General features: G+C 36.6%; 2 protein-coding genes and 1 non-coding gene across 4 annotated transcripts; 2 read left to right on the forward strand and 1 right to left on the reverse strand.

Annotated features, from left to right (window-relative positions):
* Window positions 1–896: 896 nt before the first annotated feature.
* Window positions 897–974, reverse strand: Trnap-cgg (transfer RNA proline (anticodon CGG)). The gene has a single exon. It is a non-coding gene; the product is annotated as a tRNA-Pro (tRNA).
* A 4,202-nt stretch (window positions 975–5,176) lies between these two features.
* LOC149785168 (uncharacterized) lies at window positions 5,177–6,421 on the forward strand. The gene is made up of 2 exons (XM_089979890.1): window positions 5,177–5,306; window positions 6,120–6,421. The coding sequence occupies exons 1-2, from the start codon at window positions 5,177–5,179 to the stop codon at window positions 6,419–6,421; spliced, it is 432 nt and encodes a 143-aa protein (XP_089836016.1).
* A 4,775-nt stretch (window positions 6,422–11,196) lies between these two features.
* Window positions 11,197–55,449, forward strand: LOC149785169 (CD109 antigen-like). 2 transcript variants are annotated; one of them, XM_089978961.1, is made up of 37 exons: window positions 11,197–11,353; window positions 20,041–20,111; window positions 22,994–23,166; window positions 23,587–23,615; window positions 24,166–24,319; window positions 25,123–25,193; window positions 26,215–26,337; window positions 27,333–27,378; window positions 28,608–28,692; window positions 29,065–29,167; window positions 29,784–30,008; window positions 30,572–30,823; window positions 31,461–31,559; window positions 32,612–32,674; window positions 33,733–33,927; window positions 34,062–34,211; window positions 35,887–35,997; window positions 36,449–36,506; window positions 37,590–37,737; window positions 38,452–38,569; window positions 39,000–39,113; window positions 40,421–40,522; window positions 41,473–41,601; window positions 42,455–42,593; window positions 43,524–43,706; window positions 44,272–44,353; window positions 46,639–46,795; window positions 47,533–47,613; window positions 48,134–48,332; window positions 49,241–49,404; window positions 50,159–50,308; window positions 51,626–51,688; window positions 52,107–52,216; window positions 52,778–52,925; window positions 53,396–53,498; window positions 54,396–54,505; window positions 55,136–55,449. In XM_089978961.1, the coding sequence occupies exons 2-37, from the start codon at window positions 20,053–20,055 to the stop codon at window positions 55,169–55,171; spliced, it is 4,332 nt and encodes a 1,443-aa protein (XP_089835087.1). In that variant the 5' UTR covers window positions 11,197–11,353; window positions 20,041–20,052; the 3' UTR covers window positions 55,172–55,449. The 2 variants fall into 2 exon arrangements, with proteins under 2 accessions (XP_089835087.1, XP_089835086.1); XM_089978960.1 differs by having other exon boundaries at window positions 11,209–11,353; window positions 20,044–20,111.
* The last annotated feature ends 16,640 nt before the right edge of the window (window positions 55,450–72,089 follow it).

The raw sequence follows: 72,089 nt of genomic DNA on the forward strand, positions 1-72,089 counted from the left end.
CCGTTTATACATACTACATGTAACGGACATAGACTGAAAGTTTTTAAAAGTGTTTGTATATATATATATATATATATATATATATATATATATATATATATATATATATATATATATATATATATATATATATATAAGATTACTGAAAATTGTGTTTTCTCGAAACAAGACGTTGTCAGAAGGTTTGGGAGTACAAAATCGTAGTTTTAGCGAATCTTCTATTTGGTTATATCAGATCTCAATTTCACGTAGGACAGTGTTATTTGATTTAGTTGCGCCGTGTTATGGAATGTATGTCAACATCTTGAAAGTACATTTACTCATTTCATCAGCACGATCAAAGTTTCATCAGAGCAACTATTTTTTTTTCTTTTTCCAACAAGCCCGACGGGCACCTCATTTGGAATACAGGAAGAGCCTGAACTAAAATTAGAGGGGACCCGGGCTTCGGACTATCGGATTTGTTTTAGCTCTGCAAGCTATCTTTTGTCTGGTTGGTGTCTATTGACAAAAATATCATAGTTTTCTCTGAAGGTCATCATGTACACTGCAAACTGGCGACAGTCTTAATATAGGAACAGTTTTTGTGTGACAAAGACATCAAATAGTAAGAAACATCGTAGTGACATCAATGATATTTGATTTATTTGGACCTGGTACCAATATTCACTTGCTACACGTGTTTTGATTGGCTGGGACTTGGATGTGTGCTGTGCTGTGATGTGATGTGATTTGGATTTTTAACGTAGCTTGAACAATTTTTCGGTCATATCGCAACGATGTCTGCAATGTGGCAGTTTATAGTAATGTTTAGCACTGGGGCATCGTGCCGCAGACATGTCACATTATCCTGACACCAGGCCGACCAGTCCTAACACTAACCATTTATAAGTCTTTGCTATGACTCGGCCGGGGATCGAACCCACGACCTCCCGCATCCGAGGCGGACGCTCTAACCACTAGGCCACCGTAGCGGTCACTTGGAGGTGTAACTTAAACCCTAAAACAGTATATTATTAGAATATTAATTCCACATAATAACACCGTTATATTTGTTTTGATGCCAAAGACTAGAACATTTAGTTCGCTTTAAATATTAACATAAAAAGCCCCGAAAAATACCGACATTAAGCTACAAAAAGTTGCACCTGTCACTGTTCATATGTTTTGATACTTCATCTGGCGAGAAATTATAAAATGAAACAAGTTTTTAGTACCTGTCAAGTTACGAAAATTGGCATTCGACGCAGCCAGTACAGTAGTGGTCTACAAAAGAAGGAAACATGTAAATAACAAATAAACAAATATACAGTGAAAATCCTCAAAACTAAAGACCCCGAGGAACAGGTTTTAATTTTTGTTTAAAGATGTTTTTGGTTTACTGAGGGTAGCACAGACATAAAAATATGAAGTTTTTATATATAAATAGATGTATAAGCACACCCTGAGCGATACAAGCCTTACATTTTTAAACAAATAAACCCAAAATGTTTCAACAATTAACGTTAAATTTTGCACATGATTGGAGAATGACAGCAGGTAAAGTGTGTGTGTGTGTGTGTGTGTGTGTGTGTGTGTGTGTGTGAAATAGGAAAAGCGCTTATATGAACTGACGCGGAATATTTCGTTATAAAGCTACGTGCGCTTGCGTAAGTACGTTTATGGTTGGTGTAATGAGGTTGGGTCTACTTGTTACCTTCCTCTGTTATGATAACGAACTCAGCCCGGAAGGGCCAACTGAATAGCCCCATAGTGGTCACATTGGTTTCATTGACCAATCAGTTGCTGGGGCTTGCAACTGGGCACAGTCAATTGAATTGTAATTAGCGCCACTTTCAACTGAACTGCAGAGGAGCAGAGACTCAATTCTTGTTTGAGAAAAATAATTTGTGAAATTTAAGTCCCACCTCCGCCCCTTCAAGGTTTGCCATACCAGATTGCACTGTGCTTCACAGCTTATGTGGATTTTGAAACGTGAGCACAAATATTATTCACTGAGTTTTCACTACTACTTTGAATAAGCGTCTTGATCCTATTATGGACCATTCTATTTATAAATGGCTATCACGGTATCTTACCTCTGGCACAAACGATGGTTTGTCAAACAAAGAGCAAGGCTATTTGTACAAATCTCTTTGGCGTACAGTCACAACTGCATTCCGTATTAGTTTTTTTTCCTTAAATATCCTTGCATTTTCCTTCCATTTCCTACATTATTTCACTCTTTATTAACACATTACACATAATTACTGCTTTTCGGTACGTATTCCAGCTTGTCCTGCACGGTGCCTAATTCAGGTAAAGACTTTTGGAGCGCCATTCCTTTAGTTTGGCAAGACAATAATTAATATCAGTACAACCATGGCTCTTCAGTTCTACAGTACATACATTAGCTACACTCTGCATGCTGGAATTACAAGTCGGCAATTCTAATCCAACTTACCCGTTATTAGGTAGGTATCTCCACTTCACTCTACCAGTTTTCAAGTTGAGCGTGCATCAACTGACATTGTATTTTTGGACTTTGTCTGCAAATTCAATTCCACTTGCTGTTCTGTCAAGTTATTAAGTGGGTCCGTGTGACTTGACTCTTCCTTTCTCGAGTTTGAAATACTTGGCCTCTACAGGTTATTATTACAAGTTATCAAGTGGATACCTCCACTTGACTCTGCCGATTATCAAGATGATCATAGATCACTTCACTCTTCATTTCTCGAGTTTGTCAACGGACTCAACTCTACTTGCTATTATTACATGTTATCAAGTGGGTCATTCTGCACGACTCTACCAGTTATCAGGTCGTTCCTGACCGTTTGACTCTTTCCATCTGCATAGTATCATTAATATTCATCTCTTTCCACTTGGGGGCCCCGAGTGGCCGAGTGGTCTAAAGCGCTCTCCGTTACAGATCACTGCCATCTCGCCTCTGTCTGCTTGGATTCGAGTCTCGGATTCAGTCAATGTGGGTATGTGAGAAAGCTTGCCAGTAGCTTCTCGTGGGTCGGTGGTTCTTTCTGGGGTTTTCCCGGGTTCTTCCTTCACCATTAATACTGGCCGCCATGTATAGCCTATCGTGTGCTGAAAAATGGCGTTAAACCCTACAACAAAAACAACAACAACAACAACTCTTTCCACTTGCATCTCCAGGCGATTTAGTTCTCAATTTTGGCCACTGATTTCAATCTGAATGTTACAGATACTACGTACATTGTGATTTTGGGCTAGACAGGGAGCGCTGGATGTGTCTGGCCTTCTCTGTGTGGTGGCGGTAGCAGCCCAACATTTCAAGCACTTTAACTTCATTAAGCATTTAAAGTAAGGTTAAAGAATGTATGAAGTGTGCATAGAAAAGCAATGCCATTATAGCAGTAACTTTGATATGCATTTTATACTTTTTGACTTAAATTATGTTTATTTTATATATAATCTATACTGAAGTCACTAAAAGTGGCCTTCAGCAACAGTCATGGAGTATGTTATTTTTTCGTCTCTAATTCTGAACTCTTAAGGACGCTCATCTTATAGTGTCATTCTTGATTCAATTATCTGTCTCCTCAGTCTTGCTTTGCCTCGTGCTATAACAAATATCTAACCATAAAAGAATATTTGTATATGCCTGTATGTGAGCAAGCAAATAAGAAAGGTGGAATTTTATATTTAAAAAAGCAAAACAAAAACAAAACACTCAATGAAATTAGCTAAACAATTTACATTCATTCAGAATCCTATTTTCTTGCTGTATGCCAGATAGAAATATGTCACAGGTCTGGTTAATATAGCCTGAATATCCATGTGCTCTGGGTGCTCTGGGATAGGTAGTACCACTGGTGGAGGGGGCACGTGGTGCTCCTTCTGGAGTAGCTCATCCACCTTTGGTCCCCACCAGTCGCTCAGTTCTCACCTGTGGCTCCAAGCAGCTGTAGCATGCACAGCAGTCACAACACGGGCAACTGCTTCGAATAGAAAGGGTAAACCAGGTTGCGGGTAGACGACGGGCCTCAAAATCTCGGTGACTTTGGAGTTTGCCTATCCTTGCATGCAAAGCCAGATTCTATAGGCTGGGCGGAATAGATCAGCTGAGTGATCCAAAGGCCACAAATGAGAATCTGCATACGCTTTGTGGAGAGCGCAGGGCACGACCAGGCACTGAAGACGTCATGGCCATCCAATGCAGCCGAAGTAATCCCCATGCCGAGAGAGTGAGGCTGTCTCTGTGCAAAGGCTGTTTCACTTTAATCTCCTTCACGCACATGTTATGTTGTGCACATATCAGTCATCATCGTCATCACACTCATCGTTCCTTACCTGCACCTACCAAAGTCCTACGGCGATGGGAGACTGGCGATGCAATAGGTGGAGATGACCACTGGGAGTTGTAGTCAGAGACATGCATGTAGGTGGCCCTTTGACAAATGGTCGCTCTGCTCTGTACCCAGGGCAGCAGAACAGTTCGGAAGCATCCAAGGCGACTGAGCAGACCTTTTCAGGACAGCGCTGCTCACCCTGCATAGGGAGGGGCCTATAAAAGGTGGCCTAAAAATAGCATGCCCTTAAAAACCTGGCCAGCTTTCCGAGGCTGGCAAGATCATTCATATCTGTAGTCATAACTATCAAAGAAAAAACTTATTATTGGAGCATAGAATATCCGTACTCTCATGGACACAGAACAGCCCAAGTTACTAAGGAGCTTTCACGCCACAATATCGACATTGCAGCCTTGAGTGAAACCAGGTTCGCTGAGGCTACACCTTCTTCTGGAAAGGAAAAGCCCAAAACGAGGACAGGATCCACGTAGTCGGTCTGGCTGTCAAATCAAGTAATCTGAAGCAGCTTCCAGACCTGCCTGTTGGTATCAATGAGAGGCTAATGAAACTGAGACTACTATCAGCCACAAACGCTACGCAACAATCATCAGTGCATACGCTCCTACCCCTTCGAACTCAGCGGAAAACCATTGAGCAGTTCTATACGGACCTCAGCTCTGTACTTAGCTCAGTTACAGCTGACGACATGATCATACTACTGGGGGTACTTCAACGCCCGTGTTGGCTACGATTATGGTCGAATAAAAGGTGTGTTTGGCAAGCACAGTGTCGGCAAGATGAACAACAATGGCCTACTCCTACTCAGCAAATGTGCAGAATTTGACCTCCCAATCACAAACGCAATGTTAAAAATGGCGAACAAACACAAGAACACATGGGTGCACCCCAGATCTCGCCAATGGCGCTTAATCGACTATGTAATAGTCCGCCAGCGCGATGCCCAGGATGTCTTCATCATCAAGGCTATGCGAGGAGCTGAATGTTGGACAGACCAAAGACTTTTCTGAACTACCATAAAACTGCGTATTACCCCACATCACCCAAGGCGTCCTAAGCTTGTGCGCACAGCCTTCCACCCAGCTCAATTTCCTGAAGAGCCTAGATGACAAGCTGTCTACCACCGGACCTATACGAGGAAACGCCTCTGAGAAAGGGAACAAGCTCAGGGACATGACAAGAGAAACAGCTATGGCGACTCTGGGCCAGAAGAAGCAAACCCATCAAGACTGGTCCGACGAGAACAACGGTGCCATTGGAAATCTGCTAGCCAGAAAGAACAAAGCATTCATGCGGAGAAATCCGCAAGATACATGACCATTTGTGGGAAAGGAAAGCTGATGAAGCTCAACCCTATGCCAACACTAACTAATCCAAAGCGTTCTACAACGCCATCAAGTCAATCTTCAGCCCTTTAAAGTCTGGCTCTGCCCTCTGCTTGCTGCATATGGCAGTACACGAATAAACGACAAGGCTGGCTTTAAAGACAGATGGAAAGAACACTTTAGTCAGCTCATAAACCTGCCCTCATCGGGCAGCCAATATGTTCTTGACCAATTACCCCAACAGCCAAGGCACGACCAACTGGATGTTCCGCCAACGATAAAGGAGTTGAGAACGGCTATTAAACAAACAGTGAACAGACTCTAGAGGCATTCCACGATGTGCTAATCAGCATCTGGACGGAAGAAGAGATGGAAGACGACCTCCGGGAAGGATAAATTGTGACCCTCTATAAGAATAAAGGCACACGCGTGGACTGCAGTAACTACGGAGGCATCTCCCTGCTCTCCACAGCTGACAAAATACTTGCTCGCATTATTCTCAGACTTATTGCAGCAGTGTCAGAAAATAACCTCCTCGAGTATCAGCGTGGCTTTTGCCCAGACCTCAGAACTGTTGACATGATCTTCGCAGTGAGACAAGTCCAAGAGAAGCGCCTTGAGCAGAACATGAATATGTATGCCGTCTTCGTGGACCTGACAAAGGCTTTCGATACAGTTTACAGAGGCGCACTGTGGGTAGTACTCAAAAAGCTTGGTTGTCCTCAGAAGCTTACCAATCTCATCCGGCTCTTCCACGATGACATGTCTGGATAGATTCTCTCAGACGACGAACCCTCTGAGAATTTTCCCATATCTAACGGTGTCAAACAGGGCTGTGTACTCGCTCCGGTACTCTTCAACCTCTTCTTCGCACAGGTACTGTTCCATATAATACATGGCTTTGACCTCGGTATCTACCTTGATGGATCGGTGTTTGATATCCGTCGCCTAGCTGAATAAACCAAGACGATAGAAAGACTCATCACTGAAGCACTCTTTGCAGATGATTGTGCCCTCATGGCCCATGAAAGACTCACCTACAGACAATCGTGGACAGGTTCTCTGAAGCCTCCAACCTATTTGGACTCACAATTATCCTAGGAAAGACAAAGTTTCTCTTCCAGCTCGCCCAAAACACTGTCCCTTCACAACCCTGCATCACCATTGGCGACACGCAGCTGAAGAAGGTGGACAGTTTCAAATACCTTGGCAGCACAATATCCAGTGATGGCTCCCTGGGCAAAGAGATCATTGCGAGGATAAAAAAGCCAGCTAAGCACTCGGACGACTCCATACCAAGATCTTGCAGCACAAAGACATATGCCTGTCAGCAGAGATGAAAGTCTACAATGCAGTTGTTCTCTCGTTTCTGTTGTATGGCTGTGAAACGTGGACTGTCTACCAAAGGTATATGAGTCAGTTGGAACAATTCCACCAGCACTCCCTGAGATCCATTATGCGGATCAAATGGCAGCACCAAATCACCAACCAGGAGGTCCTTGATAAAGCCAACATAACAAGCATCGAAGCCAAACAAATCCAGGCCCAGCTTCGTTGGAATGGCCATGTCATCCGCATGGATCAAAACAGAATCCCAAAGCAGCTGTTATTTGGCAAGCTAGCCCAGGGCAACCGATACCAAGGCCGCCTACACAAGAGGTACAAAGACAATCTCAAGACGAACATCAAATGGACATAACTTCAACCCCACCAGCTCGAGCTTGCTGCCTCAGAGAGAAGCCACTGGCGAGCCCTGACCAGAAAAGCCTGTTCTACCTTTGAAGTTCACCGCTTTCAGCGTCTTGTTGCAGCTCGTGAGAGACGTCACATAGCTGTATCCCAGCCAACCCCAACCAATGGTGTCCCATGCCCCATCTCCAACCGCCTGTGTGCATCGGAATTTGAACTCCGGAGCCACATGCGCGTCCACCGTCGATGAGATTGCACAACTAGTGTTCCTCGGCTGGAGAGACTACAAAGAGAGATTCAAACAAACATTTTATTGGTCGTTTATACAAGAAATACAAACAAAACAATTAGACGATAAGCAGACAAACACAATCTTTCGTAACTGCTTATCTTGAATCATTTTGTTCTCACTATTTACATTAAAAATGTTTCCTTTTGTGAGGTCCGAAAGACTTCGTATTTTGCTGTTATCGGCCCTAATTTGTGTGGCACGTGTCGAGTATTGTTTTTACCTCACGTGCCTTTGGGACATTTCTGTGTGATTGTTTGGTACTAACCTGCAACCGCATTTGTTGTGGTCAAAAATCTGGCCTAGCGTGTTTCAGGGGTGGGTTTACTTAACGCATGACAACAGGCTAGTTTTGGATAACAAATATCAACTTTGTCTAGAATTTAGAAGCTAAAATGCATTTCTAAGTTTAAAGTGATTTTAGCTCCCGCACTGTAAAAATGAATTTGGAATATAAAAATTGTTTCAGAGGAGTTTCGGTTTACTGGAAAACAGTAATCATTATTATAGCAGGATAAATGTCGGGACTAAATATAATTTACTGACATCGTGGGGATTTCGGTAGACCATGGGTTCAGTTAAAGGAAATTTTAGCTTGCTCCAAACCTAATAACACAAAAAACTAAAATTAAGATAATACAATTTCGTATATTTTAAGGGAATGAAATTATATTTCTTTTAACTTGTTTCCTTTTAATCTTTGTTAGTACCTTAAAATCACGTGCTGATAATAGTCAATGTATAAATTACTGGAATTTTCGTAGTACATTTTTTTCTTATTGTTCTTTAAGGCAGGTTATTAGAGCTAGAAACTTCATCATCTCTTTCTTTGCATCGATAAAACAGAAGACTCCTCTTATGGATTACAACATGAATGAAAGCTAGATCGTTTGCAATGATACTCACAAATGAAGGATTTGTGAAGACTTATTTTGCCAATCTGCATAGCAATTATCTTCTAGTCACCTTGAAACAGGCGACATGCATCAAGCAGTAAGAATATATCATTCTCCTGTAATTATTACGTAATATCATTCTCCTATAATTATTACGTAAACAACAAAGCATAAACACCGTTTGAGCGAGTCGCATTAACGATACGTCTTTCATGCTTTGAAAGAAATCCTCCCGGTGGCTACTCGTCTGAGACAAGTATCTTTTATTTCCAAACACACATGTCAAGAAATATTACATATTCAATTATTAACAGTTAGCACCGACTCACCTTAACATCTACGACATGCATGGAAACTTTGACAAGCTGGTCGTTTTCAGTCGACAAGCTCACAAATGCTCGAGGCTAAGTTAGACTCGACAGTCGGCAGTAATGGATAGTTACAAATCATACGATTAAAATGTGTATACTTGTTTTTGGACTTTTAAGGTAACTTTTACAATTTGAGTCATATCGCTGCGATTAATATATAACCGACAAATTAAGATATACATATTATATTTCCTATTTGTTAAGCTTCATTTAAATATTAAATCTTCTCATTATCACGTCAGCGGGATAAAATGCGATATTAACCGTGACATTGGCTAATAGATGGATATGACATACGATATATGAAAGTAACTGCGGTAAGTTACGACAATAGAAGAATACAATACATATAAACACTTAACATGGATAATGATTTACGTACTGTGGCGATCTCGCTGGATATTAAACTTGCTGACCATACATAATTATGAACGGAACACGACCAACCATATGTATGTATGTATGTATGTATGTATGTATGTATGTATGTATGTATGTGTGTTTGTGTGTGTGTGTGTGTATGTGTGCGTGCGTGCGCGCGTGTGTGTGTGCGCATGCATGTTTTGGTGTAAAAGAATAATCATTATATAAGTACTTTGGGTTTAACTAGCAAACTGATATCTGAGTGTGAAATGAAAGTAATAAAATTGAAATTAATAAACAAGATGGATATAAAATTTATAAAACTCCGGCAGTAACTGTTGGTCTAAGTGTGGCGGAAGTCACCACCACGACAGCTATCAAAGGTGCAACAATGGGGATTGTTATCGGAGCTATATGATAGTAACTGGTATATCTGGTGATACTAACAAACTGTACACAGTAGCTATTGAAGATAAAATAGCATGGCCGAGTTTGTGATTGTCCTGGCTGAAATGGAAAGCCACACAACTCCTACAACAGATACGGAACCGAGGGGGCAGCGGATTTGCAGAAAGTAAGAGTTAATCAATTTCCTTTAAAACAAAAGGTTATGTAAACACCAAAAACAAGCATTAAATTAGCCCAAGCAGGTTCTCAAAGACGTATAAAACATACATCTCAAACACCATTTTATTTGTCACAGTCTCAAAGATGTGCACCACAGTGGTAGTGACATAGCAGCTTTGTCGGTTATTGATATGGGCCACTGCCTTCAATCTCCTCACCCCAGCCCCCCACGGCTAATGTCTATAATGGCTATCCTTTTGCACTGGACGCATAGTAGTAACGTTCACAGCCTATAATCCACAGGTTCAGATGCATGCACGATCATATGAGCACAATGGCATAGGAATAGAAGGCCGTGACCATGTCAGTAACTCAAACTATGAAACCCCCATTTACTAATACTCGGGTAATTTCTGATCCTTTTTTCAATCTCAACACACTAATTTACTTATATGTTGAAATTAGGAGTTTTATTTATGGCTATGATCGTAGGTGTAAGCAAAGCATCTAACATAATTATAGTTATATTTTCGAGAAAGTAACTATAACATCTATTGCAAGTATTGGTATCAATATAAATTATTTCTCTTTATTTCTTGACAAATAAGATGTTTGCTTTTGTTTCTAATATTGAATTTGTCCCCTCTTCGTATATACCATCTAAGTATCAGATCGTGCTCGGCACGTGCACAGAAGGCGCAATCGCAATGGACGATGCGCTATGCATAACCTCTGCCGTGATTTCGATAGGATTGACATCGCCTCCTGAATTTGTTTACTTGTGTGCTGTATCGTACTAAATTTAAATAAAGTATAACATAGTTATAACAATACATTAACTCTTCGTTTCCATATATTGAATTTTAAATGCACGAGTACAATTTATGCACACTCTACCGACGTCCTATTTTATGCAGTTCAGGAATCTCGTGATTGCTGATTTTAATTGGGCACCGTTTTCGGGTACCTTGGAATTTCGCGATCATTTATCTAAGAATAGATTTGATTAATTATTTATGTTACAATTTTTTTTTTTTGGGGGGGGGCGGCGTTTTACTACAACCTTTGTCCAATATATAATATAATATAATATAATATAATATAATATAATATAATATAATATAATATAATATAATATAATTTAATTTAATTTAATCTTACGTAGCTAACGTAACACCGATAAATATTGTACTAACACTGAGAGGTAGGCAGACGATGTGAAGATATACTCCAACGGTAGTAAATATATAAACCGAAACATACACGGGTATATATAAATACGTGTGTGTATCAAAACATTATAAATAACTGTTTCTGCGTCTAGATGAATGTATGCATATGTGTCACTCACCTTTGCATGCTATTGCGACTTTGAATGACCTTCAAATTGACATGACATATTGCTTTGAGTCATGAGTGTAATTAATTAGGTTACCATCATGTTGACAAACAGGACTATATATACAACCATGGGCGCATGCTGTTGAACGATAACGAATCCCCACTAACTGGCGTATTCTGTCAAGTACAGGCAAGTAAACTTTATTTGTGTTTTCTTTGTGCTATTAATACTGTAAGGATTAGCATTCAGAGAATTATTCATCGTACACACTGTATAAACTACATAAAATACATATTTTAGAAGTTTGTTTAGTTAGACAGCATTTCTCATACTTTTCGTGGAATAAATACTTCTATTTTATTCGTGTATTTCATATTTCGTCATAATATTTTTAAAGTATGCACTGCGATGTATTCAGTTACAAAAGTAAAGATATTTTTAAAATACTTTTCTTTCTCATTAAAAGAAAAAAAAATCCGGAGCGAATACTTTAAGCCTGATAAATGACTCTTGTGGTGCTATCAACAAGAGAGCTGCACGAGCTGTACATTTATTTCTTAGCAACTTGCAACGTTTCTTCAATCATTGTCAACTAATTAACGGTTTCAGATTAATGTCAATTGATGGTATTCCGATTTATGTTAAATTATGCCATTCCGATTTATGTCAAATGTTGCCATACACACTTAATGTCAAATGTTGCCATTCCCACTTATGTCAAATGTTGCCATTCCCACTTATGTCAAATGTTGCCATTCACACTTATGTCAAATGTTGCCATTCACACTTATGTCAAATGCTGCCATTCACACTTATGTCAAATGTTGCCATTCCCGTGGTTCATTCCGCTACAGATACTTCATACCCCAAGCCAACACTTTGTCCTACACCAGCACTCTCTCGGTCTTCCTGGAATCGTTGTAGATATATTTATATAAGATTTTCAAATTACGTGGTACATTTTGTAGAATATACATTTGTATATTTGCCAAAATGAAATACCTCATATTGCAAGCAGGGTTGATGATAGTTACTTAAATCTTCGTTGAAAGTTAATCTGCATCTTTTCTAAAACACACACACACACACACACACACACACACACACACACACACATATATATATATATATATATATACTTTTTAATTTTTGAAATCAACAAATTAAATACCACTTTCCCTTATATGTTATTCTTCTGCACAGCTTAGTTTGACCAAACGTTTATCCCATCCAGACTTGTACCTCTATATACCGGCATCCTTGCTTTGTGATAATCTTATGAAATATTGATATCACCTTTCTGCAAATTTTGAATTTACTATGATGTAGCTTTATGCCATAAGTTAGGATATGGAAAATTATAATAAGTGTGCGCTTGATAATTTGTTTCCATAGTCTGGCAAGTCTTGCAACTTTATAAATTGTGTCAGTTACTCACGTCACACCGGTTCAATAGACAAGTTGATATAAGAGAACTGGAATTCGAATTTATATCCATGTGAGGAAAACATACCGAGTTTTAATTACACTGTTTTAGTTGTGTCAGTACACCAGCTACTCGTTGAGATGCATTCTATTTTAAATATCATGTAATTCTCGTGCGAGGATAATTTATACACTATCTGTTTGAATAGAGGAGAACATTTAATGTAGTTTTTAAACATCCATCAATCTCGTGATCGTTGGCACTTGTTTTGCTTTGAAGCATATTTATGGAAAATTCGAATTGTTTACGCCAATGTTTTTTTTTTTTCAATTCGTATGTTAGTACAATTTAATAAAGTAGTAACTAAAGACCTTGCAGGGTTTCTTTTTTGCTAGCTTTTTTGCGCACATCAAGGAGACCTTTTGCTTCAAACACAATCTGTGCTATGTCATTATCCTGTAAGAAGGACCTTAGGCGCCATAACCGAACGTTATACATACATTTATTTTTGTTTTATGATAGTTGTTATAAATTTGTTTTGTAACGTTCTAGAATATAAGGTAAGGCCCTTAACAATACAACTAGAACGAGACATAGGCAGACAGACATAATGACGAACGCATACATTTCGTAACAATCACTTGTACAAGCACATAAACACAGGCCACGATTTAATATGAATAGTAGAATTATATATATATATATATATATATATATATATATATATATATATATATATATATATATATAGGCTTAGTTTCAAGTGCGTTATGCATGAGAGGGGAGGGTGAACAGACACCAGAAAGGATTGCGATGAAAATGTGTACCATATTAAATTCATTTAGAAAACTGACCATTTTAATACCTTTTATCGTTTTTTTTTCATACGTCAGTAATAATTAATGTATGAAAATTCATCATTGATCTAGAATCAACTGCACACGGTCGTGAGGATGTTTATATATGAGTATTATTGTGCCATGAGAGTTGATCACAATAGTACTGGTATATCAAATCGCTTTATACCAACATTTTAAAACCCATGTTATATATATATATATATATATATATATATATATATATATATATATATATATATATATATATATATATATATACACACACGCATGTATGTGTGTTATGTATATTACTCACCTATGGCATGCTACGTTGACTTTACTATGACCTTCAAACTGAGATGATATATTACATTTAGCCATCGGTATAATTAATGAGGTCATCAGGTCAACAAAACGAACAATATATACATGCATTACTGCATCCTGTTTGGCGAGAAAGAATTCGCACGAATAGGTGTATTATGTTTTAGGAAAAGGCAATAACAAATTCGTCATATTTTTTCTTGCATTAACGCCTTGCTGATTAAGACCTCGAGATTTGATAAATTGTTCACTTTGTAGTACATGTGGGACATATTTCTTGGGAATGTTTACTTAGATAAGATCGTGCAAATTTGGATAGTGTCCAATTTCATGCATTTCTTTCATATTTCCTAGGTAATTGTACTCCTCAATTTAAAGAATTAAATTATATCATGTACAATTATAAATACCGGATCAAAACACACACACACAAAACAAATTATAAAAACAACCGTTTTTCAATAATGCTAGTTACAACAATTATTGACCACTACAGCAGGCTCGACAATAAAACTTTTTTTTCTGTTGTTCTTGTTGTTGGGTTTAACGCCATTTTTCAGCAAACGGTAGGCTATGCATGGCGGCCAGTATTAATGGTGGAGGAAGAACTAGAGAAAACCCCACGAAGAACCACCGACCCACGAGAAGCTGCTGGCAAGCTTTCTCACATATCCACATTAGCCGAATCCTAGACTCGAACCAACGCAGACAGAGGTGAGATGGCAGTGATCCGTAACGGAGAGCGCCTTATACCACTCGGCCACTCGGGGCCCTTATTTCTGTGCCCAGTGCAAAGTTAGCATAAGTTGGTGCTGAAACAAATGCGGCAGTGCTCCATCAGTGGGCAAATTATATTTCATTCCATCTTATTTAAGTTCCCTTTTGTCGTTTCTAAATTAGACTTTGCCAGCTTAACGTACACATATTGGATCGTGAAGTGGACATGTGAGGAAGGCACATTATTACCAACGGATGTCCTTGCAGATGGAATTTCGCTGCTGTGTCCCAAAGGAAAATCATCATAGTCCTTCTTCCTGCCCATTTGCTATCCGCATTGCCTTCATTAATATCGTCTACAACTTGCCTGCCTGAGGCCCTAGGTGACCGAATTGCCCAAAGCGCTAGCCTTTTCCCATTACTGCTATCTCACCTCTATCTGCGTAGTTTCGAGTCTTGGGCTTGTCCATTGTGAGTATATGAAAAAGCTGCCAGTAAATTCCAGTAGGTCGGTGGTTCTTACCAGGGTATTCCCGAGTTCTTCTTCCACCAGCCACGTATAGCCTATCTTGTGCTGAGAAATGGCGTTAAACCACAAAGCAACAACAAGTTCTCTTCCTACTGTAAAATATTATTTATCAGCCTTTTAAATACCACTTTGATTATGTCGGTAATGATTGAAGGGTTTATCCAAGTTTAGGGCGTTGGGTGGCCGAGTGGTCTAAAGAGGTATATTGTCTAAAGTGGTATATTGCCTATCATACAATGAAAAATGGCGTTAAACCTTAAACAAAAAGCAATGGAGTGCAAAATGCTGTTGTATGCAACGATTCTTCCCATTTACCTTTGTTATTCCAACGATACCACCACCACCAACATCACAGTCTAATTTCTCTTACGAAGCTAATATTTATATACAATTTAATTGGTTTCTTTCACATTTTGTCATAAATGTATTCGAACTGTACACCACATTTTGATTAGCGAAAGCTATAAGGGAGTCTTAAATGGTATTATTTGTGAACCCTTTCAAACAGAATACAATATCCAGACAGTACATTAAGCCTGATAAGTTTGTCTTTTGTGTTATTAACAACTCAAGAGGACAATGTTAGATTTATGTAAACTTTTTCGTCCAATAGTTTGATTCTGCTAATGGTGCTCAATGTACTGAGTCCATGTTATAACTCTTAGTCTTAAAATATGCAACAGAAAGAATGCCGAACCAACAATTTAGGTAAAATCAGCAGGCAATTTATTTCCCTTGATAACAAAGTGAAAATTTAAAAGGCCAATTATTGCGAATTAAATTCCAAATAATATTAAATGTCCTATCACAAGTCCGAAAACATAGAGTGATCCGAATGAAATCCAAAGTCAATGAACACTTTAAATAAATAATTCCTCTCGAATTATATTTGAACACGCCTGCAAACTCTGATCAGGGACGGGATTCACACAAACTGATATAAAAACAGGAATGAATTATTTGTTTCTTAAGTATATATATATATATATATATATATATATATATATATATATATATATATATATATATATATATATATATATATATATATATATATATATATATATATATGTATATATATATATATGGTATGTAAAAACTCCATCCACAATCCAGACACAGTCAGAGGTAAAGCACACAATATAAATGAAATATACAGACCAATGTGCTGTTTTAAACGGACGTTTTTCATGAATCGTCGCAGAGTGACCATTTCTTGTGTGAACGATCTTCAACGTGCACTGTTAATTTAGCTTCCTCCTACTTTTCAACCATATTGTTATCAATGTTGGTCATACTCTTTTTTATTAATCATTAAACGTATTCTGCAAATATTCGTTTCTGAACCGTTGTGTAACATCTTTTTTATATTTGAAATAAAAAAATTGAACTCTTTTTATGACCTTGTATATTATTGTTCAAAACAACTAGTTTGTACCATGTTTTAACCCACCCACACTTTAAGACAAATAGGCCATCATCTCTAGATAATGGCATTGTTGCTTTTATTATAAAATCGGGAAATAATTGAGCACAATAAATATTTCCTTGTCTGATTGCATCTTTCAAGCATAGCGCAAACCTTTACTATATAAAGATGCCACACACCACTTCATGCATGCTATGGAATGTAAGACTGGACCGTCGCGCTCTTCCGTAGGTCGTCTGAGGCGACCTAATGGAGACAACCATTTTGTTCTGGATTCATTCCAACATACTATTCCAGTGAAGATCTTGGATTGTTTTTAACAAAAAGACTGGTTAAGAATTTGCTTTAAGGATTTCATCTCCCTCCCAAATTGTGCTTATGTGCCGATGAAATCTATACATGCATCATAAAGGTAAACATAGATGTTTTATTGGCGTGTGTATATATATATATATATATATATATATATATATATATATATATATATATATATATATATATATATATATATATCGTTTATAAACACATGTATAGGAAGGACATCCTTTACGTTTCCCTTAATGACTACATGTGCATTGGATGACACCTCGTTAAAGATTATGTACAGAAAAAAGCCCCCCCCCCCCCCGAAAAAAGTTATTACTGGTTTTCTTTCAACTGAGAGACATTCGGAACTGCCATTGTTAATACGAGTTAAAACGATGGGGCCGTTAAGTTTGAAGCGTTTGCGTTTGTCATGAGATGTAAGCAACACATTTTTCTTCTTTATCTTGTACTTTGATCTTATCGGATTTGAAATGTGTTGTTTAGAATGCCGCTACTACATCATGCACTAATCCTGACAACATAAAACTTACCTGCCGAAGTCACGACGTCTGCAAACAAGCAAGTGTTTTTTTACATTGCATGTGTGAAAGTGATTTAGATATGACACTTGTTTATCCCGAGTCATTTACGAGGGTTTTAAAAAAAATTGTGATATTTTATGACTTAGCCCTTCGGCTACAAACCCGCCTTGATATATATATATATATATATATATATATATATATATATATATATATGCACGAACAAGTTGTTTTTACGTCCGTAATCCTGTTTCTCTGGCTTTTTCCTGTAGTACAGCACCCATTACATAATACTTGTTGACTTATTTTGATAGTTTTGTACAAATTTTAAAGTCGGGTTTCTCGTGGAATTTCTCTGAATGGAGACGAAATAGTATGAACTCCCCCTCCCCAAACACCCCCCCCCCCCGAAAAAAAAAATCAAACATCGGAAGTGTTAGTTACGTGTATATGACACGACACCGGGTCATTAAAAGGAACGTATTATTAGGCCGATAAATTTGACTCTCAAATCTGTATTATACTGAGAGACTGTTTATGGGACCCGCCAAAGGTCCATGATCGTCAACACATATTTGGGGACCTGATTTACTGGACAAGTATGGCATAAGAAGAAAACGTACACATAAACTGAACTTTCACAGCGCCTTTGACCATGGAAGAAAAAAGCCCACAAAGTCTCAACGTCGTGACGGCCCTCGACAGGAAGGGTTGTTTACACATAGATTATATCCTGATGTAGCTCTAGGCCTTTTTCATCTTTAAGACGCAAGGAAACTCAACAAATATGTATAGGTAATCATTTTCAATGTGTCACTTGTGCACTAAGAAGACTTGTTTATAATTATGTAGACACATTTCAGCGAAGAAGTTTCTGTATGAGTCAGCTGCAGAAATATGCCAGCATAGAAGGCAGAAGTGGGATAAACACAGTGGTATAATTCTGTGTGTGTGTGTGTGTGTGTGTGTGAGATTTGTATTTTGAATGTAGCTTTAACAGTTTTTCAGTCATATCGCTATGTCTGCAGTGTGGCAGTTTATAGTGATGTCTAACATCATATCCCACCCAGTCATATTATCCTGACACCAGACCAACCAGTCTTAAAACTAACCTGTTAATGCTAGCGCCAACCGAGGCAGCTGCTAGTACCATTTGTAGAAGTCTTGTATATGACTTGGCCAGTGTTCGCACCTGCGACATCTGGCATCTGCGGCGGACTCTAATCACTTAGAGCACCGGAGCAGTGTCAAATTCTGTTATCGAGTCGATACAAACATATGGACATATCACATGTTATGTAAAGGGGCTACTTTCTGGTCTTGATACGGCTTGTGTATGATTATGTCAACATACGAGAAGGAAGAAGTAGCTTTTTACAAATGGATATGTGGCAGATTGCTGACAGGATTCTGCTACTGTATATTACGTAGTTTTCATTCTCTTGTTCATGCATGAATATACACAATTTTTTTACTAGAAACTTCAAAACACGGAAAATGTTAGAAAATCATTTATGAAAACCTCTTTTGGGTGCTTCGATTATATATATATATATATATATATATATATATATATATATATATATATATATATATATATATAGCATCTGTTTGTGTCCAAGAGATTTGCTTAATCACTATTGTAATAAAAATGAAACCTTGTGTGATTGGATCTTGCGGAAACGCTCAATATTTTCGTCTCCGCGTTGTTTATTTATAGGGCATATGAATAATCAGTGAATCGGACAGTCGATTCGGGCGCCAAACGTATATCAGTGGATAAATAACAATGGATTCAAAATGTCGTTCCTACATGGAACCGATCAAAATATCAAATTTCAGCAAATAAAGTACCCAGTATATGAACGGATATGACCAACGTTTGGAACTATACGATAGGATTCATGTATGGTATTACAAACAAGCAAGCATGACACATGGTTCTATCGATACCATATGATCTAAATATGAAATCGATAGACAAGTATGATTGATATATGGTTTATCTAAAAGTATGAGGGTGCATAATTGATTTTTATTCATGTATACACTGAAATAAATTCACACAAGTAGTGACATAGGGAGATATTGAAATATCTTAGTCGGAAAAATTGATATCGCCACAAAAGCGATTCACTTTTGGAAACACGTTTTCCCCCATTTAGGGAACTCTCTCTCTCTCTCTCTCTCTCTCTCTCTCTCCAAATCAGGATGTAATTCTTAGACGTGCCAACTGTAGACCATCAAGAGCCCACTTAAGCGATCAATGAGGTGCCATAAAATGCATTACGGCTAAGTCTAAACAGCAAAAATAATAGAAACCTGTTAGTGACAGAACTTTCATGAACTGTTGATATGTGTCACACATACAGTATTATATATCTGTGATCGATGAAAAAGGTATGTATTTTTAAGGACAAAACACTCTCGATTAAATAGTGATAAACATTTTGAAGTATTAAGTTGAACTTGCATCACGATCGTATTTAAAAACGACGGGTACTTCGGGCGTTGATTAATGTCGAGTGTAATTGGAAATTAGTTGACGATGTCTAATGTGATACAGCATCCGTTAAACTTGCTAAGGCCACACAAATTCATGTCCGATTTTAAAAATTAACAAAGGAAAGATATATTGCCCTGGCAAAATAACATACAAAATTAAACTAACATTCTCGTATATAGCTTACAAGTTTAATATTAGACGCAAGAGAGGTTCTCTTTTGACAAAAAGCTGACTATTTTTCAACACCTTTTATTCCAGTAGAGTGCCACGATGTTACTGTTAATTATTTCTTCACTGGCGTTATGCACATTTTCAACGGCGAGCAACCAGTAAGTATAAATGTTCATATTACTTTGAAAACTAAGTACCTATTATTCTTACCAATTAATCTTATTGTTTTTAGTCTTCCTCGTCCATATGCTGATCTTTGTCATTACTGTTGTCTTCATGATAATAAATGAATATTACTACTATTAATACCTACAATTATTATTATTATTATTATTATTACGAACCGATAAAGTCTGGTCGCGCACACTAAATTTCGCTGCTTTAATCATAACTTGACTGGATATTTGGGGAGAGAGAGAGAGAGAGAGAGAGAGAGAGGGAGATAGCGAGAGCATAATGTACATGTTAATGAAGCTTGCCTGCATACATTAGGAAGTTCTTGTATTTACTGTACAAATCATCAAAACATAGATGCATGTTTCAAGATTTGTTCCAGACATGTGGCATAAAAACTTTGAGACTGAAAACTGAACAATTACTTCGTCTAACATTTTCAGCCTCAAAATAATTAGAGAAATTAAAAATACAAGTGACTCTCATCACAGTGCAAATATTCGCGTTAGATAGTACACGTGTATTCATTAATCTAATTTGTCATGGTCAAGATGTCACAGAGAGAACAAGATCTTGAGATCTTGATCTTAGAAGTGTGTGTGTGTGTGTGTTGTGTGTGTTGTGTGTGTGTGCGCGTGTGTGTGTGCGTCTGTGTGTGTGTGTAGAGGTAGAGGGGGAGCGTTGTGAGTTACAAGCAACTGGCAGTATCATTGCTAGGCAATTATATCCTTCGCCAGGAATTTGACCAAACATCTACATGTATCCGAAATCAAATCGTTGGGCTGACTGATTCACCATGAATTTGACCATACATGTATGTGAAAAGATACCATTACGTCGATAATTAGAAATCTTAAGGCTGCTGGTAGGAGGCTTAAAAACCAAATCATGGAAGTTTCACAAAAGTGTTACAGAGAGAGATATGATAGCCTTTTCATATATAAACCAGGTGTATATTTTCTCAAGCGTGGGTTTAAAAGACCAGTCATTGTCTTTATATAGGCAACTTCAACTTTTGCATGTTTGCAGAAGACCACCTCTTTAGGATTCGTTTCTCAACTGATTTATAAGGGAGTCACGTGACATTAAATCGTATAAAGTGAAACAAGAGACATGAAATCCAGATGTTGTTGTTGTTGTTGTGGGGTTTAACGCCATTTTTCAGCACACGATAGGCTATACATGGCGGCCAGTATTAATGGTGGAGGAAGAACCCGGAAAACCTCAGAAAGAACCATCGACCCACGAGAAGCTACTGGCAAGCTTTCTCACATGCCCACATTGTAATAGAAACAATACATTTTACACGCACGATATACTGCTGAATAATTATTTGTAGGTAGTTAACTTATTTCATAAAAAGCAAATATATTTTGGAAAACATCTTCATAAGACGATTGTCCCCGATGATCTTTACTACCCGTGGCTTTTACGCAAGACATATTCTTGGTAATTTGTGGAAATTATTATTATCATTAATTATTAATAGTCTGAGAAATAATGGTATTGTCCTCAATGAGTCTTTCTTGAGAAAGAAATAGGTAGAATGTAGAACATATATAAAACCAATAGATTTCACAAATATCATTTGAAAAGCACTTTTTGCTTTTGCATTTCTGATTGCATTAGAAATTGATGCATTTACTTTGTTGGCTTAACAGCGAACAAACAAGAATCATATCTGACGTGGCAAAAGTATAGAAAAATCTGGGTCTAACTAATTCGTTCTGTGATTAAGTTCGTTTCTTTTGAGAGATCGTGGTTGGCTGTGAAAAGTTATAACCCTTATATTGGCCACTAGGTGCCGCGCTTTTAAGGCTAGTCGGTGATCATATTGTTCGATTTTATGAAATTTCTGGAAACTGGAAAACTTATGCATGAAATGTGGGACTACTATCATTTCGAATTTATACTGATCTGCATGGCTATTGTAAATGCTATATTGGAGACAAACGTTTTTAAACATTGATTTTGTTCTCGGTTTCTGACCATTGTTTGAAGTTACGACCAGCATTTAATGTTAATCGGAGCAGGAATTGGGTTCTTCTGGATTGGAAGTGGGGGGGGGGGGAAACAAAATTTCGGCCACCAAATAGTTTGGAAAATAAAGAATAAAAACATTTTATCTGATCTGCAGATGTGAAAACTAGTATTTCCCTGACATTAATTGAAAACTATATCTTCAGATAGAAGGAAAAAAGACAAACATCTGGATGGAAAGAAAATGCCAGGTTTATCCTCTGAAAATGAAGTGGAATTTTCCTAAAGATATATCGCGGAATGAAATACCACCTAATGTAAATAGCCAGTGGCAGTGGCAGCGCGATTGGTCAAGGCGCCAAGAGGCAATGTTCTTTATCGACGCCTATACTTTGCTTTTTTTAACACCAGTTGTCAACCCATCCCATAAGTCTTTTCGAAAAATTGCCCCGTTAGAGTAAGGTGAAGGTGAAATACTGTAAAAATTTGAGTTGCAGAAAAGAAAACTCGCGACGGTGTCACAATCACCTGGTTCATAACCAACCCCTTTCACAACCGCCATTGTAAGCATTCTACCTAAATGGTTTAATTGCAACAAGGTACTCGTACGCATTGTTGATGAGTGCTAGCTTCTTAGGTTTGTGCAATGCAGCATGACGTTTATAGTTCTACATTTCAGTACTAAACTTTTTTCCAAATTCGAAGAGTAGCTATTGGCATAGAAGCATATAATGAATGGTGCCAGAGCATAATGCAAAATGACATCTGGGTGTACTCGGATCGCATATGTATATACATTAAGCACACATCATTGTGTTATACACTTGATCGCTTTACGAAAAAGTATGTTTAGAAAATTGATTAATTTCCATTACCAATTTTCCAGCACCTATATGGTTGTTCATCCCAGTTATGTCAGGCCTAATTCCGATTTCCTAGTTCATGTGGAACTTTTTAAGAAGGTTGTCCACTCAGAGAAAATAACTGCAGAGTTCGTGACAAATGAAGCAAACAATGTCAGGAGATCTGCACTCATAATTTCCGTCTCCCTGAAACCTGGTGAGCAGTTTACGTTACGTAGAATACGATTATTTGCCATAAATAATTCATGTAATTTCATATAATTAGCTTGTCTACCATATTTTAAGGCATGTATGACACATACATATAAACGAGAATGCTTTGAGAACTGACATCGTAATAAAGGTCGAATCATATGTAATTTTGTATGTATGTATGTATGTGTAATACACATTTTGAAATCGTCCATATTTAATTCAACAACATACATGTCCTGATTGAGGCAATGCATGATCTCATTTGCCTAATATTTATACAAGCAACCGACTATTTTTATTAAAATGACAAACGTTTACTTTATTTAATGCAATTAAAAAAATGAAATAGATTTGCTAAAATGAGAAATTACGATACATCATCTACCTTATAATAATTTCATTTCTTTCTCATGTTTCTCAGGAATGCAAGCAACGGACATCATCCTATCGGTATGTTTGTGCTTTGATTTAGCTAGCAGTAACGAAAACAAAAAAGAAATGCAATAACATCCTTTAATCTTCTAGCGATACTTTAATAATGATCTAATTCATTTGTTTGTGTACAATATTCGGTGTTTAAGAGAAAACGTGAAAATTATGCGTGCAGTCGAACAGACTATAATATAAAGGGTCTTTGTGCTGTAAGAATTATAGAGATAATCGATTTATGAATTGTTATTGTTGTAATACAGATCACGTTTGGCCCAGTGCTTTGCATAGTTCCGTGAAATAGCCTAGGATATAGGACTGGATAATTCTTGCTTAGGGATTTTACTAATTGGAGTGTAATGAATAAAACGTATACCATTTCAGAGCTTTTCAACATTAGCACATGATCCAGTGTAATGACTGAAAGTTGTTAAGGATTTCAAATGTATTAATGTTTTCGTTTTCATGGAAGTTATTATACACGCGTCGTTGTAAAGAAAGCACGATTTTGTGTAACATGATTATTACATGTGTTAATGTATTTTCATTAATTTCTATTTATTTTCGACAGATTCCAGCTAATTTTGAATCTAAATCCTACCAACTAGAAGTGAATGGAACAGGGGACGTATCTTTTAATACGTCCAACTACGTCTATTTCCTTGACAAATCGATGTCTATCTTCATACAGACAGACAAAGCGCAGTACAAACCAGGACAACTAGGTAAATGGCGCATGCTTTTGTAACAAAGTTATAGTTCAAACCTTCTATTTGCACCAAAAGTTGGTAATGAAGAATGTGTACTTCCAGATGTCCATCCGTGATACTTAAGTGTAAGACTTGGAACTCTTTATCCTCTGAAATAATTTTTATGCTGGATAGACTAGATGTAGATTAGGAGGACAGGACGACACTATTATGTAGGAGACGGATGAAAATCCGTTGCGTCTTACAAAATGAATTTGGAACAACGTAAATACTTCGTATTACACTACAAGTGATAAAAATATTCTCTCTCTCTCTCTCTCTCTCTCTCTCTCTCTCTCTCTCTCTCTATATATATATATATATATATATATATATATATATATATATATATATATATACAGTATAATGTTTTAGGTAATGTTTACATGACACGCCTTAAACAGACGATACTGTATAACTCCATGTTATCTATATGATCATTAATGAATGGATTAATGAATTATTCATACGTCATTGTCACAATTATTCATTGGACTGGCCTTTTATTTGCAATGTAAACCTATTTGTCTTGTACATCTCTACTACTATAAATAATTATCCACAAATTGAAGAAGTACGGTTACATTTGCAATATCTTTGAGGAACACCAACTGCGTTTTGGTAAAGAAATTTCCACATACAATCTAATAATTTCTTGTTCTGTTTTCCATCTATTGTGAGAATTGAATTCTCCTTAACTGGGAATCTTACCTGTTCTTTTATGTCTTTGATGTTTTATATTCATAATAGCATGTTCCTTTCTTTCCTTTTATGACCAGTTCAATACAGAGTTTTTACGGTTGACCCTGGACTGAAGCCGAAGTCAGTAATTCTGAATGTCGAAATATTTGTAAGTGATATAATTTTGTATTCAAAAAGTTCTTAGCCATGTAGACCAGGTCCTCCTCCTTTCCCCCATGTAAATATTTGCAAGCGGAGTGGCAGACTGTGATCGAGTCCATCCCTCACGTTGTTCTGTTCACACATAATATAGCTGATTGCTTTAATGAATGATACTGTTTAACGCAACTGTATCTGAAGAGAGCAACGACGGTGCCAATAATTTGTACAAGTTCAAATCACGTTTTGCTTTATTGTACCTATCCAAAAAAAAGATTTTTTTTGTGTTGGGTTTATTTCTAATAGACTCTACGAACGATCTCTGTGAACGCATAGTCAAAAACCTTAGAAAGTTACACCTCTTTCGAGGCAAAATCCTGTTAATCAAGTACACCTTTGTAGATGGTTTTAAATGAACAGTGCTGAGAATGGTATTTGTTGCCTTATAATTTATGTACTGTTAACTTCCTGAAAGAATTTAGAATGCTCTCTACTTCAAGAAGGTCATATTCTGTAAAAAGTTTGGAAATAATTAAGGCATGAGAAGACTATGCAAACTCCTTCCCTACCCAATTTTATTCGATGTGAGGATCTTGCTTCGAACATAGTTCGTTGAATTAGTACTCTAATATTAAAGATGCTGCAATGAACTAGCGAGGTGGAGAAAATACACTTGCTGACTGTATCCGTCGCCACTCTGAACATCCGAGATCTAATCTAAACGCGTGAGTTTTCTTATCCATGTGTTCTCGTACTTGACAGCATTCAGCAAAAAAGTTCAAAGTAAAAAGGGAAAAGAAATAAATCAATAAATAAATGCAAAAAAGCGGCTAGAGTTTGAAATCGAATCTATACAATTCGTTTTGCAGAAAAAGCTATTTTGGAAATGAATACATTGTTATCCTCTTTCGTATGCATTGTTTTCTTCCTTTAAAACAGTCAAATGAATTGTATCCTTCAACAAAACTATTGTTGGGTAATGTTTTTTTCTTGCTATTGATACCTTTTATCTGCATTCCATGTAATGAAAGGATTCTAAAGGGAACAAGCTCAGTGAGACCAATGGGGTACAGGACATTTTTGGCACAGCCGGATCATTTCAGCTCTCAGATATGCCCGTCCAGGGAAGCTGGCGTATAACTGCAAAAGTAAAGGTCGGTATTTCCTCATTTCTGCCTATTTCCCCCCTCATAGTTCTTTTCAACTCTCTATCTTTAAAATGAAATACTATCAGCGTCCTCATCAACATCATCGTCTTGTTTGTTTGATAGTAATTAATGTTGTGAAAATAAGTTTTTCGGCTGATATGTTTGATAGTCAATTATTAGGAATATTTCTCCGATTCTAAGAAAGGTGACCAGAGCTGATGTTGAGTCAGCGTGTCATAATGAATAGGTTTCGTTATCAGATATTGGAAGTGTCAGGATATCAGTTTAAATTAAAACAATATAGCTGATAGTTTTGTAGATAATTATTATACTCAATATTTGTTTATTAATCGATTCCATCCTAATGACTCGACCATAAAAGAGGAAAAGCCATATGGAACAGTTATTAACTTCTGTTTCTTAATCGTCTTCATATTGTTTGGGGATAAAGTCGTCATGGAAACCTGTACATTAAACCATCATTTTATCACCAGCATATTTAACAATGAATTTGATATTTTATGTGTTTATTATAATACTTGATGACATTTCCGATCATGTTGATCATGAATATAATTTTAAAGATCATTGGAGATAATACTTTTGTCATTTTGAAAATGTTATAGCAATGATATCTCATGAGATCATGGATAGAATAAAGAGTTCAGAAAATGCTAGAACAATATTTGACCAATTTACGAAGGCACATATCATATTCGCTTGGTTCTTCTAAAGTCTACTCATTCACTAAAGCAATGCAACATACACCAATTACTGTCGATTCTTTATTGCTAAAAGCTATGCAACGCACATCAACTACTGCATTTCTTCATTTCTTTTTAAAGGTTAATTATAATTCGAGGATAATTTCTGTAGGGAGGATGCAAACTGTATTCGACCTTTTTAAGTTACGAACATATTGCAAATTTGTCAGTAACTAAGATGCTATTAAATGACGAAAATTAAATTCAATGTAAAATTTGAGGCGGCGTCTTTTGCAGGGAACGGAGATACAAGAATCCCATTATTTCCAAGTTGAAGAGTATGGTAAGTCAACATGGAAGTGAATGTTGTTTTATAACCCATATTTATTTCTGTAGTATGTCTGCTAATGCTTTTGTTTTTAATTAATGGAAAATTGAAAGTAATTTATAATGCTGAACATTGGAATGACAAAAATGAAACTGCATGGAAAGAAAACTGTAAATAACTGGTCATAAATACTATGAAAGGTCAAATAGCTTTACTTCTCTGTAATAACAAGAATCACATATAATCCATTATCAAAATCACATGCAAGCATTTTTCTACACTCTCGCATCAATATTCTTTTATCTTATTTATTTTTGTAGCTTAATGGGGCTGCATGAATTCTCTTTTCCAAAGTTAAACATCGGTCAAATTTGAATATTACAATCATTATAATTTTGCTTTGTGCACTAATCTTCTCCAACACCCAAACTCCTATTTCTAAAGGCACCACCCCACCCCCGAGAAACAAATCAAAATAAAATAGTGGACTTGTTATATTTGGATTTAAATGTTGCCTTTTTCCACATACTGTATTCATGTCTTTATGATGCGCGAACAACTGTTTCTTGAATAACATTTAGTCTATGAAACACTTTTTGATAAGCTATCTACATTTTTGAACTTTAAACGGTAGCACAATACAGAAAATTATACAAATTTATTGCCACACCTGAATCTTGCTAGTGTCAATTGGCTGACAGTCATGAAACATACGAAAACGTCAGTATTCTCCAACAATGGCATTATAACACTGATAACTGAATGGTTCTTTGAGTGTAATTAAGGACTAGTTGGGACAAAATGTTTACAGTTTAGTAATGTTTTAACCGTAGTTAACCTCAGCTGATTGACACCCATTATAAATGCCAAATGATATTGGGACAAGTTTTTATTTCGTAGAGTTGTATTCCAGACAGTTACCTTTTCTCAGCGTAAACGTTGTATATGATTGAATCACATTTTTCTCGCTACATCTGCATGAGGATGACGATGACGAGGATGAGATGAAAGGGATTATATATCAAGACGGATTACTGGTGAGGAAAATTGAAGCTGTTGACTTTAAATTGGTTTAAAATGTAAGCAAGTGATTGGCTGCAATACAGTTGTATCATAATTTTTGATTACGTTTCATCTTATTGCAAATTCATCTTGCCTGGGTCATCCTTTCATTAAATATGCTTTGTTCTTGCTGGCATTTAATGTTCCTTAGTGTTTAGCTAATAGCCCATTTTGTATTACAGTCCTACCAAAGTTTGAGGTCACGGTTCAGCTTCCTTCCTATGGAACTCCAGATAATCCATCACTTTCCGGCGTGGTCCGAGCCAGGTAAATGACCGGTTTCTTTATTGATTGTTGCTTAAGTATTATAAATTGGTTTATAATGTCTAGCATATGGAATTTGAAAACTAGAAAAAATAGTTTGACAATGTTACACTATATAATATGTTATCCTGTTTACTATTCGACGCCTACGTTGTTAAACGTGGTGTTGGAGATGGTTTTTAAAATCTTCAAGCAAAATCCATGATGGATGATTAGATATCGTTTAGTGAAAATGATGACTAGAATAAACATTAAAGAACATTGACGGATTAAGGCCATGACAGATTTTAATTAAGTTTTTGTTTGCATGTATAACAAAATTCCTTTAGGTTCAATGTAAGTTCTTCTAAAGATGTAAATGCATCAAATTTTTAGATATACTTTTGGGAAACCTGTCCAAGGTGTTTGTGTACTACGAGTCGAGCGCCAATACTCTAGAGGCTTCTACGATCCAGTTGCTGTCCATACACAATTCACTGTAAGTATACTCACAGTAGCTAATGGTACAAACTTTCGTTTCTTTTTTATGCTTTAGAAATCGTCAGTATTTAAATCCAAAAGTAAATCAATTTCACGCATTGACCAAAATCTACAAGAGAGTGATATAACAAATTATGATTCATGTAATGAGAGAGAGAGAGAACAATGTCCAGATATGTCAAGATGAAATGCCCATGATTCCTGTAATGAGAGAGAACAATTTTGAGATTAAGTCTAATGAGGAACATGACGTGATTATTTGACGGATCTGAACATTCTTGAAGCAGAAAATTAGCAAAACATATTTAAAGTACCCTATCAGGAAAGAAAGGTAGACAAAAATGAAAAATTTGAATTTGAGTACATTTTGTCAAATCAGCGACAATTTATTGAACATTTTAAATAATGCTTTATACTGAGGTTACCCGAACTGAGTTTAACTTTATATTGAAAATATCCTGGTATAATAATCCATATCATTAAAAACCTTTAAATGCATACAAAACATAACCACTGATCAATGGTAAAAAATTTCGTTTGATCTTTTTCTAACAAACAATGTGCATATGTAAGGAAGATATTGATGTCTTGCTTTTCATTTTTATTTGAAAAAGATAAACGGTGAAGGATCCTTCACAATACCGATGAGTGTCTTGAAAAGGTTGTCACGTGACATTGAGAGTGAGTCATTCCGCGTGATAGCTAACGTAACAGAGACGTTGACGGGCATAACGGAAAGCGACGATGAAACCATCACCTTTTATCCGGAGAAAATCAAAGTGGAATTTGCGCCGTATATGACCGAGAGTTTCAAGCCTGGATTCCCTTACCGCGTTGCTGTTAGTATCATACTTGTGAGCTTGGGTGTGGGATTGGGCCTTGGATGTGGGAAAATCCATTAAAATACCACAAGATATTTTACCTCCGTCAAATACACCTAATAGAAAATGTAATCCATATCCATTACAATCAACATATTATGTTTCTCGTTGTCGTACTTTGAATAACAGTGGTATACTAATCCATATCATTAAAAACCATATAAAGCCTTATTTTTCTTAAATATTGTCTCAGGTATGGTCTATATCGTCTTATTCTCCAATCAGTCCCGATGTTCCGAGCTTACCTTTTTAGAGAGAATTGAGTGCATCCTTTTAACTTTTAAAATATTGTTTTAACGTCAGCATGCAAAACAAAGGCTTCGAAAACAATTCGTACTGAGACAAGCAGTTTACAGAGTGACTTTCTCTGCATATAAAACGTTTCTGGATATATGAGTATATAACCGTATAACTATACAGTCTTTCGCTATTACTGATAATGCTATTTTGTGCCTAAAAGATTACTATCGATAACAATAATTATGCATATTGATCTATTTTCTATTTCTGTATTGTCATAGGTAAAGGTTACCGAGCAGGATGGACGCCCTCTTGTAAATTCAACGGAACGTTTGAAAATCAACATTACATATTTCACAAAGAAGGCAAATGTGGGTGCCAGTGCCGTTAACAACACAGATCCCGAGTTCATCGGTCCATTCCCTCTTGGAAAAGTCCTTTTCGTTCCAAACCTGGAGTATACACCATCTCCAGATGGATTTGTAACCTTTGACCTGGATATTCCAGATTATGTTTTCACTGCGAGCATCTTGGTATGTAATACGGGTCATTTCTGTATGATTGTTAGGATAGTACTTTGTACAGTGTACGATGACGTTCAACTAAATTATCAATTCATCACGACTGTTTAGAAATGTATAGAATGTTTACGTAATTGCTATCATAGCAATAAATATGCCTGCTTCACATAATTACAGTAAAACAGCATGTTGGCTTGCAGAAGCGTATGATACTAATAACTGGAACCAAAGTGATCTCTTAACAAGGAATGTTGAAGTTGAAAGAATGCTGAAAATTTTTAAAAGGTATTTTTCTTCCCGAAAGGAAAAGATGATATGAACCGTAATAACACTAAGAATAATATAAGAATCGTTTATATATATATATATATATATATATATATATATATATATATATATATATATATATATATATATATATATATATATATAGATATATATGGATATATCAAAGTCATTGTAAGTACAATGCGTTAAAATAAAAGAAAGCTGCAGTTAATTCAATTTTTTGAAAATAAACCTGTCATGAACTTCTAGGACTTGCACAATATCATTGTAAAAGTTTTAGTACTCCTTGTTTATTGCTAGAAGTCTCGTCGAAGGACGTTTCTAGATACTCCATTTTGAAAACTTCTACGATTTCTTATAGGCCGAGTTTGCTGGAAGAAAAGTTTACAAAGACATCATCAGCTTTCAGTCTCCATCAAGTACGTTCTTGAAAGTGGAACTTTTGACCAAATCACCAGAGGTATACATTTCGTTTCCTATAAAATGTAATAGAAAAAAGTATAAATAAGGAGAGAAATAAAAGAATACATTTCAAATTATTTCTGTACTGGTCCAGAGAATAAAGACAATAATAACAACAATAGTAGTGATAATAATGATGATACTAATGTTGAAAGGGAAAACACGTCAACACAAGCCGACATACATTTTATTTAAACGTCCTAGGCATTTGAAACAAAACATAGGGGGATAGTCAGGGCCGGCGCTACCATATAGGCAAACTAGGCAGCCGCCTAGGGCGCTGATTTCAGGGGGTGCATTTCTCCAAATCAACAACAGCTTTGAAAAATAAATAAATAAATTTCAGTTTTATTGAGGGTCGTTTTTATCCTGGTTTATTTCATACAGGGACCAATAATCCGGTCATCACCAATGTCTATCTTTATGTTTGTTTATTCTTGTCTTAATTTTGCAAATAAAATAGTATCAAGTAGTGCTTTTTGGGGGGTGTCCGGACATTTGAGCACAGAGAGGGTAATTTTTTTTCTCAAAATTACCCTTGGTCTGTGCTCAAATGTTGAATTTTTTTTTTATTGTTTATACATTTTGAAATTGTAATTTTCCGGGGGGGGGGGATGCGCCAGAATCTAACCTTGCCTAGGGCGCCAGATAGTCTGGCGACGGCCTTGGGGATAGTCATGACTGATAATATATTGAAATCCAGCTGCGTTAAGATAAATGAGAGCGCTTATAAGTTAGAGAGAGACATAATCGTTTCCATGAAAATTCTGTTTTAATGCGTTGTGGTCTCTCGAGACAACGAGAATGCCAACATTATTCTATCTGCAGTCCTTAACGGCACAAGTTTTAAAATTTAAACCAAATTTAGACCAGATGTACTTCGTTGGATAGTTTAAGGTTGTATAAACGGGTAGTCTTAATGCTGTAAAACAATAACAATCAACGACGAGCTACGAATAAAACTATCCAAGAGAGTTTAGCGCAAAACTTCAGTTAGACCACCATGCATATCTTTAATCTCAGATGAATTTTTCTTTTTATAATTTTCAGATCGGGAAAAATGCAGTATTCAGTGTCACCGGAAGTAAAAGCCCAGGGGAAGTAACATACCATGTAGGTGTTTTTCTTCATCTCAGTTTTGCACAGCCACAATCATGTTGCGTATTGTTTATTCTGTATTCAGTTTTGTCTTTAGTCGCTTGTACATCTCCAAAAACCAAACACATACTGTAGTAACCTGTATAATTTGTAAGTAACTGTTGCGTATTTTTCTCCTTGCTCTCGCTATAAATGTTTTTGCTGCTACATAATTTCAGACTGTACAGCTCCAAAAATCAAACACATACTGTAGTAACTTGTATAAGTTGTTCACTTGTAAGTAACTGTTGTGTATTTTACTCCTTCCAGTCGCTATCATTTCCGGCTGTACGTTAACAATATAGTTACAGGCACATACAAGATAGGTTTTCATGAATTAAATCATTTAAACGAATATGATGATGATAATGTTGAAAGGGACAACACGAGAGTACAAGTCGACCTACATTTTATTTAAACTTCGTTAGAGTTTGAGTAAAATATAGGGTGGATAGGCACGACATATAATTTATCGAAATCCAGTTGCAGACTTTATTTATTTATAACGAATGAAGTCCTGAATTTTGAATACACTTTTGTTGCCTGTCATTAATTTGATTATCATCTATTTCAAGAAGGTGATACAATCAGATGAACGATATAATGTGATTTTGTCGTCACAATAGAATATTTTTAAGGAATAAGAGGCAATTGGAATACGCATGTCGGGTAGATGAATCTGACTAACGTACATTCATCATCTTTCTGAAAATATGGTTTTACAGCACTTTCAACACTTATTACTAAATATAACCTATTGAAATTAATTTTCTCTATGTTTATTTCAATTAGTTTATTTTGTATAAACGTGTATATATGCTTACACTAATAAGTATCCTATTTTGCAAAGACAGCCACATTGTCGATATACTTTGCCTGCATTAGTTTAGTGATATCTTGGATTCTTTGTAACTGTACACGGTTTATGTAAGTACGTCTTTTTTGACATGCTATATAAAAGTCGAGTAGCTTTCGACAATGTTTAAAACTGTTATTGACAGGAGCAATTGTAGAATTCAAATGTCTTTATTTAGATTCTCTCGAAGTCACTTGTGTCGTTGACGGGTAAAGTGACAGTGAATCAGGACAATGTGCCACAGTCCTTTAATGTCCTTATAACTTCCAATATGGCACCAGCAGCTCGTATTCTAGTGTACTATGTGAAATCGGATGGAGAAATAGTGGCTGATGGACTGTCCTTCACGGTGCAAGAAATTTTTCAAAACAAGGTGAGTTTTCGAATATGAACATTAAAGTATAATACAAATATTTCCTTTTTTACTTTCGAATTGGAATTTGTGTGTATTAGTGTTTTGAAATATTACATATTTATTTTGATGCACGTTTACCTTGTTTTGAATAGGTGGACATCAAGTTTAGCAAGATAAGGTCGCAGCCCGGTGAAAATGTCGACGTTCAGCTAAAAGCAGACCCTTATTCCATCATTTGTGTGCTAGCTGTAGACAAAAGTGTGCTGCTGCTGGGAACTGGAAATGATATAACGGAGAACAGAGTAAGTAGATTTGGAAAACGTTCATATTATAAAAGATTGTAATTATTGACTGAATTTAGTTAAAGCAAGTCATTACATAATTATGCAAGATTAACTAAGTTTAAAATTCATCTTACAATAATGATCGTCTCAGTGTCAACAAAAACTTTAACTCGTTCAACGACTTTCATGCAGTACTTCAATTGATACGTAACTTTCAGATTATTTATTATATAACTGAACATGACCAATAATGCCCTCAACGTCATTGAAAACCTCCCTCTCATGGCCGAACTGGACGAGAAACCTACTGTAGACGAACTAAAGAAGGCCTTAAAGAAACTGTCTCTAGGTAAAGCCACAGGGAAAGATAGCATCACAGCAGAATTCATCAAGTGCGGATGTAGCGTGCTGCTCACACACCTGCAGACCTACTATGCCAGTGCTGGGACGAAGGTGCAGTGCCTCATGACATGAAAGACGCTAACATCATAACCATGTACAAGAACAAGGGCGACAGAAGCTACTGCAACAAGTACAGGGGCATATCACTTCTCAGCATCGTGGGTAAAGTTTTCGCACGCGTCATCCTGAACAGACTGCAGACGCTTGCCGACAGAGTTTACGCACAGTCGCAGTGCGGGTTCCACGAGATAGGTCCACAATTGACATGATCTTCTCTGTCAGGCAACTGCAGGAAAAATGCAGAGAACAACACAGACCCCTCTTCTTGGCCTTTATAGACCTCACCAAGGAATTCAATCTGGTCAGCAGAGACGGACTCTTCACAATCCTGGCGAAAATTGGTTGCCCTCCACAGCTGCTAAGCATGATCCAGTTCTTCCACGATGACATGAAAGGCACAGTGCAGTACGATGGCTCAACATCCGACCCCTTTGATATCCGCAGTGGAGTTAAACAGGGCTGTGTCCTTGCCACCACACTCTTCGGCATCTTCTTCGCAGTCCTGCCCTGTTCACTGGTCTGAAAGCCTGAGAGAACAAGCTACGGTTGATAGCTGACGAAAGACGATCGCAGAGGAAGAAGAAGCAGTCCAACCAACACCAGACGCAACCTTCAAGTGCAGCAAGTGCAGCAGGGGCTGCCACTCCCGCATTGGACTACATAGCCACAGCAGACGCTGCACAACCACCAACCGGGACATCTCTCATGGGTGCAGTTCCATCGTCTGTCGAGACTAACGGATGCCAACAACAACAACAACTGAACTGAGATTATATTCAGTAGTCTGCAGTCTTATATGGTGAAATGATTGAAGTTTAATTCAGATTTCGTGGATAGAATGCTGTGTCGTATCTAACGTAATAAGTAATATTATATTAAAGACGACAACATATAAATTGGCTGAGTGAAACGTCATGCCATTTGGGTCATGTGATCAATATATCTCTTTATAACCTAGTTATCCCGTTCTTTGTACTATGCTTAGAAATGTAAGTTCCTGATTAATTATGATTGTATGTATTGTGTGTTTATTGCACTTGACTGCAAAAACAACTGAAAACTTGTAAAGTCTAAGGAAAAATATTTTCTTTTATGGCTCTAGCTCGTAAATATGAAATCTGGCATGCGTTGTTGCAGTGCATCAACATATAATCCGATTACTGAATTTTATATGATGTTGTAAAGCAGGCTTTTGCAGAAGACTTTTATTTATTTTTTGATTATTGTTCAGGTTCGGGATGATTTAGGCAATTACGGCCGCGATGGGATCCCCATTGCAAGAGGATGGGGTATTCTCCCGCCTTGGCCAATCCCTGCTGATGATGCTTCTGACGTATTCAGTGTAGGTATTAATTTTTTGCATCAGTCCTGATGACTCATTCTTCCCTTATTTTCTTCTCAATATTTACTTTCAAATGATAAATATGCTTGATATTTCATGCCAAAATTTGATACACATATATAAAATGATAGGAAGTTCAAGACTGACCATTCACAAAGAGATAATACTTTTGTATTCCTTAACTGTTTAGGACAGCACATGTATATCACAAACCCATTTAATTTGCTTTTACCTGTGCCATTTTTCAAATGTACTTTCTGTTCCAAACGTAAATAAATCATGCTGTATTTAAAGTCTTCACATAATGAATTATCCCATGCAAGTCATATATATATATATATATATATATATATATATATATATATATATAGATATAGATATATATATTCTTGAGTAAAACATAATAGCATTTTATAGTTTGAAGACTGTGTTTAATAAATTTTATTTTCAGCAAGCGGGATTGATCGTATCGACGGATGGAAACTTGCACAAGTTTGATATATGGTCATGTGAGTGGAAATGTAGTTTTGTTTTCAAGCGTGCTTAAGTGAATAAAGAAATGAAAGCGACATCAAGAGATACATTCCCATATAACTAAGAATATTGGATTTTATAGTGTCACGTTAGAGATGATATTGATTATAGTTACATTGCTTTAGCTAGAAGGTGACCAGAACACCATTTCAATGTCTCCATAGGGTCAATAAAAGTATTACTTTTTCCCCCCCCCCTCTCTCTCTCTCAACCACCAACTATACGAAAGAATGTTCGCAACTATATTAAAGTATTAAGCAAGGCAAGGCAGGATTAAGAGAAATAGTTGGTGTTTTTAACTATGTCGGAATAGAAATATTTATTTGTTAGAAGATGAATTCCATTTTGTGTTTGTCCATATTACGACCAATAAGAAAGAAATACTTCAATGAAGTTTATTATCTCTTTCCGTCTGTAGAACAAGTTGGATCCATGATGAGTCTTAATTATATTTTAATTATAAGAAATGTTTCTTACTAAATCAGTTCGTCTTTTCGTCTCAGACAATCGTTGATAACTCAAACAAATGGTGAGGAATATACTTAGAGGAAGTAACTTCTTTATAATATAATGCACCGATTATTGGAAATTATGTATGTATACTCATGATGGACACAGCTTTAACTTCTTTTAAACCATATTATTATTATTATTATTATTATTATTATTATTATTATTATTATAGCAAAGGTGTTATTCACCTTGTGAAAGATGCTTTTATGATATAGAGTTAACTACTTTTTAAGGGCCAGTGTTAGATCAAACATGATGGTCGTGGTGTCGAGATTGCCTGTATACAGATGCTTTGAATGTAATATAAAAAATCTTTCAAATGCAAACTGGTTGCCATTCTTCATGCTTTGTCTGGTTACTGGTTTAGATAAGTTCCGCTGTATCAAGAAATGTTGTGAGTATTAAAATCAGAGTTGTCCTAAATCAGATTCAGTACTGTGAACATTTCACGACGTATTTGTCTGTTCATGAAACTGCAAATAGTAACCTGTTGAAACTACATTTTGTTGTATATGTTCAGAATTTCGCTTTTTATTGTTTCCTAGTAAATGACAGATTGATGACCCGTGCCTTCGGCGGAATAGTCCAGTCACGAATGGTCTCATCCGACGTGAATGAAAAATTTGAAGGCACGGCCCCAAGAGTGAGAAAATTCTTCCCGGAAACCATGATCTTCACTAATATCACTGCTGAGTATGTTCTCAGATATCAGTTTCACTGTCATACAATAATTAACGGTTCAGCAATTTACATTTTGGAAAGGTTTCACACATAATTTCGATTGTCACTCATTATTGAAAATGGAACTTAAACATTTAATTAGAAAAAATGTTTTAAATATACTGTAAACCAGTAATTAATTAGGTGATGTAGATTGTTTTTGTATCGTCTTTGTTCTGAAAAATTATTTATTGTATATCCAATTTATCAGATTAATGAATAGCCCTTCATGGATTTCGTTTACATTGCGAGAAATTTCATAAAACAGTTACATTATATGAATGTAATAAGAATGATTGAAAGTTTGTTTCACTTTTGACTTAGAAAAAATAAAATAGCAGATTATTATTACCAGGGATCAAAGAAGAAACTAGTTATATGTTATTTGAACACGTATGATATACCAAAGTACATGAAAATTGGCATAAACGCAAAGCCCCAACCAGTGTATGAAAAACGTATTGACGGATGAATTACGGTAGTACCATTTGTTCTAGCACTGAAGTTGTATGTCATAAAAGTAATTTCTTTATGTGTATTCACAACCTTGATGCGAAATATCATGATCGTTCTCAATTTAACGCGTTTATATATATATATATATATATATATATATATATATATATATATATATATATATATATATATATATATATATATATATATATATATTGGTATTGATTTCAGTGCTAATGGGACAGCAAAACTAACTCAGATTGTTCCCGATACAATAACGGAATGGGTTGCCAATGCATTCGCCCTAAATGTTAACAGTGGCCTCGGGATCGCAGCTATGACGGCCAATGTAAGTAATCTCGCAGTAACCAATGTTATAATTTGTGACACCGTATTTATGAAATGCAATTTAGGAAATAGTTAATTGTAGATTGTTGGCGCGATCTTCTAAGACATGTCTTTTTTCATTATATTCCATTTTTGCTCTCTGTATTCTTGTGAATGGATGGGTTTTTCAAGTACCTTTTCATTTTGATTTAAATAAATGAAAGTCGTTTCTTGATGAGCAGATTTATGATGATGATGATTATTATTATTATTATTATTATTATTATTATTATTAAATCAATATTAGTCTTTGACTGATTGAAAATAAGACATTGCAAATTTTGTTCATCCATGTTTCATAGATTAAAAATACAGAATTTGTAAATTAAATGACTAGATAACTATATTTACCATATCACGGCTCTATTCCTCAGCAATATATATTTTTTTAGTTTACAGTGTTCCAAAACTTTTTCGTGAGCCTTCAGTTGCCGTATTCTGTCGTGAGAGGCGAAGAAGTAGTTATTCAAGCAAACGTTTTTAACTATTACGACACCAACGAATACGTAAGTTATTAATGTTAATAAATGTACAAATATAAACAATTTTCTTCCTAACTAGCACCAAACTATCTTGGTGTACATAGTCACACCTATGAAATATTTTGTAATGGTAGTTTGTGTACCTGAAACATTAAGTTTAATATTTTGTTTCAATCTGCCATTGTTGATTATGTCAGTCATTAGCGTTGATCGCCTATCTTGCCACCAGCACATATCAGCCATAATTTTTCAAGAAAATCGCATCATTCCATGATTATAGAAACGTACCATTGCTCTCTATGATTAATTTAGATGAAGTTCCAGTCCAATGGTCTACATTGGACAAATGCATGGTCATGACCTACTTTTCACGATTTATAATCCCTTGCACACTAAAAAGTAATTTTGCTCCTTTACCCTGATGTCAAAGTTAGTTTTTGTTTTATTTCGATGTTGCAATATTGATCTGTATTTACACAAATAAATTTTCTCCATATTTATTTTAGTTTGGACCTCTTTCAATTTAGTTGACGGAGTCGTATAGTAATGCCTTTGCCCATTCTTTTTCTTTCCCTCCCCCAACATACTTGTTCCAAGATAAATTGACTGAGTATTGCATTATTTTAACCACATTTAATATGAACATTTATATTGATCTAAGCTCGAAAGACTTTGATTTTCAAACTTCTGTCATGATTTATAGGTATTATGGGCAACCTTTCTTACACTCCCTACCTTTCCTTCACACTTTAGCTACATTAGGCACGCAGCTTTTTATTGTTGAACATGTGCAGGAGTTCTATTTTTAGTTCTGCTACGTCGTTAATAATGACGGTGCCGTCCCCCTCCCCGTCACCACGATCCTTTATTGTTCATCTTTATGATGTTTGTTTCCGCAGCATAATTTTATCAAGATTTTGTTTATGGGGATTTAAATTTGAAATGATCTCGATTTCCAGCTTCCCAGGAAATTATTTATAAGGATTACCACTTGATTACCAAACCACTATACTTTGATTTATGAATCGTTATTTTGCATTTCAGGTTTCCGTGTGGTTGAATACTATTTGATTTTGAATTAGTTTAATCTCTAGCCTTGTTAAAGCATTATTTCGAAGAGTTATGGCTCAATTCCCTGTCCTTTTTGTGCTTTTCTGGACACTTTTACTACATAATGCTGCATTTAAACCACATTTATCATACATCATTGTCCTGGTGAGACTCGGAATAATTTAGATTCAAGCATTTCATGCCATCATTAAGAGAATTTAAGTAGCCTTATAACTCATTCTCCTTGCTATGGTTTCTCAACATGTGCATTATATAAATAGGTTCTGGTGACCTTGAACGGATCAAATGACTTCGATGGCATTACTCTTGATGGCACCGGAAAGGAAACAGTTTTGACTGGTGATCTGGTGCAATGTGTTCAGGTAATTTGAATTTATATCATTCGTTCAAAAGTTGTCATGAAATAAGGCCTGTTCTTTCTTTTAGTTTACGGATACCCCTTTGTACGATATGTACTTTTGGATATAATTGAGAATAATTATGATCCTGCGTTCAATTGGCTATAATCTCAGTGTTAAATACATCGTGGTATTTAAGTTTGTCATGATGTCGGTATATGTTTACTTAAAGCCTGGCTCGTATAGTAAAGGGTGAGATTACACAAATAAAATATAACTTGTTTATATATAAATAGTTCAATATTATATAATTCCTTTACTCATTCCATTGGGCGTATGTCTCTAAAGAATATGGAAAAGCTATTAATACTTATGTATAAATTATTTCTCCTGTGACAAAGTATAAAAGAAAACGTAAACGTTTTTGGAATGAAATTTGGAAACCTCCCAGAACTTGGCAGACTAGATCCCTACATAAATGGAAATGTGACTGTAATCTTGAAAGTGAAGTTGGTATTTATTTGGCCGAAATCTGTTACCTATGAGATTATATACTATATAATTCTCATATTTTAAAAATCAAGATATTCCCTGTGAAATTTAGGACTCAGCAAGTTCATGAAAAGTTATAAAACAAATACGGTGTCAATTATTCATATTCCTTGGCAATATCATTATGCATAAATAATTTTAAGAGAAACATAACAAAAATATACAAAGAAAATTTATCATTTAAAGCAAAGCTTTATGTGTAAATACAAATCTTGCGTGCCTCTATTATCTGCTGCCATATCGGCCTGTGTTATTTAATGCAACTCACATCGCTACCGGATGACATTTAAATGTGAAGATTCGTGAACAAATAAAGTGGAATATTTAAAAATGCATCCTGAATCTTGTACTTCATTGACATACTGTTTTTTTCAGTGATGTATTAAATGCTGTTTATCTGGTTAAATTCTGAAATATCACAGGTGAATTCAAATGAGCCAAAGGCAGTATTCTTCACAATAAGACCGAAGTCCATTGGTTCCATAAACCTACAGGTTCAAGCACAGTCACGTCTGGCGGCGGATGCATTGATGAATCCTCTTTTAGTTAAGGTATGCATTTTCCTTTGCATTTGGTCGGTACCTACCTATCTACAGGAGAAAAGGTGACTGAATTTACTAATTAGTTCAAAGTCTTGCCGACGGGTAAGCGACGTATATTGAAGAGTTAAATGGTTAGTTAGTAAAGATTTTATGAAACGTTCTGATTAGGTTTTCCGAAGTTTTGAGTACTTATTTTTCAGTTGAGACTGTTACATGTATATATTGAGATCAAAAGTTGTAAGACCTTTTCTTAATCTGAGTCAACGTATTTCCATATTTGCAGTATACGTTTACTTGTATTAAATCTGGAACAAAAATTCAGTCATATTAGACCAGATTTGGTGCTTTAAGAGTAATTTGATTGACAAATATTGGTGTCGCTTACAGAGTATATTGTGTTGCATTAAAAGATGAAACTAACGCATATGTTAACAATTATCCCTTTAGGTGCAGAAAGCTATTGCACTTACCTCTGGTATAATTGTACAAACGTCATAATGTATGTTGGTGTTCTGTAACGACACACAAGAATAAACACTTTTCTGAAATATTGTAACATTTAATATTGAAGCTCACTGCTATTTTTTCCCGTTCGAATTAGAAAACACGGGTAACAGTTTCCTGGAGGCAATAGGGGCATTAAATGTTCTGGTAACGTTTCTTGAAAGTCATATATTTTGTCACGCGCAGTATTCCACTGAAATTTGAAACAGCATTGCAATGATGTTATAATTTGTATACTTGTATGCTTGATTTGTCTTCTTCCAGATTGGGAGGCATCATTCATAGAAATTTAAAGTTTGTGTATTTTTCAAAGTTAATGTTCGTCAGTATTTATTCTCGATGTTGATAATTGTTACAGGCTGAGGGAGAACCAAAAGAATACAACAGGCCGGTGCTAATATCACTTCCGAAAGGTGGAACGTTCTTAGAGCAAGTTCGAATCACGTATCCTCAAAATGTAGTACAAGGCTCACAGAGTGTACGCGTAACCTTAATTGGTGAGTTAACGTCATTGTTCAAATTTAAAAAAAAAAAAAAACTTCAATGGACAATGGATGCAGCTAATTGTATATGCCCAGATCATTTAAATGCAAATGTTATATCTATGGGTTTGAAAGTTTACTTGTCCTACTCTAATAGGAAAACTGAAATTTCTGGTCGACTGAGGTTGCAAATTACTCCCCAAAAAGGGAGGGCTGACCAGTATTTCTCTTTAATAAATAGGATATTGACAAATGGAAGTTTCTACTTTCTACTGGAAATATTTTCCATTCTTAAAGTCTACTCAGCTATCCACTCGCACACTTCATTACTAATAAACTCTTAGCAGATGGAGAACATATTGGTGAAAGGTGCAATTATTAACAACTGGTATTGGAAGGGTCATATAATACGCTTCTTCACAATAAGCTTGTACACTGTTTTATAAACAGCTGAGTCGGATCCAGGTTAGGAGAGTACATATTTCCATTCACTTTCAAAAAGTATTTTTGATTTGATTTGTTTAGTCATAAATATTGCCTCATTTTGTGATATGTTTAAAATAAACTGCAAAAGCCACACGTAGCACTAGCAAGAACAGCAGCTTTGTAGAATATAAGATGATGAATTCCAGTATATCCCATAACGTTCACGTTTTTTTTAGCTTCTATACGTCAAATCATAACATTCCCGCAGCATATGCACAGCAATGTTAAAAAGCTACGTCAATGTGGTGAGGACTGTAAAATTCCTAACGTCGTGTGATGAATAGACACATCATGTGTGTTTAATGCTGTGTCATTCGCTGTAGGTACCTCAAGTCATATCGTATCGAATTTACTATGTAAAGTTCCTAATAAATTAACAATTATATAGCATGCATTAACGATTATTATTATTATTATTATTATTGCGCAACTTTGTCTACGGAAGTATTTACTCTGCAGGTGATATTCTTGGACCTTCCATGGAAAATCTAGATGACCTTATCCAGCTCCCATACGGCTGTGGGGAACAAAACATGCTGAACTTTGCCCCCAGTGTATATGCAGCCCACTACCTAAAGCAAACCAGCAGGCTTCCCGACGATTCAGTAAAATTAGAGGACATTAGATTCAAATTAAGAACAGGTATATTATTTAAAAGATTATCGTTTTCATGTACATTTCATAAGCCTAAAATATTGCCACAATCTGTACTTTATTCAAACAATATCCGAATATATATTGTTTTGAAAATTAAATCTGAATGAAGCGTAATTTACTTTTGATGCAACTGAGACAATAGTAACTTGTCATCTCATGTTGTCATCAATATGACGTTGAGAAAACTGTTTGAGATCATTAATTCGCTAATGAGTTCAGTTCAACAAGGAATGCAGAAATATCTTTCAACTCATTTCCTAAATGTTACTGGAATAAGTGCAATTGTATTGGAAGCTCCATATATATATCTACTGTTTTCCCAGTCAAGACATTATATGGCGCATGCAAAAGACAAAAGCAAACTCTTTTGAAAAGAAAATATTTACATTATCATTAAACTTGACAACACAGAAGAGCAAATTTACTTTAACGTGAGGTTAAATAAAACTATTTAGGCAAAAGAAAATAAATCGAGTACAAGTTTAAATATTATTTCAACATCTAAACTGTTATGCAGTAATACTACGAAATTGTATTTTCATGTTTTCAGGTTACCAGAGGGAATTGGTATATCAGAGATCTGACGGGTCATTCAGTGCATTTGGGGATGCCGATGAGTCAGGAAGTATATGGTATTTATAGAGTTTACACCATCATAATAATAATAATAATAATAATAATATTAATAATAATAATTTTAATTCTTGTGACGTATTTCAACGGTCCAGATTACCTATATTTTTGAAAAACAATATGACACAACCACGAACATATTTCTAGGATTTACACACTGAATATAACTTGTTAAGATCGTGCTAGATAAAGAGCAAAATTATATATATATATATATATATATATATATATATATATATATATATATATATAGTGATTCTTTGCATAAAGTTATAAATCCTTGTGATTTGCATAACGATGAACGTGCGAAGGAAGACCTTTTTCCAATAATCAGAGATGGGATATTAAACAGGAACTTGTAACTCGACTTCTGTATCTCCATAAAAAGAGCAGTTTTTCAACATGGGGGATATTTCTGAACATATATATGAAGTGTACACTCAGCAAAGAGTTTGAACAATCTATAAAGTACTGACAACTGAAGTCGTTTCTGATCTTATTATAGAATCGCAATCTATCCATTGAATTTAACACCATTTAGTTTGTATAGAAATATATCTTTAGAACGTTGTTTAAATATAACTAAAGAGGTTCTGATCACCTACTTCTTGACGCCCAAAACCTTTCTCCGTTTGGGTGAAAACTCCAGAGCCCTCAATTTGTGTACTCATAAATCAGTGTTCATCCCATGTCAGCTGTATGTTGTAGCTTTGTTTTGGGGCAACTATCATCAGTTATGTTTATTAATTTGAAACAGTACTTATGCATTATACTAATTTTGCTGCTTGAATTGCATTCTACTTAACTAATTATAGATAAAATATTTGGAGCGTGTTTTATAATGTCAACGATCTACTTACAGAATGACACATGTACAGTATCAAAGTCTTTCTCTTAAACAAAACCCAAATGAACTTTTAACTCAGAATTCAAATTTGAGCGTATTGTTAATGCCACTAATATATTAACTGAATGGCGTATGTATTGCCTGAAAGTCATTCCCTTGAACAAAAATACCCTACTTTTGACCCATAATTCAAATGTGAAGCTATTTGAGTATCAACTATTTGGAATAGTTTTTGTAGGTTGTATACCAAAGCGAGTAAGTCGTCTTCAAACTATTAGGTGACTTGCTGCTTGTGCTGCAGGGTTTAACACGTATACAGCGATTTCGTAGAAAAGAGCTCAACCAAGACATTTTATAAGTTAACGTCTCTATGAGGTAATCACAAAATATTACATATCCTTTCAAGAATCTACCTTTTTGAAAAATTCTACAATAGTTATTTTTCTCAGGTTAATCTTTATTTTCAAGATGAAGTTCAATATCATTTTAGATAAAGGCAACAAAGTCATATACACATAACAGACTAAACAACTTAGCAAATTCTAATGTTGAACCATTATTCTGGTTAAAGTGGATTTAAATCATTTAAAATAATGAAAATAAAATGGGTTTGTATGTACAACCTTGCTCCACCACAATCATGCAGTTACATATTTCTGGCAAACCCATTTTGCGTTTTGAAGCTATCTTAGACATTTACATATATGGCTTTCGGTATTGTAAGCATTTTACTACTAATATCTTTAGTATAATTTATGATAAAGTTAGCTTCTATCAATATGGTTATACGCTTTTTCATTTTTAATAATAATATAATAATAATATATGAATATAGTTAAACAGAATCATACAAAGACGAAATGGAAGATGTTTCCATTTATCTCGCTGAGAAAACATGGAGTCTGCTCGGGTCCTTCGTAAATTATTTTTTATATCGTTGTTTGTTCAGAAGATTTTGTTGTTGTTGTTGTGGGGTTTAACGCCATTTTTTCAGCACACGATAGGCTATGCATGGCGGCCAGTATTAATGGTGGAGGAAGAACCCCGGAAAACCCCGGGAAGAGCAACCGACCCACTTGTTAAGAAGATATAAAAACAATGAAATACTGGAATTTACCATCAGATGGTTTATACAGTACTAAAAGTTACTATAAAATACCTAATTAGAATCAGTTTTAAAATAGAATCAGTTTAAAAATCTTTCAGCAAATTTTTAATTTCAACTAGCAAGTGAGAAAACGACCAAGGACATGTACCGTCCTACGAATAATGAAATCATACTTTAAGATTTACGAAGTATTTATTAAAGGAGAGAACACGTAGACAAATAAACAAAACAAACCCAACATGTATTATATATTTACCAAAAGAAAACTTGATTATAGTTTTCTTTAGAACACTTGACTAAAGTCAAAGATTTATCGGATTTGTCTTCAGGTTGACGGCATTTGTTGGAAAGTCCTTTGCACAGGCAACCGATCTGATTTTCATCGATCCTAGGGTCATTGAGGAATTAGTGAAATACATTCTCAAGCAACAGTCCGATGACGGTCTGTTCAACGTCACAGGGATAGTTCACCACAGAGCGATTCAGGTAACGTTTGCTATTTTAATCATTGTAAAGTAACATTGTATACTGAGCATCTGGTTTATGTGTTTAGCCCACTTTGTCCATCACTAAACCAGACTGTGTTACTGCTGTTGGTATTTATTCTTTTCAACAGTGTTATTTTTTCCTTTCCAGTACTAAATCAAGCAGAATTATTTCGTAAGTTGGCAGATGTGGAAATATCAGTATTTATATAATACATTGCTCAAACATGTATATTTAATTTCGTATATATTAATTTGTAAAATCATTATTTACTATGCGAGTAAAGCTGAAATGACCAATTTAACAACATACTAAATAACTTGAACCTAACATATCCACGAAGCATTCTAAATATATTATGACAATTTATACATATCATCTCATCTGCTGATTGGACGGGAAAAAAACTGAGCACGTGGATGCCATTTAACCAAACATTTCAATTTTTATCCTAATTGAAACTGTATATCGTTCCATCGCAAGACGTGACCAGAGAAAAGTATTTGATATGCTTAAAACATAAATAGATATTCTACTAATACGATTAATCGCAAACAGAAAACCAAATTAGGCAGGATACAACTCCTAAGTGCAATAGACGTGTACTGTACAAAATAATACCCTCACTCGTACTTAAATGGAAGGTTATCCTGAGTAGGTCTTACACGTTATATACAAATGGCGTGACATGAACTTGTATTTGTTTTCAACATTTTCCAGTTTTCTTTGTTTTTCAGGGAGGATCGGCTGAAAGCAGACGATCGCTTGGTGCTTATATCTTCATTGCTTTAAAGGAAATACAGGCTCAAAATATAAGTGTGAGTTTCTTCAACACTTGGTGTACACTTACTATTCCGTCATTTGTAAGTAGTAAACTAAAGAATAGAAGATAGCCAACTGAAGAGCGTGTATTACATTGTACACTGTTTTGATCAGAAGCAAGACTGCATTTAAATTCTTCTTTAAAGAAAACACTACAGAAAATATTAGGCATACAATTAAAGAGCGTTCTATTAAGAATTCATTCAGTCGTTTTGTAGGTCACATTCTAGTTCGGTGGTCTTGTATTTTCACATTGTGTTAATATTGTAATACGAGAGAGTTAATGGGTACACAGTCTCAATGTACTCTTCCCTCAATGTACCAGAGGAAAAATGTTGATTATTCCGAACATTTTGGATTCAAAACGTAGAGTATGAACACGCAGGATTTTGAATTTTCTGAAGGTTCATAGTAGTATCGCAGATCTTAGATGGTTGAAATATCTCTCATTTGGAAAGTTCGTGGCTTCGAATAATTAATGTTTAAAGTGATTGTGTTTCCAATGCATATTTCCAGAAGGATGAGAGTCTTCTATTAAGCCTGAACAAAGCCATTACTACAGCAGAGACGGCCCTGGCAAATTCAACAACTGAACTGGCAACGGAGTACGAAATGGCAATAATAGCTTATGCTTTGTCACTTACAGAAAAATATACTGCTAATGCCAGGTCCATCCTCAGCACTCTAGTTCAAAGCCGAGATGTCGTCAATGAAGGTAAAATATATTTCGACAGATTTTGGTCTCAAGAAATCTGTGCGAAATTTGAAATTCGTTTGAGCAATTTGCTTTTGCCGGGAAAGGTGTGTTCTCATTAATACTTTTGTGGTTTGTTGTTAGTGGACATTGCTACTTTTTATTTTGAGTCATATATTATGAATGAGAATACATGTAATGTATAGTGAAAATTATTTGTTAAACGTATTTAAGACAATGCTGTTCAGCATGCAACTTTAAATGACAGCATAAAGGCACTTTAAGTGAATTTCACTCTTAATGCATAATTGCAATATGACAGAAAATTTCTGTCTGTAGAACGTGCTATTGTATATTTGAAAAATTGCACTATTTTGTATTCAACGTAATTCATTGCAATATGTTGATGCCATATTTTGTACTAGTGAGATGTCGTAAATGTTACAGTTTGGACAGATTATTTTGTAAACGACCAACCATTTGCATGGATTGTAGGAGACTTCACAAAAGAGTTGAATCCATATTCAGAATATGTAGCTGAGACTTAATCGTGTCATTCTTTAAAATAATATTCAATAATTTTAATACTTTACAAAATCAAATATCAACATAAAACATTCTATCTCTCACTATATTCCATATGAATTTAGCTCAGATTTTCAAAGCCTGATTTTCTACACACAAAGATCTAAGAAGCAAGTGATAACCGTTATATACAACAACGCTTACCTGTCTTATTCGTGGGGATTTACGTGAACTAAAAGATCAGTGCTGGTGTTTCAAATCAGAATATATAATTGAACTCATTCACCCACCATTAAAATTTAGATAACAAGCAGTTTTATTAAATATATATTAATGATTTATTGGAAGTGTTGAAATATGATCCTATACGTGTATATTGTATAGCAAATATATTGTTTGGATAGGTGGTCTACGCCACTGGAAGAACGACTCGCAATCCCTGCAGATAGAAATAGCAGCGTACGCTCTTTTGGCTTACACTGAGCTGAGGGACACTGATAATGGATTGCCCGTGCTGAGGTGGCTCATCAAGCAGAGAAATCCCTATGGAGGATTCGTGTCAACTCAGGTAGATCATTAGACAGAGAAATCCGTTTGGAGGATTTGTATCAACTCAGGCAGCTGTATATAATTTTACCGGGTTTAAATAGTTCATCTGAAAAGGTATCTTCAGATAGCCCTTCAAAGGTTAAAAAATGGTAATGTTGTCTTTATGATAAAGAATTTGTTTCCCACATTTTGCAGTTTTGATTTCTTTAAGGTCAATATAATGCCATGTACATAATTATTATTGATGCCTAACTATTATCCCGAATGAAGATAAAAGTGATGGAATATATTAATTCCTATCATATAATGGGGTGGGTGGTTGGCGGCATACCCTTAAATATGATTCGTACTTGTAATCTTTTAATGACTATAATCGACGCATAAAATACTAAAATAATACCCGTATAAAGAACGTATCCGGTATGCGTTAGGAATACAGATAGTAAAGATATCGCAATACTTTCAAAGAGCAAATCAAGTAACCAGGAAAAATGCCGACACAATCGAATAATGATAATGCATGCTCCTGTTTTTATTCACACACACACACACACACTGTTCTTTTTTTAAATTACAGAACTGCACAGTATTGAAAGTTGACATAAAGAATTTCTATGGGAAAGATGGTGTAATATGTGCTATTCATTTATCAAATAGCCATTTAAATAAGATGTCCAGTTATTAGTGTGGCTTCTTAGAAAACATTTAATTCATTATATAGTAGAAACTAATGACGTTTGAACTTAAATTATCCGAATGTTTCATTGTTACAGGATACAGTCATTGCAATTCAAAGCTTGTCCAGTTTTGCGGCTTTGACCTATACCCCGGTTGTTGATATCCAAGTAACCCTTCGAGTGGGAGCTGCCATGGAGAACTTGACCCTCAACAGGGAAAACAATGATGTCCTGACACTCAGAGAGGTAAGCTTAAATATTTTATTTTGATGTGCTGGATATGGTTTCAAGTACTGTATCTGCGGAATACAAAGTCGGCTTCTCGCTGTAACCTCGTTAACATACTTACATTGTACATCGTATCGAGAACAGCACATCGTATCAGGAAGAGCAAGTAACAGAGTAACTAACATTGCATCAAAAGGATTACAAGTTAATTTTATGCATCCAATAATACATGACATAAAATGAATGTAAACTGTTTTAAAGTATCATCAGTTAATTCTGACAATGAATAATTTTGTTATACATACAGTGCTTTTCACACGCAACCTTTATTCTTAATTTAGAGTACACGAAGTTTACATTTTGAATTTGTGTAAAACGATTAATGTGACTATTTTCGCTTGCATATTTCGAATGCACTCACTTAAGGATTGCATTAGAGTTAAATACAACGTTCGAAACAATATGAAAAATTCAATGAATGTTATGTACTATAATATAGCGTAAAATATAAAATTGCTTTCTCGGAAAAGTAAACAGCAAAAGCGCAAGATCATTAAAAAATATATTATAGTTGCATTTGTGTTGTTATTCAGATGGAATCTTTCTCCTAAATGTTATTTTGAGTCAAAATATTATCTCAAAAGCGTCATTTGGATCGTAAAAGGGCATGTAGTATCATTAAATATTTCTCCCTTTGTTTGTTTATTCGGTCCGAGAATGTTTCTTGCTATACAGACATGACATCCATTCTGCATAGAAGGTTAGAGTCATTATCTTCGCTAGCCAAGGTTCCGATAACCCAACCTACACCTTGGTATGTCGAGCAAGTATTTCTGTGCTTCGGAGCTGTGAATTTTATTGGATGCGGCGGCAAGCCAACCCATTAAATCAAAATTTAAATGTTGAAATTTGAACACCATTCGTACGTGATCGAAACAAATTGAGCTCACAACTTGATTGATAAATAAGCACTTTTCCAGTGTCTGTCAGTGTTGCACAAATACCTTTCACTCAAATATACATGTAATGGATTTCCTCTGGTACAATGTCAGACTTTCGATGTTAAACTTACAACGTATCCTCTTTAGGTCAACTGCCATCACCGTTTACGGGAGATGTACAATGCACCACGTTATTGGTTAGTTAGAATTACATACTAAGGGAGGCAACACATGAAATCTTTAGATGTCGCTTAGACAAAGAACCGATATAGCTATTCGATCCGACAAGGTGTAGATAGAGTTATCAGAACCTTAGCTAGCAAAGATGACGTGTCATCAAAAGCAATAAGAATTTTCATATTATTTCTTGATTGGGCTTTTGTATCGATTTCAGTTCCCTGGGACTACAGATTTGATAAGTGTATCGGCGACTGGAACAGGAATGGGTCTTTTGGAGGTGAGTTGTGACATGCATACATATATGTTCAGAGACACTTGCTTACAAGAGTCGGTAAATATTTGTTGATGTTATCATAATATCCAGTCCTTTGGTTCTAAATTCTATATACAGCACTGATACAGCTAACGCATGTGCATTTGTGCGTACTGATTAGCTTGTAGATGATGTATAAGATTAGTGTTTATGGTATTTTAATACAGTATAATTGTATGACCGGCTTAAAAATAAATGTGTAATGAACTTTATAATTTCGATTTGTGTAAGTTTTGCGAGTGATTTCATTTAAACAGAGTAAAATGACTACAATGCAAGAAAAATCTAAAACAACCGTCTATTCACAAGTCTAGTACGGTAACATTATATGGGGTTTTCCTACCACCGTGAACTTGAAAATGAAATGTATATATTTAAACAGGTTGGGGTATTCTACAATGTGTTGGGTGAGTCGGTACCTCCAAGTTTCACACTCACTATCGAAACCTCAGAGGAAAGAAAGAACAATTTTATTCTGACGGCGTGTACAAGGTATGTATCCATTATTTAGATGGTATGGATAATATTTTCAAAAGAAATAAGTCGATGATCCCTGTGAAGAATAAAAAGGCCAGAATATGGTTGTATTAAGTTTCTAGCAGACGTTTTGTAGGATAATTACGTAATCAGAACAAAGTTTACATTTAAGATGTCTGCAATTAAATGATAACTTATGTTAGCGTTTATGAGGAGAATGATAATGATGATTAGTGATAATACCTGACGAAATGATAATGATAATCGGTATGTAAGATGAATGTCTTAATGTTTGTCTTCTAGAGAGGACCCCCAATAATGAATAACTTATATTAAGAACCTAAACTATGATTATAGACGAGTAAACAATCATACACAATACACCATAGCCCTTCATTGGTGGCGCTGATATCAGACCACATGCCAATCTAATCGGTTAAAGTTGTGGAAATTTGAATGAACCAGACCATGCAACAACTAGAGAAATGCATGTATTCAGCAACGTACTTGTGCAGATTAATATTTTCCCCAAATGCATCAGTCAACATTACTTATTAATTGCTGTTCAAATTACAGCTGGACAGAGGCAGGCAACAGTGGTATGGTATTGCTGGATATCGGGGCACCATCAGGTTTTGCGGCAGACAAATCATCCGTAGTAATGATATCGGAGATAAAGAGAATCGAAGAATCTTCCGGACGTTTGGTCATCTACTTTGATCAGGTATTCCGACTTATCACCTGGAATGCATTTTCCCAATATTTAGCTCTTACCGTCATGTATGTCTCTTATCTCTTTCAACTTCAAATTGTGCATTTATGTATGTATGTATGTATGTATGTATGTATGTATGTATGTATGTATGTATGGTCAACAAACTTAACTAGCCAGGTTTATCAAGAAGATAAGTCTTTGCCTGCATGTTGACACTCTTTTCTCCGTCAAAAAATTGACTTTTAATAATCTTTGAAATAATTGAAAGTCCTTCAAAAGTTGAATTAATGAAAATATATTATATATTGGTCTATCAAGACTAAAGTCTATTAAAATGACAAGATAATTAACTGATGAGTTTTTCTGAATTTAGAGATAAAACAGGTAATAATCTTTATGCAGCTGGCATCTAATGTCCTGCTGCAGCCGACTCTGATTGTAGAACCCTTATTAATCTGGTAATACCATTTTCAAACAAGGTAACATCTGAGAAGATCTGTATTGGCGTAACAATGAGAAGGGAGTCTCTGGTTGCCAGGGTCCAGCCTGCGACTGTCCGAGTCTATTCTTACTATGACCCAGGTAATCTATATAACGCATGCTACGTAAGCCACCCGTAATTTATTTGTCGATGTGTACTTTATAATATTAATGGTATATAATTATTGATTATTGTACTACTCCACAAACAGATACGATTTAATGAGGAATGATTTGGTGGCATAAGCGATATATCTAGTACGCAACAATCAGCGTCCAAGCTGGACTTGCATATTAGTCAGATTTGAATATACTTTGGAAGTTAATTTTCTTGCAGTTGGAATGAAATAGGAACCCGAAAGGGTCAATTCATTTTATTCGAAATGGTGATATATTATATGATTTACAATCGTATAACTTAGCAATGTTTGATTTGTATTTAGTTTCATCTCGCATTCTATGCGATGACATTGAAACCTATTATTAGGCACATAATGACAACGCTAATTAACAATCATATTGTCCATACTTGCAATGTAATATCTATGCTTCATTTTGATAGGTGTCCGGAGTATAAGTGTCGATTTAAGTATAAAGATTGTGCTAATTGTCCAAAATAAGTTATGTTAAATGTTAAAAGTACTTTCAGTTACAAGCATATTTGCAGTGTACAATGCCATCTATTGACTCAGAAGGAAGGCTGATATCACATCCTGAAAATTTTGCAATATAATATTAGCAGTTCTACAAAATCTGACACCCTTTTTTGCTATACAGCCAACCCCCGCCAAAAAATAAACAAATAATACAAAATTGTATTCAAACTTGTTGATGATGATGATGTGGACTAACGACGAATATATCGCTTAGTTTTCCAGTTAACGATGACTGTTCATTCCAGTTTCATGCACACGCATCACTTGCTATACATGCACACTGCACATGACAAAGTAAGGGCTATACTAACTTGTTATTGAATTCCTTATACAATATTTACAGACAAGCGGACAGTAAAGAGTTACCTGCCCACAAGTCTAAAAAACAACAGTTTGTGTGATGTATGTGGAACCGAGTGTGGATGTGCTCCTGGAACTATTGTTACCGCAACGGTATGTTTACGTTTTTATCCATGAGATTTAAACAGTGTGCGTACGTATACTTCAGATAAGTTGGTATTTATTCCTACGGTAAAGAGCCGAAAAGAAATACATGAATGTGTGTCGTACCGTTCGTCTGCGGGCATTTACTCCTAAACTGCTGAGGTAAAGTTCACTACACATCGAAGTGGAGGTATCCAGGTGGCAACAATATGCGGTAGGGGATAAATTTTGGCTTACCCGTATGAAGTTTCCACAAAGACGCCAAATAAAGTGTACAAAATCTCAACTGATGCTTTCCATTCTGTAATAATAATAATAATAAATAATAATAATAATAATACATAAATTAATTAATTAAAACTACAAGATAAGTTATATACCAGCATTCAGGATGTATATTCAATTTAGTTTTAAATAGAATTCAATCTTTTAATGTACTTTTAATATAATATTTAAACAGAGTTGATTTTATAAGAAGGTTTTAGGCTATACAGTTTTAATACGGACAGTTTTGAATATAAATTCTTTCGTTTAATTATTCAGTAATACCTAAAAGTAAAACAGTAGAATTTCAAAAAGTGGATGTTATTATTTAGCAAGGTGTATATACACTTTTTAAACATTGTTCTTTTCTTTCAGACTATGTGCAGTAATGTTCTTCGCAGTAATACTTAATTACTAAATGGCAATGAAGAAATTCACGTATATACCTCATCAGTGAGCGGAGACTAATGCAGTGTGATAAGATTGTTCCTGGAACTGCGCCTCATTTTGTAATAATATTTTGTATTATACATGCTATCTGTGTTGCGTATACGTAATGACGCGATTTTATAATACCTGCTTGCCTGTAAATGAGCAATAGTTAGAGTAAACGCTGTCTTTATTAAGCACAAACAATTTAAGATTGATTGCTTCGACGATTTGTATTGCAAATAAAAATACAACTCATATCTCTGTAGTTCTTTTCACTAAAATACGACGAATGAAAATTACACTATATCAGAGACAAGGGTTGTCAGCCCGGTATAACTAAAACGGGGCACTGGTTGAACACTGTGCAAGCCATGGGCACAATTGTATGTCACCTGTAGAAATGAGTAATGCCTAAACCAGTGTTACCAAAACCTATGTTAAATCTGAAAATAAACGCCATGGATATGATTCTGTTCATCAGTTTTAATCTTTGGGCGTCTGGAGTATATCAGAACTTTTGGTTGTTTGAACCTACAGGAAATCTGCAAGGAAATTTCTGCTCTCATCTCTTTGTAATTCAAAAGTAATCGTTCTTATTAACTAATACATTTATTTTCAGTTCGATTTTATCATGATATAAAGTACATAGGTATTCTACAAAACATTAGTAAATTATTCTCTAAAAGTTATTCATTAGCGAATAATGGATAAAAATGAAAGTACAATAAACTAATTTAGTCAAATTAGCGCGATTTAAGCACATTTCTTCTATGTATGCGTACATCATTGGTCTACAGGCCTGATGTCGATAAATAAAAACTGCCACATAATTGCCCCTCCTCCTTCTCCCACAAAGTTTAGTCTTCTGTGTAATATATTGTAACAATGATGGCATTTTTAATTCGCAATATAAGTACTCAGACTCAATTCTTTTTTATACTTTTTTTGTACTTAAGAAAAAATCTGTCCCACGTGTTATAGTTTTAGATGTAGTTATTCCATCTACCATTCAGGAGGGGATATATTCTTTCTTTCCTTGTCTTGCATTTTCAGTAATTCACTTATCTTAACGCAATTTTCACATATACAGTTTATAAACCCAATCAAATAAATGCGCGTGTTTAGCCCAGCCAGTCCATTATATCCGACGTATCCGATGCATACGTTAATCAAAGTAAATGTTAATATTTCTATAATTTTGATAAAACATTCCATTTTCATTTTATTGTTGGGTAATGACTTCTTTTAAGTTCATTTTGAAAGGAAAGGTGCAGGTCCATGGATCTGTATACAGTTTTTGTAAGAAATAGAAATTTCCTTATTGTGCTTACAATATGAAACAGCCATGTCTACATCGAACAGATTGCTGTTGTATACATTGCAGGATACATAATCCTGTTCATTTAAAGTTCTTATGCTGGATACATTTACTTCAGTTCAGTGCATATTTATTTCTTTCGGTACTTGTAAAGGCACGAGGAAAACGCTTGCTAATGACACAATTAGAATCACGGTTTTTAACTTTTAACACGGGAGAATTAATATTTACATTCTCAAAAAAAAAATAATAATTCCACTCATAGAGAGGAAATTGAAGTGTTAGAAAACAAACCAAGATATAATTATGCTAGAAAGTCAATAACTAGAATATTTTTAACTTGAAAATAGCTTGAAGAGTTATTCAAGGAATTTTTAATTGACCTAGAAAATATAACGACTAAGGACGTGAAGGTTCGGAAAAGGAAAACCAAAGAGAAGATTAAAACGATAATTATAAAGTAACCATTTATTTGGCATGACAGTGAATAAAACAAATAGCTCCAAGGATGTGGACAAGGTGAGAGGTGTGGGATTGCATTTTCTTGGACAGCATCGAACTTTCATTACTTAGCCAGCAGAACAGCTCACTATCAACAGAATGGCTTGTATAGCAATTGCATCGGAAATGTATCTTTAACCTCTTTGCCAGAGCAATAGGTCTAAAGTTAATCAAACCTGGTAAGGGTTTTCTTAGAACATACATTATCAACAATTTACCCGAAATGGCTTCCTTATCAACACCGTTGCTTCTAAGAAACCAGGTTGGACATAACTAATTTCAACTTCACTTGAACGGGCGAGCCAGTTTTCATTAAACATGGTATGAATATTTCATAGGATATGCTTTACTATAAAATCTTGACTGCTTTGCTCTTGTCGCAACTGTGTGGCTGCCATAGAAACCACGCAGAGAACACTTAGCTTTTTACTAATATTTGAAATCTGCTGACCCAGATGTGACGAATCAATTTCATAGGTTATATTCATTCAGATTCATATGCAGTGTAGCTCCCCTGGCAATGGCTTGAAGCCATGTCAATAACAGCTAATTCTTATTAAACTTGGGACAAACACTTCGTATATTGTACGCATTTAGTTTCCAGCGATGGTGTGAATTCCATAGAAACTTGTTTTCACCTTCATTTTCACGGCATAGCCAAGTTTGATTCAATATGGTAGGTAATTATCGTAGTGCATGTTCCACCCTAACTGTGTTCGGGATGGTCGAACAATATGGTTTCGAGTGAATTAAGAAATTCTTTTCGTATTTCTCTATCGCCATTTTTATCAAACTTTGTCGTAGACATTTGGAAGATATGCTGCACAATAATTGTTTATGGGTGGAACCATTGTCAATCGTGTCACATCTATAGTAACGAGGTAGAAAACATAATTTAGAGTTCAACTCCAGTATGGCTGAGCCAATATTGATTAAATACATTAGGGCTATTCCCCAGGGAATGTTGTGTAAGAAATGTATTTAGCGTGGCTTCTACAACAAGCAGGTAGAAAATATACAAATGGTACGTGTTATGAAAATTTGATTTATTTTATATTTAATTTAATTGATTGTGTTTTAGTTTTAATTATTTTTAATCCATTAAATGTAATAGTAGGATAATTTCATTTACTGGAATTTGACATTTTCCAGAAATTAGTTTGACATGACGGTTTTCTCGTAAACACCTAACAATAGAACTTTGTATCTAAAAGCTGACCTAGTTCCTTTTCTTGATACAGAATAAGTAACAGGTGAAGTAAACAACTTATGTTATTTTTTTGCTCATTCCTAGTGTGGGAGTTTAGGCTGGAATCGAGGCCGTACGTGACTTTTTACATGGAATAGCTTCTATTTCGAAATTCTGGTTTTACCGGAATTGCACAGTAATCAGGTTTAATACTGATGTTTTGAGAAATAGTCTCAGTTGGGCTTTTAAATGTTTAGATATTAAAGTGTTTTTTTTTTCTCTTCTGTTGTGACCATTTGGAGTTTAATACTTTAATTTTCTTCAAATTATTTGGATTATAAGAGATTAATTCTTTCTCCTTGGAATATTTAAGTACTCGTACGGAATTCTTGTACAAAGTCATTTATTGAAATTTTTTTTTTGGAATTCAAACACCGGAATATTTGTTGAATTTCATGAAACTTGTTGAATTTGATTTTTTCTGTTATTTAAAGCTCACCGGCAATACTCTATACAATTTTTACTTTTACATCAGAGTTGCATTACATGATTACAAGTAGTAATACTCGCACAAAAGGAATGAAAATATTTTCAAGTATAAAGAAGGAATAATTTAATTACTCGATATAGAATTATACAACGCCGTTAGTAGTTTCCATCAGTTACGATTTCCCACCTACAGAGGACGCCATCCTAGATTTGTAACGTACGAATCTTCCGTCAGGTACGTCTATTGATTCTAATATACAAAGAAACATTCTGAAAACAACCTTATGTTACAAAATTGCCTGACGATTTCGCATGACACGTAATTGATTTGAGTGTAGACACGTCAGCATCATTATCATTGTTGATGTTGTTGCTGTAAGGACAACTGTGTTTATAGTTTTGAGCCTGCGTCTTACGTATGTCGTGGGTCACCTGTTTACATTGACTTATATCAGATTTTTCTAAAAACCAAGTAGCCAGTTTGAACACAACGTTAAAGCACTTAGTCCATCATTCACGCATTTGAGTTGTGTTTATATCGTTTGGTACTACGGTTTCGTACTGTGCATAGGATTTGAATAGTTATGCGTAAGAAGTTCCCCAGGTTTTAATAACTGGCTATCGTGGTTATTTTTAAAGACTTTGTATATTTTCGGTATAGTTAATATAGGTTTTAATTAGCTTTATTTTTATGTATGAATGACGGGTATAATTTGTGCTAGTGAGATACAACTTGATGTTACTTCAGATGCGCATATCTCAAAAGACTCCTAGGTCTTCTTGGTCATTCTTACTTTCTGAACTTCAAAGGTAATTTGGTATTAAACGAGCCAAGAACGTATTTGCTTTTTACATATTTTATTACTTTTCATTGCTCATGCCTGCCTGCGTGCATGCACGTAATCATGCATTATATGTATATCAGCCTTGGTATGGAGATGATGATATTGGCAAAGATAAGTTGCAAAACTTAACATTTTGTATGCCTTTTTTAACCCATTAACTGACCCCATAAGACCGTAATTTGTCTTTTATACAGTGTCAACCGGCTCGAAGTCTGTAGTGTCTCGCCCATACCACAAATACGCACACAAAAAGCGATGTTCAGTAACAGTTTACAAGGCACCCAAGGATTCAGTATGGTCTTACCGCATCAAATCATGTATTCGTGCTGTTTGACAATGTGATTCGGGAGTATATTAAGATCCGTAAAAAGATGATATGTGTCAGCTTACAAGTATCTAAAGTTTCTTTTTGGTAATACAGCCATGAGGCCATTTTTGCCTGATTTCCTAGACAATAGAATCACACGTGCATATCACAATCTGCGATCTTACACGGAACGACATCAAAAAGTTGACACTAGTTTTACAATTTCCAGCACGACTGTCATAATTTGTACACGATTAATCAGCTTTCTTTGGAACAACTGGGGTTGTTTCGGCAGTCCGTGCTTGGCATGTACGTTCATGCACGTGTAGTTGTTGCTCCAGTCGCTGGTTGCCATTGTTACGCTGTGATCATCTCTTACAAAAGTGTGTTTATAGAAGGCGCTAGTAATTAGAAGCCAGCCGTGTTCAAATAATATTGAAGTGACGGTCGGTCTTAGCGAAAACTAGCTTGGCAAAAGTATTTTTTTAAAAACACAAAAAACCCCACAAAAAACCCCATCGCTGAATAAGAAGCGATCGTGGGGTTACATTGAGGATATCTCTAACAAGTTTAACTGGAATGGTCCCACTTTGGTTGATCCAAACAAGCTTAATGCGGCCAAACAAAATAAATAATACCTCAGTTACATCAAAATGATTTAAAATTCGGAGGTGTTGCAGCTGCATTAGACAAGTGGAATATTAACATTCCTCGCCGCTGTTTCAGCTCTTTTACCATCTTTTGAGTCGCGGTTTCAAAAGCTGCGACGTTAGGGACTATCACAACAGCATCCGGTATGACTTTAAAAGGCAGTGGGAAGTGGAGACTCTCGTGGACGAATTAAAAAATACCTTTGATTACCAGGAACTAATCGCAGTATATCATTAGGCAGAGATCTTCGACTGCCCGGTAAAACTCGCAAAAGGTCACGTGTCCATTAATATTGATTTACAGGCGATGATAAAGTCAGTCAAGCATTTTCGTAGTGTATTTATGCCAAATACGTATGCAGGGATGGAACCACACATGCGTGAAACCGGTTGAAATCATGACCACGAGAACTATCATCCATGTACCGATTAGAATTATTGTCGTGCTAAAACTGTATTAACTAGTGTCTCTGGTGGTGTTAGGATACCAATTGATATACAGCTGTATTCTCGATTGCATGTGTATTCAGAAATTCTGTCGGCAGCACAAAATAGTCTCAATACGGTTAGTAAACGTTTCACAGCGACCTTTAAAAATAAAATAATTACCATGGCCGAGTCTGAACCGAAAGTGATGGGAGTAGACGGCATTGACTTATATCAGTAACAAAAAATATGAAATATGAATATGAAACCCCTTTATCTCTACTGCGATGGTCATTTCTATTTTCATTTCAATCTAAACATCTTAATTTACTTGTTTGTTGACATTTAGCGTTTTATTTCTCTCTAATATCGGATCGCTCAGGTGGCCTAATGGTTTAAGCGTTGTCCTCGCATGCGGGAGGTCGAGGGTTCGATCCCCGACCGAGTGTTACCAAAGACTTATAAAAATGGTACTAACAGCAGCAGGGGGGGCGAATCCGACATTTTGTCCAAACGTCATTTGGCTTAATTAGTACTTTCTGCACTCAGCGGATCCTGTGTCGTCAGCGCCTGGTAAAAAAAAAACGACGTCGTCGTCGTTGTCATCGTCGAGGGGCCAAATCGACAATTGTCCGGACGTCATTTGGTTTAATTAATGCCTTCTGCGGGCCGATCCCCAGCGTCGTCAGCGTCCGGTAAACACAGCGACGACCGCGTCGATGTCATCGCCCCCCCCCTGCTGCTATGATCTTACAAACAGAGTGATCACTAACTCCTCCTCTTGTAGGTCAATTAGGTTATTTGACTGATCGGTAATTCTAAAATTAATTCTCGTTAAAAACCGATCATGGCATCGCATATAGACCGGATTAATCGGACTCTCAATGATCAAAAATCCCGGAGGGGCTGTTGGTGAAAACGAATAAAGGATATACCCCTGTTGAGCTTGATTTGATTGCTTGGTATCCACCTGGTAACTCCCTTCGATAACATCGCACACTAGATTAATCGCTATCACCGATGCAATATTTACGTTGTATGGAGCAATATGCCTACCACCATCTCCGTTATCGTATCTGAGGATAGTTGATGGGGGGGGGGGGGCGTCCGCGGGTGGATTCTTAGGCCATCCTAGTATGGTTCTTATTGAACTGTTATAAATATCAACCATATACCCCGGTGTGCTTATTTCAATCGTCGACGATAACGTCGGTTCATGAACCGTAATAGCGATTTTTGATTCTTTTCCTGTGATCGATTTTATCCTGCGTTGAAATTCCTTATTGATTTGTTCTATTTGGTATGACCCAGTTGGTATTGTAACCTCCTCCCAGTCTGGGGTCCCATTGGGTTTATTTGTCCGTGCAAAAACCAGCGAGTTATTAGGTTGTTGTCCGTTAAATGCGTCCGCTCGAATATTAGGTCAACTGTGATATATTCGCAATTTTGCCAGCGCTATTTCCTTCACTGGAACCGGCGACGGGAAGTTCACACTGAATTCGGGTTTCGTTGACGTTATCGATATCATATTTGTTTGTACCGGAGTGGTATTCTCCGCGATCCGCTGAAGTAATTGAAACCCTTCGGGGTTCAGCGACATTATTATTATTCGTTGTCTTTAGTGTCTAATTTCAACAACCAGGTGGTTCCGGCTTCCAGTTAAAAATCCTCGATTTTTGACATCGCGGAGCTATACAACTGGACCATCGTGGAGAATTCAACATCGGATACGAACAAATTATCAATCGATAATGAGATCAACCCGGATAATTTCGAGTACGCGTCGGATACTATTTGATGTTTTACTGTATACTCGTTGAGCTTTTTCTGAAAACACGATGATATCTTTTTAGTGATTGCGTTGGCGACTCCAGCAATTGTTGTCATCGCGGAGATAGCGATTGGAACAGCGATCGGGGATATCGTGGTCACCGTGGATAAAATAACACCGGTACCGGCTACTATACCCGATACCGAGTACACGACCGCGTCGATGGTGGTTATTTTTCTGCGGTATTTTTTTATTTTTGCGCGGTATTGTTCGGAAAGCGTTTTCAAATTCGCGGAGAATTCTTTTGCGGTATCGAATCGATATTGATGTGACGTCGGTGATACCTCTGATACAATTACCCTGGTGGTCATTTTATTCTAAAAGAGCTAGTGTTTTTAATTACTTAGATTCGCTACAAATTCCACATACCATGTGATGTTTGCCCGGGCTAAATTTCCATCAACGGCATAAATTGTAAACTGTTCAGTTGCGTTCTTGTCTATAATTGTTGATATTGTATTGTTAAACCCGGATGAACTCGACGATAATATATTAAACTGCATCATTGAAACCAGTGTCAATCGATAAATGCCCTTAACAGTTGCGGTAGTATTTACTGTATTCTGTGTAGGAGTCCAATCGAATGATCCATGCCGAATTGTGTATACTGTGTTGATGATGTTCTCATGAGGGATTTTTATTTTTTCGAATTGCTCTGCTACTCTCGGTAGTCCGTCTTTAATCGCTTCAACATCAGTTCCGATTATTTCTATTCTCCGCAAATTCGCGTCTATATTATTCTTGTTCGCTGCAACCCTAGTAATGAGTATATCTATTTCCTGTATATGCGCGTCCACATTTTTTTTGTTCGCTGCAACCTTAGTAATGAGTGTATCTATTTCCCGTGTATGCGCGTCCACATCTTTTTTGTTCGCTGCAACCTTAGTAATGAGTGTATCTATTTCCCGTGTATGCGCGTCCACATCTTTTTTGTTCGCTGCAACCTTAGTAATGAGTGTATCTATTTCCCGTGTATGCGCGTCCACATCTTTTTTGTTCGCTGCAACATCAGTTTTGACTGTTTCTATTTTCCATTCATGCGCGTCTATATTATTCTTGTTCGCCACAATATCAGTTTTGATCGTTCCTATTCTCTGTTCATGCACGTCTATACCTTTTTTATTCGCTACAATATCAGTTTTGATCGTTTCTATTTCCCCTGTATGCGCGTCTATATTTCTTTTGTTCGCTGCAACATCAAGTTGATTGTTTCTATTTCCCCTGTATGCGAGTCTATATTCCTTTTGTTCGCTGCAACATCAGTTTTGATTGTTTTTATTTCCTGTCCATACACGTCTATATTTCTTTTGCTCCTTGCAACATCAGTTTTGATCGTTCCTATTTCCCCTCTATACACGTCTACACCCTTTTTGTTCGCTTCAATATCAGCTCTGATTGTCATTATGTCCTGTGTATGCGCGTCTATATTCCTTTTGTTCGCTACAATATCAGTTTTGATCGTTCCTATTTCCCCTGTATGCGAGTCTACATTATTTATGATCGTTGCAACATTAGCGCCGATTATTTCTATTTCCCGTTCATGCACGTCTACACTCCCTTTGTTCGCTGCAACATCAGTTTTGATTGTTTTTATTTCCTGTCCATACGCAGTGATATCATTTATAGTTGTTGTGATTTCATCCAGCTTGGTATTTTTTTTACCAAAGAATTTATCAAAGTTGTCATCGATCCTGTTAACATTTTTTCGTAACGTGTAAAATTGGCCCGACAGCGTTGTAAACTCCGAAATAGTATTTTTTATTGTTGCAAGATTCGGTTCGGTTACCGTCGGGGTCCCGAAAAAACTAGCGGTAGTGAGTTGTATATCGGTGACAGATTTTTTCACCTCGGTGACAGATTTTTTCACCTGCGCGTCAAGTTCGGTCACCGATCTATTCAACCTTATAAAACCGTCTTTGACTAATGTTATCGTCGACAGATGTTCACCCGGCTTGAGTCGTCCGTCGCTGGTATACAGCGCGATAGTGTCCTCGGCGGCATCACGCCGTCGTGTTAAAACGTCATCCAGCGACACATTACTGGATTTCAATTTACCCTGGCGGTCTTGAAATACAACTATTTCACCTGGGTCAACACTTGTTAAATTCAACGTATCAGCGATTTCATCCTCGATTAGTTTTTTTATGTCATCGGTGGCGGGCGTTTCCGTGGATCCTTTCAGCGCCAAAATAGGTCGTCCCCAAATATCAATCATCGTTATTGTAAAAAAAAACAGCGTTTCTAATTAACCCGCCGGGCCTCTACGACCCCACTAGTGTATTCGTTTACAACCACATGAGGTGGTTTTCGCGATGATGAAATCGCCGCGAGTACGTTTAATACCTCACGGCCGCATATCGGCGGGTCGCTTAACTGCTGTGTTGGCAGCGTGGAATAAAAAACCCGGGCTGAACACGTCCGGATATACCGCATAAACTCGTTCGGCGGGGCTAACCCGTATGAATCAAAATAGACGATCGCACGCGGATCAATCGCGTATGCAACCCAATGAGTTCCCGCTCCGGAGGACCCATCGAGGTTAATTATGCCGGTTTCAATATTCCTTGGTGCCGCCGGTAATTGATCCCTCATAAAAACACCTCTGAAGTTTTTTATCGCTAGCGCGTTTGCGGCGTCTATTAAATCAAAATTAGACATGGGAGTCATTGACTCAGGAGTCATTGACTCCCGAGTCAATAAACGGTTCCCGGTAGTCTTAGACCCTTTCCCGAGTACCATGAATACGGGGTTCCCGGTAGTCTTAGACCCTTTCCGGCCACGGATCGTTTTTTTTTATAGCCTTTCCCGGTTGCCTTCTTCAATGCCATCCCCGCCGCGGTACCAACGGCTCCTAACGCCGCCGCCTTCGCCACTGCTGGTGCGGCCGCGGCAATCAACGCTGGAATCGGAGCTAACAACGGAAATATCCCGCCGGTCTTTTCCATGTTTTTAATCGCTGCGGCCGAGAAATCTACCTGAACACCCTTTTTATTCTTCATCGCATCATTGAAATGTTTTATTTGACGCGCCGTCAACGATATCTTATGATTACCACCCGCCATCTGTGACGGCTTCAGCGTTATTGTGGTCCCGCACTGTTTAGCCGACTTTGATCGTAATTTCTTGACTTGACCATCAGTCAACTCTACACTGACGACACTATACAACATTTTATTGTAAACGTGTTTGTGCTTTCAATTACATGTTTTCCACTGGTGCATCAACGATTCTCATTCGTCCGCCAACGCCTTCTAGCAGCATTGATTTATCGCTGAGAATGACAGCAACCGCTCTATAATTAACACCAGCCGGGTCTATACGAGCTCGGAAGTGTATATCAACGACGGATTGTCTCGTTAAATCAAGATGTTCCAACGAAAAATAATAAATCGGATACAGCTTTTTAAAATCAAGTTGTGATATTTGCAAACCGGTGTCGACGTTTTGATCACGACCCATGTATGACAGCAATCGATGATACACACGTGCGACATGGTTGTCGCCGTAATTAAGCTGTATATCCTCGGATGGTTCCTGTTGTCCGTTTATTCTCAGCGAAACATCCCTGACTCCTAATTTATCAAATATCATATGGCTGCGTTCTTGACTGCCCAATCGTTCCCTATTCTGTAGCGCTATAAAAATATGACGCGGGGCTGAAACACCCTGTTTTGATGCCAGGTGCCATGTAAACGTATCGGCGACGTTATCCTCTTTAGCATCAGTTGTTACCGCTAGCCAACTCAACAACGATTTTCCTCCCTGTTCCATAAATGCTAACAATCGTGCTTCCGTGGTAACTGATGGAGTCAGCACCGGCATCCACAATGCCATTTTAGTTAAAATGACTTTACCGGCAGCGACGCCAGCAGCATGCCATATTGCATTGTTATCATCGCCCCTTCGCGTCAGCGCGATTGTATGCTTAGCCCCATAGATAACCCTCCTGACATTTCTGCAGAATCCAAATATGTGATGGAGTGGAATCGCGCATGAAAACTGTCGGCGTGGTCTTTGCAACATTGTTACTCGTGCTGCGAATCCCATATTGTAATTATCGTTAAGACTTTTTATAACAGTGAAATTAGCGTCTGGTCTTGCTCTGCGGTCTGGGTTATTTGCTTCAGCCTGTGGGTCAACTGCGGTATCTCTTTCCACTAGCACGTTAACGTACTGAAGATGATCAGCGTTATCGGTGGTGTCCTTCGCAAACATCATAGATGGGCCCGTCGATCTCGTATAATCGTCCGAGTATCTCGCTAACCCAATTATCGTCGTTGCAACATCAACCTCGCGTTCTATTGATTCAATTTCTCGCCCGTCAATAAGATATCTGGCGCTCTCAAATAACGCCATGATACCGTTGTTAACGAAGCCAACTCGAACACGATCGTTATCTGCGTATGGTGCATTATCGGCGGCATTTGTCACGAGTTCTCCCTCAATTTCGATAAACGCTTCACATGGCAGAAAGTATCTACTGGTATCTTGGACTTGAAGTTCAATTCGCGATCGTAGGTCAGGTTGCGCTGCATAATAAGAATAATATTGATAATCGCGGACAGAATCATCCCTGCGCACTGGGGCATCCATATCAAACGCGGGATCAGCGGTTCGCGCAAACATTTCTATTATTTATCATGTTGATGTTTTCAATTGCGATTTTCTTTGAATTCTGTTTAAGACCACTCCCCCGCTATTGTGTTCATGGGCGCGTTGGTGGATGACTGAGCCGCCAACGACTCTAGTTTTTCTTCCACGGCGTTATTTATTACTTTACTGACATTTGCAGGCATCACCGTCGTTGATGGCATCACCGGTGGTTTCTGTTTTTTTCTTGAAAATCTCTTGGATTTCACCAACGACATTAGTTTGTCCTTTGCTGCAGAAAGCGCCTTTCCGGCAACATCTCCAATAGCACTAATACCCTTATCACGAATAACATCAATAGCCTTCATTCCTAATTGTTTGGCTAACGGCGCTACTTTTGGAGCCATTCTTGTAAATAACCCCGCAATGGTGCTACCGAGACCATCTCCATAGTACGCGCGGTAAACAGGCAATCGCGAGTTTACCACGTAGACGAGTACTGGTTTATCGTGGTTGTAGTGTATGATCATCTTTATTATAAAAACACCGGTTTTTCAATTAGTGATTGTGATCACCAGTGATTGTGATCACCCCTTTCCCCTTTCCCACCGCCGTGTGGAAAACCGGAATAAATTTTATCAAAATTTCCTGGGGTTTTTGCCCTCGATAAAAATCCGGTTTTTTTCCGGCTTTTCCTGATTTCTAGTCATTTTTGGTTGCCTATAGTCGTTTTTTTTCGATTTTTCAGCAAAAACATCGATTTTCTCTAAATGATTTCCTGGGGTTTTTGCCCTCGAAAAACGGTCAAAAATGGCCAAAAATGGCCAAAAAACGGTTAAAAACAGTCAAAAAATGGCAAAAAATGGCCAAAAATAGTCAAAAACGATAATAATTTTATAATTTTATAATTTTATAATTTTTTTAATCATCCACGAGTTCGTCTATGAGCGTTCGATACGCACTAACGTCCATGATACCACCCGTAAATAACCGCTTGCAAATATCAGCGGCCTCATTGATTATTTCCGGAGAGTTATTTCCGGCTCGTTTTCCTCCGATTAGTACCTCTAGCCGTGATATATCACTGAGAACACTGTTAGGACAGGTAACGCCGTAGGATTCTTTACCAACAGAGTATCCTTTTCCTTTTTTTGGTATTCTACTTTTTACTTTATTGTGGAATGCGTCGTAATCGGGGCCATCACCACGTAGTAATGCATTCTCGTGTTTACTCGCTAAATACACTATTCTTGTCCAATCCTTTAACGACTTTATACTTTTCTTGTAACCGCTATTGATATGCTCCTTATCTCGTATGCTCTTAGCAAAATTGGAGGCAGTAAAATCAATTAATTCTTCCCTCCTGTCCCTGAGGTCTCTAATTTGATCTATTGTGCTCTTCTTAAGTACATTACGGGGTATATTCCTCTCTTTTTCTTCTTCTGGTATTTCTTCTTCCGGTGTTTCTTCCGGTATTTCTTCTTCTGGTTCTCTTGCGGTAGCACCTAGTTCTTCTTCGTCGGCCATTGTAACATAAGGTTCTTGTGGTTCGGTTATAGCGAGTGGCGGTGGCCTCCGTGTTGTAGCAGCCGCTAGTGTTTCTAAAGACCTTTTTGTTTGTTCGGTCTGAGCCGCTATCTTTTCAAGCGCATCGAGGACGGGTACAGTTGCCGCCGTAACATCTTTGGTCGCTTTAGTTACCGGGGCAAAGAGTTGTTCGCTTCCAACAGTAAAATCGGTTTGTAGTTGCTGCCGCGTTTGAAGTTGCTCTCGGACCCTGTCTCGTAACGGTATGAACTTTTTAAGCGCCGCTAGCCGCTCTCTGGCTAGCCGAGTAGTAAGTGATTCGCCTACCATTATTGCAATTGCGAAGCAATTTCTAATTTCTCGCCGGAGTTTTCGTCTATAATCCTTCTAATGTTTTTGATCTTGCTAGAAATCTCCCGGCGTCGTTCATAAACACGTCCGAGTTTTTTTCGTATTATTTCAACGGCAGTAAATAGTCCAATGAATGCATTTGCGTCATTGTGGTACAAGTTTTCATTAATCGTATGTTGTAATCGTTTTACAAAAAAGTACTCGCGGGCCAGGGTAAAACGTCCCCGTTTTGATTGCTCGTTAATAATTTCATAATCGGATAATATTTTTTCACTGTCTAGACCATCAGATAATTCAATTCCTTGATTTTTTAATTTTGAAATCTCGGCTAATATATTATTGATGTCTTCGATATTCATTATTCCTATAAAACATCTTGTTTTTAAATAAAAAAAAATGAAACCCCCGCGTATCAATTCCGAAGGTGTTTAATAATTCGTTTTCTTCCGGAATGGACAATTTATTGTCATGGCGACTTCGTCAGCGCCATAGGCGCCGGTGACTTCGTATCTACATATGAAAATCGAATTCTATGCCCGGTCTTTTTTGAGATTGCTGTTTGATATACTCGTTCTGCTACTTTTCGTATTGAGGCGATACAAATGTCAAAGTATCTACTGGCTTCATTCATCGACTGAAATATTTTTTCCTCGTGAGTTGTTGTATCAAATGACTTTACGGGTTTTGCTTTCTTTGGGTATTTACCGGTTTGGCCTTTTTTGGTATTTTGACTCTGCGAGACAGCTTGCAAGTTTATAAGAGAATTATCAGTCTTATTATTATTAATATGATCAATCACAAGTCCATTTTCGATTAATCCGTTGAATACCTCAAATACCGCCCTATGAACATGGTACTTCTTCTTTCCGGCACCAAACACCAGATACCCCTGATTACTTACGGTACCAACCGGCTTCTTCAGTTTGCGGTTTCTAACAATGCCGTCGCGAGATGCCTCGTAATTGACGAGCACAGGATGCGGCTGAAATTCTTGGTCCATTTGTATAATAATACTATTTGTCTAATTTATTATTTGGTTTAATTATAAATCTTTCAACGTAGTCTTGGGGGGTTTTGATGACGAAGTCGGCGGTGGGGTCAATGACGGCGTTTTTAATTCGCTTGTCATAATAGCGTTTTAGTTCCCTGTATCGCTTTCCGCCACAATTGATACACAACTGCGATTTTCCTCTTACACCGACGTGGCAAACCAAGCACGGGAGGGGACCAAGAGAACCATTACGAACGCTTTGTAAATGGTACCCGCAGAATTCACCTCTACATGATTTATTGCACGGGGTTGTCGACCCAATCATCAACCATTTGCAGTGATTCATTATACTATATTCTTTCATTTAAATACTTGTTTTAATTATATGGATGAGTTCGAGAGATTAGCAGCAATTAAGCCCCGGAAAAATATTAAGTTCAATTTCGATAGAGTCCTCAAGGACACACCAAAAGCGTTAATAAACGATAGAACCCTGTTGAGTAAAATACGCGATTGTATCGATGAATTCAAGCGTGATGGCGCATCTCATAGTTGGTCAACATTTCGAATTGATGGCGTTGTTGATGCTACCATGAACGACAACCGCGCAGCAACGATAATATCACAACTTGACGGTAAAAGGTATTTCTTCAGAGTAAAATTCATTGTCCGGGTGGAATCAGGTGATTGGATCATACGTGATAAATTTGAACCAGTTCTCAGCGAAAAGAAAACAGTCATTGTTAGCCGCGACTCCAAGCCGGGGTTGTTAACCGGAATTGACAGACCATACTATGAACGAGCGTATCCTGAAACAGCAGTTGTTTATGGAATATACCCGTTAAATAAGAAACCTGATATCGGAAAACTAGCGCCGATGAAACAGTCAACGGGGATAAATTGTGTAGCAGAACGAGTAACAGAGCATTTTACAAATGCGTGTCGAGGAAACAAGTTGACTGATTTACGACGTAGCAAAATCAACCGGTGGGAGGAGACAGTGCGCGAGCGTGGAGCAACCATCAGCGACATAGCGAGATTAGAAACGTCGTTGAGATTTCCAATAACCGTTACAACGATAACCGGTGAAGTATTATACGAATCGAAGTACAAATCAAATGGATCCCCAATCAAAATTATTGATCATAACGAACACGCGTGGACGCCCGCGATCACAGTGTTTCCACGGGATAGAACGGTAAAGTATATCCCGGGGGAATTCCTGGAAGAGAACGGGTTTCTCGCGGAGAGGAAACTATTTGATGCTATCGCTTATTTGTGTAAAAACGACCCTGTATCAGTGTGGTTACTTCGCAGCGCCGATACCTTTGATCAGTTTGTAAGACCAAACGGCGAATTATATCGCACTGAAGCGTTTCACAACAGGATGAAAAAAACCGCCATAGAATTTGAAGAGCATGATGAACAACTGCTAACAAATTGTTTTACGATTCCATCGGTTGCGGCTCATGTTGCAGCGAGGAAAAATGCGTGGAGTCCAACACGCAAGGAATTTCTACCGGATGTACAATCCAGTTGTTTGGAATACTATCACGGTGGACTATGGAACACTGAATACAACCGCGACGCTATGATTTCCGTTGATATGGTTGCCTGTTATCCAGCGAGTTTTCTCGGGTATGGATCCGCCGCTGAGTATTTCAAACGATTTGGACACCCCAGACATGAAATGACTCGTGTTGCTATTAATGGACCACTGCCTGATTTTGATTTAACCGGATTCGCTCGCATAGTATCATTTGAGTTCGCGGCAGGACTTCATCGCTGTTGCTATATTTGGATCGGTAGACACATGGCTGAAAAGAAGTGGTTGCCAATAGCGCTGCTACGGTACATGATTGATTGTAGCATGCTTGTATCG

The sequence above is a fragment of the Sinohyriopsis cumingii genome, chromosome 13 (genome assembly GCF_028554795.1).
Source record: "Sinohyriopsis cumingii isolate HCF-2022 chromosome 13, ASM2855479v2, whole genome shotgun sequence".
Taxonomy (NCBI): domain Eukaryota; kingdom Metazoa; phylum Mollusca; class Bivalvia; order Unionida; family Unionidae; genus Sinohyriopsis; species Sinohyriopsis cumingii.

Bases quoted from the DNA above. Each gene is read 5' to 3' on its own strand.
- LOC149785168 (XM_089979890.1), top strand. From the start codon at position 5,177: ATGGCGAACAAACACAAGAACACATGGGTGCACCCCAGATCTCGCCAA. The intron at 5,307-6,119 runs GTTGGACAGACC...TGCTCTCCACAG, and splicing joins GGCTATGCGAGGAGCTGAAT to CTGACAAAATACTTGCTCGC.
- LOC149785169 (XM_089978960.1), top strand. From the start codon at position 11,300: ATGCTGTTGAACGATAACGAATCCCCACTAACTGGCGTATTCTGTCAA. The intron at 52,217-52,777 runs GTATGTATCCAT...TTCAAATTACAG, and splicing joins ATTCTGACGGCGTGTACAAG to CTGGACAGAGGCAGGCAACA. The intron at 52,926-53,395 runs GTATTCCGACTT...TTTTCAAACAAG, and splicing joins TGGTCATCTACTTTGATCAG to GTAACATCTGAGAAGATCTG.